At 37.7% G+C, this 72,089-nt stretch overlaps 1 protein-coding gene across 2 annotated transcripts; it reads right to left on the bottom strand.

Moving 5' to 3' along the window:
- Nucleotides 1–21,782: 21,782 nt before the first annotated feature.
- On the bottom strand, nucleotides 21,783–26,127 carry LOC130994606 (uncharacterized). Of its 2 annotated transcripts, XM_057919661.1 has the most exons (5): nucleotides 25,552–26,065; nucleotides 23,874–24,110; nucleotides 23,548–23,765; nucleotides 22,779–22,941; nucleotides 21,783–22,303 (listed from the first exon to the last, which is right to left on the bottom strand). In XM_057919661.1, exons 1-5 carry the CDS (start codon nucleotides 25,807–25,809, stop codon nucleotides 22,262–22,264), a joined length of 918 nt encoding a protein of 305 aa, XP_057775644.1. In that variant the 5' UTR covers nucleotides 25,810–26,065; the 3' UTR covers nucleotides 21,783–22,261. The 2 variants fall into 2 exon arrangements, with proteins under 2 accessions (XP_057775644.1, XP_057775645.1); XM_057919662.1 differs by lacking the exon at nucleotides 21,783–22,303 and having other exon boundaries at nucleotides 22,305–22,941; nucleotides 25,552–26,127.
- Between the last annotated feature and the right edge of the window lie 45,962 nt (nucleotides 26,128–72,089).

Below are 72,089 nucleotides of genomic sequence, written 5' to 3'. Positions count from 1 at the left end.
AATAACAAAACACTTAAAATTAGAGAAAATTCCACAAAGACATGTTGATAAATGTTCTTACCCGTCTAAAATATATATATTCGTACTCGTCCCAATTTTGATTAGTTACACGAACTCATTTAATATTATAAATATAAGATGTTACAAATTTATATATTTATTCCCGTTTATAATTTATATACTATTTTTAATCTCAAATTCAATTAAAATATATTTTTGTACTCATTCATGTCTCAATCTCTTATAGTAATATCCGCTACTTAAATAATATACTTCATTCGTCCTTCAAATAACTTCATATCTTTTCTTTGGGTCGTCCCTCAAATAACTTTATATCCATTTTGGGACACGATCTTTAATAACTTTCTTTATATTATTTACATATTATATATCAAATTAAAGCTTTTACCACAATCTTTAATTTGATATGCCTATTGAATATTTTTTATTAACTAAAAAATACTTGTTTAGGAAAAAAGAAGATAAAAATGAGAATAAAAAGGAAAAAGGAAAAAGTAAAAAGAAATAAAGAAAGTATGATAATTATAAAAAAAAAAGTTTCTGTGTTTAGTTTGAGATTTCTATGTTTAAATTTATGCTAAAGACTCTAGAATTGCAGAGATTTGAAATAAAAATCTCTCATGAAGCCACGTAGGACCTAAAATTAAGGAGGGGCAAGGAAATCCCAAACCGTATTATATAATGATGTGAAAATTTGTTTATTCCATAAAATGTACTCCCTCGGATCCCAAATAAATTTTTGATTTTTTTCGATCGATCATTAAAAGACTTTCTTTTTATTTTTATACACTATTCTATGTGTTCTGTTGGAGTATTGCTGTTACGGCTTGGATGTTATGGCTGGAGGTTTGGAGGCGCACAGAGTGGCAGCAGTTGTCGGCTATCGCGGGCTAGTGCTTGCTCGGCGGTTGGAGCTGGGTTTGTCGCGTGTATGCTGGTTGGGAGCGTTGGTCATGCCTTTTTACAACTTATGGGTGCGCTCATAGCTGGGGCTAGGTTGGTCGAGCTCCGTTGGTGGCTCCAGGGGATGGGGAAGTTCTCTTCTTCTACGTTTCGACGTTTGAGTTTTTATCTTAATCTCTTTTTGATTATTGACTTTTATTCGAACATCTTGTGGTCGTGCCCTTGCTAGGGGATTATGTTTTGGTTTTTTTTTTTTTTGGTTTGGTTTCTGAGAGCTGGAGCTAGAGTTGTCAACTGGGCTGGGCTGGCCCGGCCCGGTTGATCCCGCATGGAGTTAGGCCCAGCTCGGCCCAGGACCACATTTGAAATGGGCCGGTCCTGGGCCGGGCTTTTTAAAAAATATTGAACCCAGCCCGGTTTAGGACCACATGTTTAGTGGGCTTGGGCCTCAAATGGGCCGGGCCTCAACTAGGTCGGGCCTCAAATGGGTTTCGGTTAACAGAGTATTTTCGCAACTCCATTCAATCAAAACTCAAATGGTAGATATCTAATTAATATCTTTGAATCCTTTTTATTTTTGCCACTTGGAACAATAATATATTATGAGTCATTCATGTAGTATAGTTGGGAATAAAAACGAGAAGTGATAAAAACCAAAAATATCAGATAACATGTTAATAATAAATATGAATAATAAAAAAAATAGTAAGTGAAATAAATTTGAATATATATATTTGGTTTGCACCGGTTATTGAACCGGGCTTGGGCTGGTCCCGGGCTTGGGCTGGTCCTGGTCCTGGGCCGGGCTTGGGCTGGGCTTCTAATGATCCTGGTCCTGGGCTGGGCTTGGGTTTGATAAATGGCCCAAATGGAGCCCATTTGAAAGGGCTGGCCCGGCCCAATTAACTCATTCGATCGAGTGGGCTGGTCTTGGGCCGGTCCATGCCGGGCTTGGGCCGGTTCGGGCTGGGCCGGCCCGGCCCAGTTGACAACTTTAGCTGGAGCTGCTTGGGGGCAATGGTTAGGTCGGAGCTTTCGAAGTAGCACTAATCCGCTCGTTGTTTCTTACGGTCTTATTTTTAACGTTGTTTCTTGGGCTCTTTTTCGCTTTGGGTTTTCCTTAAAGATGTTTCAATGAGGCTTGACCCTGAGTCTGCTCTCTTGTGCTTTCTGGGGTTATAATTTTTCTTTTTTTTTCAGTTTCTTTTTTTTTAATATAGCCATAATTAATTATACACTACTCTATGATAATTAACTTTCCATTTATCCTTCTTTTTAAAGAATATTTACTAGAATAACATGTCTGACCCACACACTAATTTTGTAATCTAAAATAATTTATCTATTTTTTTTTTAACTTGGGGGAGTTGGGGAGGAGCAGTGGGGTTTGAACCCGAGACCTCACTGTTTACACAGGAGGTCGCACCGCTTGGTGTCCCCTTGGGGACAAAATAATCTATCTATCTATTAATATATTAAAGGGTTACATATTGGAGAGCCCACCACCATTCTCTATTCTAGGTGACACTCTCGTATTCTTCCATTCTTTTTTTTCTAAATACTACATTTTATGTTTTAAATAATAATTATCAATCCAATTAATTAATTGGTGTATATATAAGAATGGATTTTGAAAATAGTCACTTTGAAATAGTAAAATTATAAAATACCCATTAAGATAATTTTTTTTTTTAAAAAAAAATACCCACATTTACCATTTTATCCTTACATATAAAATTTTTACAAATACCCACAGTTCACTGGTTGTGAATTCAAGCTTTAAAACTCAAATTCACAATTGAATAACAAGTATTGGTTGTGAATTCAAGTTTTAAAGTTTGAATTCACAACTATAAATAGTGTTAGTTGTGAATTCACGTGAATTCACAACCAACACTATTTCAAGTTGTGAATTCACAACCAATACTATTTCTAGTTGTGAATTCACAACCAACGCTGATAATTTAGTTGTGAATTCATAAATTTGATTGTAAATTCAAGAACATTTGTACAAAATTGCGTGATTTTCATCAATTTCTTTGTTACTTACTCCCTCCGTCCGCAATATCGTTTCCACATTGTGGACGGCACGGGTTTTAAGAAAAGTGGTGGATTGTAGTGGATATGTAGTGAGTGGAGTTTGGGTCCCACAATTGTTGTGAGTGGAAGTTTGTGGACCCTACTTCTATAAATGAAAGTGGAAACGATATCGCGGACGGACCGAAATGGCAAATGTGGAAACGATATTGCGGACGGAGGGAGTATATTTTTTTTCGATTAAATTCAAATTGAATTTAACTTTTCCTCAAATTTCTCTTCTAAATGGCATACTTTCTTAAAGTAATTGAATAAGAACAATCTCCAAAATCTAGAATCCCTAAATTCCTCTCCATCTCAAATCCTGGAACCACCATGCCCAGGGTTTTCGAGACGACGGTGGTGGTGGCGTTCAGCAGCGAGCTCGCCGACCTTAGGCGATGCGGCGCCGTATTCAAGAGAGAGAGAGAGAGAGAGAGAGAGAGAGATTCCCCGCTACCGAGCTCCTCCTCCTCCTGCAGTTGTTGGTGATGACTGTGTAGTAGCTGACGAGGAGGAAGGCGCTGGCCAGCACGCCGATGATGGCAATGATCAGAGGGGAGAAAGTGGCGCCGGAATCATCGGACGACGGCGGAGTTAAGAGAGAAGAGAGAAAGAGAGTGGAGAGATGAGAGAGAGAGAGTGCGCATACCTAGAGAGTGAAAGAGGAGAGAGAAGAGATAGAGAGAGAGCTACGTCTGATTTTTTTTTAAAATTGTGTAGTGTATTTGTGAGATGTATTAGTGGGTATTTTTTTTAATTTTAATCTCAGGGGCAATTTAGTCATTTAACACAAAAAGTGGGTACTTTTTAAAAAAATTATTTGAGTGGGTAAATTTTAAGTTTACTAAAAAAAAGTGGCTACTTCCATATATTAACTCTATATATAATTGTTTTCTTTTCCTTATATATTTAGTCGTTACCTAAGCAATATTAATGTGCATTTATACAAGATGGATATAAATTTGAAAAATTAATATCCATTATATATATGATGATGTAATTTCAAATTTTTGCACTATATTTTTTATTTAGTAAATAATAATAATATTTACATCATATTTAACCATTATTTTTAATGAAGTAATTCATCTTTATATAAAATGCATATTAATATGAAAATACTAATCAATAAAGAAGCATACGGTCAATCTAAATCAATACAAAATATATTGGAATATGAAATGTATCGATTATATTGATATTGTTATAATTGTTAATTAAATATTAGTCAAAATGCACGCTAATGTAAATTTATTGCAATCTTTTTAATTATAGGAAAATCAAAATTTATTTATGCGGCCAATTAACTTTTAGAATGCATGAATTTTAGAATGCAACATAAATAAATATGGACTTTCCTATTATAAAAAAGATTGCAATAAATTTACGATAGCATGAATTTTGACTAATAAATATTTCATTAATAATTATAGCAATATCAATATAATCAATACATTTCATATTCCCATATATTTTGTATTGATTTGGATTGACCATATGCTTATTGATTTGGATTGACCATATGCTTCTTTACAGATTAGTATTTTCATATTAATATGCATTTTATATAAAAATGAATTACTTCATTAAAAATAATGGTTAAATATAATGTAAATATTATTTTTATTTATTAAATAAAAAATGTGCAAAAATTTAAAATTACATCATAATATATATAACGGATATGAAATTTCCAAATATATATGCATCTTGTATAAATGCCACTTTGGAATAGTAAATTTAAAAATTGTCCACTAAGATAAAAACTTAAAAAATTAGTCACGCTTACCATTTTATCCTTGCATATAAAAATTTAAAAATTACCCTTTAAAAAATCCGCGCATTTCACACCCAGTCGAATTCTCAACCAGGATTTATTTACAAAGTCACAAAGATACTTACAAACAGGATGCAATCAACTCTCAATTCTCTTATCAATAACTCTCAGTCAGCTTTTGTTAAAGGACGAACTATTACTGATAATATTTTTCTGGCACAGGAACTCATGCGCAAGTACAAGAGAAAAAAAGTCTCACCCCGGTGTGCTAAAGATTGACTTTCAAAAGGCGTATGATTCCATCTCTTGGGAGTTCTTGGACCAAGTCCTCCATAGGCTTGGTTTCCATCCAACTTTCATTCAGTGGATCATGACCTGTGTTACTGCAGCCACATTCACCATATCAATCAATGGGGGACACCATAAATTCATACAAGGCAGACGTGGGTTAAGGCAAGGGGATCCAATGTCTCCGTCCCTTTTTCTCCTTTGTTTGGAGTACTTATCATGACTCCTATAACTTAGGACCAGGGAGAAGGAGTTCAATTTCCATCCACGATGTGGAAAACTCAAAATAATCCACCTTGCATTTGCCGATGATCTTCTCCTTTTTGGAAGGGGAGATCTAGGATCAATGAAAATTTAAGATGACACCCTTAATGAATTTGCAGGAGCTTCATGTCTGAAAATTAACAAAGAAAAATCACAAGTGTTCATTGGAGGTGTCTCAGACCTGGATAAGCAAAAGATCCTCGATCTCTTCGGTTTTTTCCTTGGCCATCTTCCGATCAAATATCTTGGGATCCTCCTTGCATCAAAAAAGCTTCTTGTTAATCAATATGAGCCATTTATTAAGAAAATCTCTGATTCGATCAACAAATGGGCTAACATAAGCTTATCTTTGGCAGGTAGACTTGAGCTAGCCAGATCAGTCCTTCAAGGGATTGAGTGTTATTGGCTACAAATTTTTCCACTTCCCTCGAGTGTCATCGATCGGATCAATAGAATGGTCCGCAAGTTTGTATGGGGAAACTCTTCCAGCCCGGTGGCGTGAAAAAAAGTGTGTAGACCAAAAGAAGAAGGTGGCCTTGCACTAAGGGATCTCACCATCTGGAATAAAGCATTGTTGATCAAGAACCTTTGGAACATTCAGTCAAAAGCCGAGTCCCTTTGGATTCAATGGATACATGTTGAGTATATTAAGGACCGCAACTTCTGGCAAATTATGGAGCACAAGTGTGACTCGCCACTTGTTAAGAATCTTCTGAAAATGAGGGACGCTCAGTTGGCAAAACACAATAATGAAGAACAACAGGCCATAGACCGATTAGAATAATGGGCAACCAACAACCTCACGGCTGAAGCTTATGAGTTCTTTCGCCCCAAAGGGGAAAAACTTTTATGGCACAAAGTAATCTGGAAGAGTTTCATTCCACCCCGCTACTCAATCACTATGTGGTTTGCCCTACATGGAAGCCTTAAAACAGTGGACCGTATCGTGATAGTGTCTAAACTCTGTTCCATTTGTAATATGCACAATGAAACACATGACCACTTGTTTTTTAAATGTGCAGGAACTAAGTAAGTATAGGATCTCATCCGCGAATGGCTAAAGCTTAGGCAACAAATGAGCACGATCCCTAGTGCTATCAAACACCTTATAGCTAAAAAACAAGGATCCGCAATAATCCAAAAAGCTAAGCCGATGGCATTAGCTGTCACTGTAATACCCCGTTTCCTCGAGCTAAGTTTAGAATAATTTTGAACTTAGATTTAAGATGATTCACGCCGGATTGAGAAAAATAATTTAATTAATTCCAACAAAAATGATTTACAAAAGCATTTGTAAATATTTAAGTCATTTAAATTCTTGTGCATGGCATAATTATTTAAATGTGAGTATGTGAATTTATTTTCATATTGGGCCTTATGTTTTAATTACATTGAGTAGTAAAAATGAGAGCCCAACCCATCTCGACAAAGCCCAACCCATCTTTGATCCTTGATATTTTCGCTCCATCTCCACCGCCTCACTGTTATCTCTCTCCTCACCTTTAACTCCTCCGCAAGAACTCAAACAATAGCCAAGTTATTTCTCTCAATTCACTCAATTCTCTCTCGTTCCAACACGCCGGACGGAGCTTCAAGAACAGCAGCCGACCATCAGTATTTGATCAAACCTCTAAAGGTTCCACCTTTAACTCCCCTGCTACTTCACTTCACTTTTCGATTAAGAAACACAAATTCGTGTTCATGTATCTGTGTGTATGTATATGTATTTACCTGCATAACTTTTGAAAGAATAGATAAAGGTAGAGTCTTGATTTTGTGTTGCTTTAGAGTCGTGCCTTGAACGTGTTTATTTTGTGGAGTTGGCTGTGTGGGTGGATCAGTCGAGAGTAGATGAGAGTTGAGGACGGCGGCCGTGGCTTGTTGCGGTCGCCGGGGACAAAGGGAGGTGACGGCGCTTCGCCGTTGCCAAGGAGGTGATCGGCGTGAGCTGTACTGGTAGGCTGAGAAAGAGAGAGTCGGCGGATGTTCAGAGGTTGGGGGTGAAGAGATGAGTAGGGAGATGAGAGCAGAGCAGAGATGAGTAGGGAGATGAGTGCAGAGATGAGTAGGGAGATGAGTGCAGAGCAGAGTAGCGAGAGCGCAGAGCAGATGAGATAAGAGCAGAGCAGAGATGAATAGGGAGATGAGTGAAGAGCAGAGCTGACCGGAAGAGCTGAAGAGCAGAGCTGACCGGTAGAGCTGAAGAGCAGAGCTGACCGGCAGAGCTGAAGAGCAGAGCTGACCGGCAGAGCTGAAGAACAGAGCTGACTAGCAGAGCTGAAGAGAAGAGCTAGATTTGCAGAGCAGAGCTAGATCGCAGAGCAGAGCTAGATTGCAGAGTAGAGCTAGATCGCAGAGCAGAGCTAGATTTGCAGAGCAGAGCTAGATCGTAGAGCAGAGCTAGATTGCAGAGCAGAGCTGGGATACCAGAGCTGAGAGACCAGAGCTGGGATACCCGAGCTGTAGAGCAGAGCTGGGATAGCCAGAGCTGGTAGAGACCAGAGCTGGTTAACGTAGCAGAGCAGAACCGAGTAGAGTATTTGGGCATATTTTAAGTAAACACTTATATGCTTAAGTATGAAATGAGTCATGCATTGCATCATGATTTAATTGGTTTTATAATTCCAATTACAAAAGAAAGATGAGTAAGAATATTGTTGGTGTTCTTAACTCAAGAGAAATGTTTTCAATTATTTATTCATTAAATTTTGAAAACCCGGCTAAGTGAATCATAGAATGTTAAGCACTTTACCGTGACTTGAGTTTAGATTTAAAGAGACCTATTGAGAATAGATTTCTTGTAGGCCTTGAACATCAGGAGGATTAGCACTGCTATTCCGATTCAGATATAAGTTAAACGATATGCTTTGCCTATTCAGGTGGGCTTGTTTTCCAAATGTATGATTGAGCTAATGAGCTTAAATGTTCGTGAAATATAAACTGTTTATCCAATAAAATATTTTTGTGCACTCTACCATGTTTAAGGCTCGCCACAACGAATCAATTGAGGTTCTCTTATAGCCTAACACGTTATTTGAGAATTGTGTACACTTGTTAGCTAACTCGGTGGGTTGATCTCCATCGGGCACTAACCAGAGGCGTTATAAGGGTGCTCGACGGGATGTGTTCCGGAGCATAGTAATGATAGGCCTGTCTGGATTAATTTCCGAGGTTTATTTTACTTGGCTGTGTTACGCCCTCAGTTCAAGTCAGCGGGAGGCAGAGATCCGTCGGTGACTAAATGGTCCGAGATCATAGCGAGTAACAGAATGGAGTGTGCAAACGCGCACAAAATAGTTAAGTATTATATGAAATGTTTTAACATTCTTAGAAGTTATTTCACTTCAAAACCTTGTAAGTCATGTCAGTCAGATTATGAAATGTTTCAAAAGTTGCAGCCCACTAAGTACATTAGTACTTAGCCCAAATATTTTCAAATGTTTTTCAGGTTAATGGCTGGTGCTGATGGGGCGAGCTGAGGCTAGAGTTCAACTCCTTATTTTGACTTCCGCTGTAGAACTAGCTAGTATATGTATTTTGTTTTCCTTAACTTAAGACCTTTATGCTATGACTCTAAACGACATCTTTTTTTGAGTCGAGACTTTTAAATTCGCAAGTATTTCATTCTATAAATGTTGGTTATCTGAAGCATGACACTAAACTTGTGATCCTGAAGTTATTGTGTTTGTTGATTGATTTGTATCACTTGAATACCTGTCTTTCTTCATCCAAAGGGGCTAAGCCCGATTGTTATCCCTTTTATTCGGATTTCACAAGGTTTTTCCCTTGTTCATTTTAAATGATGAGTCGTACCCCAGTTATAGTTATTTCAAGAATTGGGGTGTGACAGTCACAGTCAATCACCTTTGGTTTGCTCGCAACAAAGTCATCTTTGAGGATGAACCCTTCGATATCAAAAGGATTATCAAGAACATCCAGAGTGATACTTATAGATGCCTCAACGAAATCTTCCCTCCGAAAGAAGTGCGAGCTCACATGGAACTTAACACTCTCGTGGCAAATACAAGGGGCATAACTCGATGACGTTATCAGCTCCTCTCCACCGAGACTGACCAGAGCCTGCCCAGCAATGCCCAATGATCCATGCACCTGAGATTGGCACTCGGCTTGAAAAATAGGGGATAAGTATAAACAGACTCGTGCTTTGTTTATACCTATTGCACCTAATGCATTTGAACAAACAATATCACAAGCACACATGATCATTGTTATTATCAACTTGTAATAAAGTCACTCCTTTTATTTTTGTTAAAGACTCATGACCCCTGCCCCCAATCCATAGGATTGTAGCGGTTGGCTCCCCCTTGGGTATGCCCAAGAAGATAGTTTGTAATTTCTTTGTTCGGTTATCTTTTATTTTATTTTAATAAACGTATTTTTCATCAAAAAAAAAAAAAAATTGGCCGCACCTCGCACTCCATAGCTTCCAGGTCATGGGTTCAAAACCCATTGAATCCGTTTCTTTCATTTTTTTTTACCTCTTTTTCCTTTTTTACTCTTATTTCTTGCATTTTTTTTTGTTTTCTTTATATATATGCGTTTTTATTTGTTTTTCTCTTGTTTCTTGCATTTTTTTTTGTTTTCTTATATATGCATTTTTATTTGTTTTTCTTCAGTTTTTTATTTTTATTTTTGTTAGCTTCTTTATTTTTTTATTTAATTTTTTTATTTTCAACACTTTTTTCTATTTTTTTTATTTTTTTAATATTACCTTTACTCATATCAATGTTTATTTTTTCTTACAACTATAATTAGTTAACCAAATAATTAAAATTATAAGTTTTCATGAGTAAAATTAACAATCTCCGTGAAAAAAGTAATAATTTTGAAATATTACATTTCTTCTTATGAATAACTATTTTGTTTTCATTAAGATTATACTTACTTTTAATAAGTTTATGTAGTAGCCCGCTCTTTTATTTTATTTTTTTATTAAGACCAGTGATTACAATAATTGTTATATTGCCTCTTCAGTTACGGTAAATCCAGTGTTTAGTTATCAACTAATTCAGCTCAGAAATCTGAATTTGATGCCATTGCGTGATATGATCGCAATTGAATTATTGAATCATTCAATAATTTATTTTCCAGTTTAATAACTGACTTAGCAAAGTCAAGTTATTAATTTATATGCGATAGAAATATTATTTCTATTATTTACTTGGAAGTCGTGATCTAATTCCGAATTGAAGAACGAGTTAAATTAGATATTTAATTCGTAGAGAGTTATAACGAAGCGTCGTTATTTAGTAGAACCCAATATTAGTTTTACAAATACTTGATTAATTAATCAAGGCAGGAGATTTTTATTAGTCACCTCAATTCTATTTACTTACAATCATCATTTTTCTTTCACACTCTCTACGCTCCTACACTATTCCTACACTATTCCTTCAACGCAACATCATACTGCAACAATTTTTTCAAAGTTGCAATATATTCCATGCAATCCAAAAAGTCAAGATATGAGGAAAAGAAGATCACGAAAGAAACAAAATTTTCAAAGATGGCAGTAGAAAATCACGCCAATATCCACAATTTTCAAAAGCTGCAGATTTCCATCGTCTGCAATCCAAAATCTTCAAAGATTCTACAGTAATCTTCTCCTACTCCCTACACAAATTTCAACCTTCATAATTTCCATTGTCTACGGAATCCACTTATAAATACATAGCATATCAGTTAACACACAGCTCACTCCACTCTAGCAAGAACCACACCCGTGCAGAGAAAGTGAAGCCAACAAGCTTCAAAACACAACTTTGCATACTTCTTAAGCTCAAGTGAGCTCCCTTCGTCGGCCCGTTTCTTCGCCGACCAGCCACTAGGCCGTGAACCAGGAACGTGTACTTGTTCCTCCATCTTCAGGCTACCAAATCCAACAATCGAAAGGCCGAAGCCTTCTTTGTATTTGCCTGACCAAAGGCCGCAATATCCTTCGGAGGCCAACGTCGAATTCCCGACTTAGCCACCGGCCAACTTACGGCCTTCGTTTCTCACTATCCTTACGACGAAAAAGGATCGAGAAACCACCGTTGTGTAGCCTGATCTACCTCGCACGAGGAAGACTAAGTCGTAGACCTTCGCGGCTAAACACCATCGCGGAACGACGACCAGAAAAACCCCCGGTGAACAACTTTCATTAGTGCTCACTTGGACAGGGGTAAGTTGACGCCCTTATTTCGATGCATTCCCGTTTCTATTATATTATGGGAAATTTCTGGGGTATAGATGGGAGTGTGGTGAATATTTGTACAAAGTTTCATGTCATTTGAACTTTGTTTACTACCCTTTTAAAATTCAAGATGTCTACTGCCAGTATCTGCTGAAACTGTCATGAGGAAGATGATTAGGTTAATTATTTCAGTAACCATATGTTGATATTTAGCTCTCACATTTTTATTGTATAACGATATATGTGTTAGCTAACTGCATATACAATTTTAGGTCATTCCGGTAACGTTAGCTAGTTTTAAAAAATCTGGACTTTCAGTTGGCAGAAACTGCCGAATCTGGTAGGCGATGGGAAAATCGCTATATCTCTTAAACTACTTGGAGTTTTTCAACATACTTTTTTTTCAATTAAACTAGACTCAAAGAGGTTTCTATTGATATAAAATTAGACTCCATATGAGTTCGGAGTCAAAGCAGTTTATTAGTTGAAGTTGAGTCTCTACAGTTTTGTTGAGATGAAATGATTCAAAATAATTCATATTAAGGATTTTAAAGTTCTATTCGACCACGCTAGACGAGAATTAGCTAAATCTATTAACGAGGATTAATAGTAGAATTCCCGATTATCGCTCAGAAGATTAGTTCATGCATACAAGATTCATGCACAGTTAAATTACGCTTTCTCATTAATTGAGAATTTTTTTTCGAGCCAATGTCTTATTTTATATTCTCGTGATTAAGGTCAAACGCGAGAGTAAGAATTACTCAAGGAGTCACAGTACCTTAGCAAAACCTTGCTATCAGGTGGGCAATTTCTTACGCGTAAGATAAAATGCTATTAAAGAACTATGCAAGTTTTATGCTTTATTATGCCTAAATGAGTTAAGCTTTATTATGCTTCACGCTAAATGATTTACGCTATGCTGTTTATACTATTTACGCCTATGTAATTTATGCTTTGTTACGCTTTAATAATTTACACTATGCTATTTACTTTATTATGCTTAAATGAGTTAAAACTTTATTTCTCTTTATTATCTACGCTTGTCACGCTTTAATAATATACGCTATGCTATTTACGCTTAATTACGACTTAAATTTTTATTATTTATTATTTATGCTTTGTTACGCTTTTAAGTGATTTACGCTTAAGTGAGTTACGCTTTGTTACGCGCCTATGTGGTTCACGCTTTGTTACGCTTTAATGCTTTACGCTTATTATTTAACGCCTATGTGAGTTACGCTTTAATGCTTTATGCTTATTATCTAATGCTTATGTGATGATGTTAACGAAATCGATTCCTGAGCGGATAGCTATCTTGTCAGGATATATATTTATATATGCAACGCGACCGTGAGTCAATGAGAGGGTTGGCCGGTCAAACGTCCGTTGAGGGAGGCCTCCCTCAACGGTACGATGCTAGCGTCTGTTGGGGGAGGCCTCCCTCAACAGTACGATGCCGTGTCCGCTGAGGGAGGCCTCCCTCACGGCGCGATGCCTGTGTTCGTTGAGGATCTTCCTCACGACACGATACTTATTGATATGACTTTTGATGATGAGGAATGCACTTACGCTATTTATGAATTTGAAAATGATAGTATGCAAAGAACTTGAAAGAAGATTCATGTCGCTTATATGATGCTGTGATTGATGATAAAATGTTAAGCTTATAATTTAGTTTTTGGCAACTGCCCACTAAGTACTTTTGTACTTAGCCCTGCATATGTTTATGAATGTGCAGGTTGAGCTGTGATGAACGATGAAGTGTTGCTGAGTGGAGCTTTTGTCGAACTTAGAATAGGCTCAGAAAGGATATGTGTCTGCATACATGTATCTCAGTCTTGCCTTCCGCTGCAAACACTGATTATGATTTAGTCAAGTCTATAACTATATGCCAATTACTCTTCAAAGAAATATCTAATGCTTACTCGGGTTCATCAAGTATTTTTTTTTAATTATATGCGTCAATGCTTCAATGTCTTAAATTTTATTTCAAGAATTAATGCTAGATATTAATGTCTATAATCGAGTTATGAATGAGTCAAATGTGCCCTTTCTAAACCCCGCTTCTTAAATCCCTTCCCTAGTCACGATTTCCCGGATTAATTATCTCTAATTAAGGCCGGTCGTGACAGAATGGTATCAGAGCAGTTCGTTTGCTCTGAGTCTAAGAGTTTATTTAAGCCAAACTTAGAATGGAACACTAAAGTGTCTAGAGTTCAATCGACAAAGCTCAGCACTTCATCGCATCACACTCAACGAAGCAGAATGGTAAGCTCTTCCATGTTTTGAGTTAATGTTTACGAAAAGTGCGAATTATCGTAATAACAAAGTGTGTAACTGTCAATAGCTATGTTATGTTTGAAGGAAATGATTTACGCAAGCACGGTTAAGTATGCCTATGGTAAGAGTCCCTATGAACATAGAGCTATTAAGATATGAGATCACCACTACGACAGAACATAGAAGCAAACATACAAGAAATTCGATTGTATCTTTTGGTGACTATAGTGAAGACAACAAGATAAGTGATACGTATAGAATAAATTTTTAAACTCGTGATTTTATAGCCGCTATAAATCTCCATGACTTATGCCTAAGTATCCAATTTAGATGATGTGATATTATATGCTTAAGAATTTTTATGACTCATGGATTTGAGATGCTAATGACCCTTAAAGCTTATTACATCAATGTTGTCATTGAAGTCATGACTTGTTTGCAAGTTATAATAAGTTGACCTTACAAGAATTCTTTTGAGGCTTGTATTAGATTATGCTAGAGTGTACTAATTGACACATCCCTGCTATCAGAATACCGCCTAAGAGGGGTCGCTCTGTGAGAAGCAATAACAATCGCAGAAACCATAATGCCATACCGGAAGAACCCAAAATGATCGAGATACTTGAAATAATTTGCGATCAAGAAGTGTAGAAGATAAGGGACAAATTAGTTACCTTAAGCATCTCGGAGTATGCAAATTTCGGGACGAAATTTTTGTTAAGGGAGGTAGTATGTAGTAGCCCGCTCTTTTATTTTATTTTTTTATTAAGACCAGTGATTACAATAATTGTTATATTGCCTCTTCAGTTACGGTAAATCCAGTGTTTAGTTATCAACTAATTCAGCTCAGAAATCTGAATTTGATGCCATTGCGTGATATGATCGCAATTGAATTATTGAATCATTCAATAATTTATTTTCCAGTTTAATAACTGACTTAGCAAAGTCAAGTTATTAATTTATATGCGATAGAAATATTATTTCTATTATTTACTTGGAAGTCGTGATCTAATTCCGAATTGAAGAACGAGTTAAATTAGATATTTAATTCGTAGAGAGTTATAACGAAGCGTCGTTATTTAGTAGAACCCAATATTAGTTTTACAAATACTTGATTAATTAATCAAGGCAGGAGATTTTTATTAGTCACCTCAATTCTATTTACTTACAATCATCATTTTTCTTTCACACTCTCTACGCTCCTACACTATTCCTACACTATTCCTTCAACGCAACATCATACTGCAACAATTTTTTCAAAGTTGCAATATATTCCATGCAATCCAAAAAGTCAAGATATGAGGAAAAGAAGATCACGAAAGAAACAAAATTTTCAAAGATGGCAGTAGAAAATCACGCCAATATCCACAATTTTCAAAAGCTGCAGATTTCAATCGTCTGCAATCCAAAATCTTCAAAGATTCTACAGTAATCTTCTCCTACTCCCTACACAAATTTCAACCTTCATAATTTCCATTGTCTACGGAATCCACTTATAAATACATAGCATATCAGTTAACACACAGCTCACTCCACTCTAGCAAGAACCACACCCGTGCAGAGAAAGTGAAGCCAACAAGCTTCAAAACACAACTTTGCATACTTCTTAAGCTCAAGTGAGCTCCCTTCGTCGGCCCGTTTCTTCGCCGACCAGCCACTAGGCCGTGAACCAGGAACGTGTACTTGTTCCTCCATCTTCAGGCTACCAAATCCAACAATCGAAAGGCCGAAGCCTTCTTTGTATTTGCCTGACCAAAGGCCGCAATATCCTTCGGAGGCCAACGTCGAATTCCCGACTTAGCCACCGGCCAACTTACGGCCTTCGTTTCTCACTGTCCTTACGAAGAAAAAGGATCGAGAAACCACCGTTGTGTAGCCTGATCTACCTCGCACGAGGAAGACTAAGTCGTAGACCTTCACGGCTAAACACCATCGCGGAACGACGACCAGAAAAACCCCCGGTGAACAACTTCCATTAGTGCTCACTTGGACAGGGGTAAGTTGACGCCCTTATTTCTATGCATTCCCGTTTCTATTATATTATGGGAAATTTCTGGGGTATATATGGGAGTGTGGTGAATATTTGTACAAAGTTTCATGTCATTTGAACTTTGTTTACTACCCTTTTAAAATTCAAGATGTCTACTGCCAGTATCTGCTGAAACTGTCATGAGGAAGATGATTAGGTTAATTATTTCAGTAACCATATGTTGATATTTAGCTCTCAAATTTTTATTTTATAACGATATATGTGTTAGCTAACTGCATATACAATTTTAGGTCATTCCGGTAACGTTTGCTAGTTTTCAAAAATCTGGACTTTCAGTTGGCAGAAACTGCCGAATCTGGTAGGCGATGGGAAAATCGCTATATCTCTTAAACTACTTGGAGTTTTTCAACATACTTTTTTTTTCAATTAAACTAGACTCAAAGAGGTTTCTATTGATATAAAATTAGACTCCATATGAGTTCGGAGTCAAAGCAGTTTATTAGTTGAAGTTGAGTCTCTACAGTTTTGTTGAGATGAAATGATTCAAAATAATTCATATTAAGGATTTTAAAGTTCTATTCGACCACGCTAGACGAGAATTAGCTAAATCTATTAACGAGGATTAATAGTAGAATTCCCGATTATCGCTCAGAAGATTAGTTCATGCATACAAGATTCATGCACAGTTAAATTACGCTTTCTCATTAATTGAGAATTTTTTTTCGAGCCAATGTCTTATTTTATATTCTCGTGATTAAGGTCAAACGCGAGAGTAAGAATTACTCAAGGAGTCACAGTACCTTAGCAAAACCTTGCTATCAGGTGGGCAATTTCTTACGCGTAAGATAAAATGCTATTAAAGAACTATGCAAGTTTTATGCTTTATTATGCCTAAATGAGTTAAGCTTTATTATGCTTCACGCTAAATGATTTACGCTATGCTGTTTATACTATTTACGCCTATGTAATTTATGCTTTGTTACGCTTTAATAATTTACACTATGCTATTTACTTTATTATGCTTAAATGAGTTAAAACTTTATTTCTCTTTATTATCTACGCTTGTCACGCTTTAATAATATACGCTATGCTATTTACGCTTAATTACGACTTAAATTTTTATTATTTATTATTTATGCTTTGTTACGCTTTTAAGTGATTTACGCTTAAGTGAGTTACGCTTTGTTACGCGCCTATGTGGTTCACGCTTTGTTACGCTTTAATGCTTTACGCTTATTATTTAACGCCTATGTGAGTTACGCTTTAATGCTTTATGCTTATTATCTAATGCTTATGTGATGATGTTAACGAAATCGATTCCTGAGCGGATAGCTATCTTGTCAGGATATATATTTATATATGCAACGCGACCGTGAGTCAATGAGAGGGTTGGCCGGTCAAACGTCCGTTGAGGGAGGCCTCCCTCAACGGTACGATGCTAGCGTCTGTTGGGGGAGGCCTCCCTCAACAGTACGATGCCGTGTCCGCTGAGGGAGGCCTCCCTCACGGCGCGATGCCTGTGTTCGTTGAGGATCTTCCTCACGACACGATACTTATTGATATGACTTTTGATGATGAGGAATGCACTTACGCTATTTATGAATTTGAAAATGATAGTATGCAAAGAACTTGAAAGAAGATTCATGTCGCTTATATGATGCTGTGATTGATGATAAAATGTTAAGCTTATAATTTAGTTTTTGGCAACTGCCCACTAAGTACTTTTGTACTTAGCCCTGCATATGTTTATGAATGTGCAGGTTGAGCTGTGATGAACGATGAAGTGTTGCTGAGTGGAGCTTTTGTCGAACTTAGAATAGGCTCAGAAAGGATATGTGTCTGCATACATGTATCTCAGTCTTGCCTTCCGCTGCAAACACTGATTATGATTTAGTCAAGTCTATAACTATATGCCAATTACTCTTCAAAGAAATATCTAATGCTTACTCGGGTTCATCAAGTATTTTTTTTAATTATATGCGTCAATGCTTCAATGTCTTAAATTTTATTTCAAGAATTAATGCTAGATATTAATGTCTATAATCGAGTTATGAATGAGTCAAATGTGCCCTTTCTAAACCCCGCTTCTTAAATCCCTTCCCTAGTCACGATTTCCCGGATTAATTATCTCTAATTAAGGCCGGTCGTGACAGTTTAAAATGTACATTTCTTAGCAAAAATGTATACTTATGTTTGTTCGCGATTTTATTTGACACGCCGCAAGTGTACGGGTGCAATTATGTATAGCAGTAACAAGGTCGAATCCACAGAGACTGAATTAATCAATTCATATCCTAAATTATTCTATTCTATCTGGACAAACGAAATTTAGAGTTTTGGTTCTGAAAACAAATTAAAAAAATAAACACTGGGAAGAAAATAAATCAAACTATGAAAATGTAGAGTAACAAATAAGAGAAGATTTCCCAAGGTAAAGGTTTCAACAGATTCTCCTATCTAACATGTTCAATTCAATTAATAAGATGATTCTTAAGACAATCTCTAAGCTAGTTCATACCCACTCCCGTGGCATACAAACCGTTAATTACATGCAAGGTTACCATCCCTGGATCACACTTCTAACATGTAACTCCTAAAAGTTTCTAGGATTAAATGCCCTCACAATTATCAATTTCCTTTAGAATTAAAATAAATGTGTTCTATGTTCTTAGTTCAGGTAATAATCATCATCTCCCGATCTCAAATTAAAACCTATGATTATACTAAATTGGTGATTAAGCAATAAAGCAAACTATTATAACAAGAACATAAAAAGGAATAATAATCTCAATTAATTGAATCAAACAGTTAGAAATTCAAATCATGTCTACTCCCTAAACCCTGGGAAAAAGAGATTTTAGCCACACATAGACATATGACTAAAAATCAATATCTCAAATAAACAAATAAACATTCAATAATAAAAATCATAGTAAAGTTGAGATTCTTCTGTTCTTGCTCCAATGATGTTCTCTGTCTCTTCAAAGCTCTCCAAAAGATGTAAAAAATGATAGAAGGTGATCAAAAGGTCTGAAGAATGAGTTCTTGGGGAGTATTTATATGCTCTAGGTCAAGTAGGACTCAAAATACCCCAAAATCGCGTATACAGATAAAAATCCGAAAATTGGGCGGAAATACGGCGACTCGCGCGGCCGCATGGCTAGCCCGCGTGACCTCGCGGCCGCGTGGCTGGCCCGCGCGGCCCTCTAGAGCTTCATGCTCCGTCGCGCGGCCGTGGCATGCGGCCGCATGCCCGGACCGCGCGACCTCTGGCGCGTGCGCTTCGACCCGCGAACTTCCCAACGCTCGTTCTTCCTCGTCCGATGTCTGAATTGACCTCCGTTTGTGCCTACGGACTCGTCTCTTCATGTACTTCTCTCTATATCCTCAAACTCATCCCAAATCGAGTCCAACACCTGTAAAAACAACACGAGCATGTACGAGTAGTCTATTCCACAGAAAATATGCAATTTAAACCATAGACAACTCAACAACTCAATAAGAGACGCCTAAAACACTAAAGAATAACGCGATAAAGGAGTGAAAAATGCATGTAAATCAATGTTAATATAAGTATTTACCTTCATTCAATATAATGTATTATATAAACTAAATCCTAAACCTTGAAAACTAAACCCTAAACCTTGAACACTAAATCTTGAACCTTAATAGAAATATTTACTTTTCATAAGCATAAGATATACATTTGTTCGCACAAATGTATACTTATGTTAATATAAGCATAAAATATACATTTGTTAGCACAAATGTAGACTTATGTTAATATAAGTATTTACTTTCATTCAATATAAGTATTACATTTTCTAGACGTAATTTTTACTTTCATTGAAAATAAGTACTCCCTCCGTCAACCAATTAAAGCCCCATTTGAGGGTGGGCACAGAGACTAAGAAAGCTGAAAAAAGTGTTGTGGGTGAAATATAAGGATAGTTGACTAAAGTAATAAAGTAGTTGACTAAAGTGTTAAAGGTGTTGTGTGGTGGGTCCACTAGTGATAAAATGTAATAAATATAGAATGTAAAAATGATAAAGTCGTGGGTCCATTAGTAGCAAAGGGTAGTAAATATAGAAAAAGAAGAAGAGTAAAAAAGTACAAAAAACACAATAGGGCTTTAATTGGTGGACAAAAATTTAAGTGCAAGTAGGACTTTAATTTGTGGACGGAGGGAGTATTACTTTTCCTATTATTAATTAAAAAGTGCGCAAAATACTAAGAAATTTGAAATTAAATTTTAAAAAATCAATTTTACATTTCATAATACAAATATTTATTTTCAATCAGTGTAAGATATACATTTGTTGGCACAGATGTATATTCATATTAATATAAGAATTTAATTTTATTTAATATAAAATATTATACTCCCTCTGTCCACGAAAGAAATTCATATCTTTCCTTTTTGGGACGTCCACAAAAGAACTTCCTATCTATTTTTGGACTATACCCCACCACTTATAATCCTCTTATTTTTCACTTTTCACAACTCCCAATATTAATTATAACACCTTTTCACCACTCCCAATACACTCAATTACCTTTTATCCACTTTTAATACACTCAACAATATTTTTTCTTAAAACTCGTGCCACTCCCTCCTAGGAAGTTCTTTCATGGACGGAGGGAGTATTTTCTAAACCCTAAACCTTGAAAACTAAACCCTAAACACTTGATTGATTGAGTTTAGAATATAAGATAAATGACTATTTTCATACATTATAAGTATTACATTTTCTGACGTAATGTTTATTTTCATACATAATAATTTAGAAACATTACAAGTAAATGTTCTTATGAATAAAAATAAACATTATAGTGAGGAAATGTAATATTTTATAAACATTACCTTTCATCACATCAATAGTTACGTTTTACAACAATGATAATTACTTTTTATTACTATAATAATTATTTGACCAAATAACTAAAAGTATAAGTTTTCATAAATAAAAGTAACACTTATCATAAACAAATGTTACAAGTTTAAAACATTATATTTGTTCAAGTTAATAATTACTTGATCAAATATTGCCTAAAAAAAAATATGTGTCCAAATAAATTAAAGAAGCGGTAAAACAGAATAAAAAATTGATAAAAATCCCACGATTTAATTTTCATGTAGCAAATCCCCAAATCAATATGTTCATGAAGATAATTACTTTTCATCATAACAATATTTACTTTGAAATACTAACTCATAAATAAATAAATAAATATAAAAAACAGTAAAAAAGAATAGATATTAAAAAAACAAAAATTAAAAGATAAAAACAAAAAATAGAAAAAAAAATTGAGAAAGATATAAAAAAATGCAAAAGAAAAACAGTAAAATAATAATAAAAAAACATAAAAGAAAAACAATAAAAAGAAAAAAAAAAGAACAAAATCGCAAAAATGCAAAAAAGATTAAAAGAAAGAACAAATCCAGCACAATATGTGGCTAAAGGGATTCGAAGTCAACAAATATAATGGTCCGCAGTTGCCAACAAACCAAGTCATGCCTTTGTAATTACTTGTTAAAATCTTTCTATATACTTAAAACTAATGCGGGTCGGGTCAAACGGGTCAAACCCGTCGCATCCTATGCGGTTGGTCGCATAGGATAATTTGCGAAATTTCTAAGTTTTTGTCATCAGTTAATTTGTGAAAATTGTTATAAATATAAATTTATATAATATTATTTACTGAATAATATTAATAATAATACCATATGTGATTTGCGGTTTAATTTAATTTATATTTTTCAAAACTCAAACCTAAACCGTGACCGGTTTAAGGATATAAACTAACTCATATTTTTGAAATAGTAACAAACTAAATCGCATAAATACGATTTTATCCAATTTAATTTAAGATTTAGATTAAATTATGAACACACTTGTCAAATCCCTTATGTTTTTGTTTTTGGAACACTTTTCATAGGCTGGACAGCCACAAACAAAATGCAAAGAGAGATGTAGCATACAAGTTAAAAACAATTCCGAAGAAAAGGTCACGTAAATGATTTAAATCATAAAACGTCACAACAGTGTAGTTCATACCATAAAAAGACACCTGAAAGAAAAGAAAAAAAGTTCATCCTTAGAGAAATTATATCCCCATTTAAAATAAGAAAATAAGGACTCAAAATGGACCATTTCTCTTTTTCCTTAATTAATTCCATTTTTTTCCTTCTTTTTCCCCCTTTGTTTTTTAGAAAAAAAGTCTGGCTTTTTTTAAGCTTTAGAACGTAGAGATATACACCAATTAGAAAAGCTGGACAGCATCACAGGCCCCGCAACAGAGTTTACAAGGTTTGTTAGCAGGAGGTCGCTAAGCACCTACATTTTTTTTTCCAATAAGATTTCTTATTTTCCCGAGCGATGGCTCGAACCTTCAACCTAATGGTTAGAAGGAAAACATCCAACCAACTGAGCTGCACTTCATTGTCTCGATAAGCACCTATGTTAGCTCGAGGTTCTCATTTCTCAGCGACCGTGATACCTTGCACAATATATCATCCCTTTCTCAGAAAAAATAAAAAAAGAAATTATACACACAATGCACTACATCTTACTACAAACATTCTAAACAACAAATTAAGGCATAGATTTACATGTACGCATTCATAACACTGCTGAGTCGTTTGACATAAGTCACATAACTTATTAAGTGAAGCCAAGGTAATAGAGCTTGGATGGCTTCTTGTAAGATAACCTTTAGTAGCCGATATTGGGACTATATACAGATCATGATGAGGAGGGTAAGGAAGGAAGCAAGAAGCGTATCATCAGTTGTGATGCCCAACTCCCTTTTCCCCTCCCGGCCGATAAGTGGGTCTCAAAAGAATGAGCAGCCAACTTATAAACTCACCAGACGACGAAACCAGTTTGTGTATACACTACGGGTGGTGTATAATTGCAATAGAAAGCAATAATCTAGCCACATGTAATATAGCGTATTACTGCAAGACTAGCACCTCTTCCATCTGCAGTTCCTTCAGTCGTCTTTTTGCATACAATGTAACGAGAACGGTTGCTGCCGCTGTAATGCAAAAGCCAGCAATGTTGAACAAGATCTGAGAACCCGACATAGTTTGTCGATCATCTGTAGCATCGGCTAGAGTTTGTATGATGATTCCACTGTAGTTAAAGTAATAACACATTAGTCAGTAATGAGAAAACATAAAAAAAGAAAATTGCTTGTGTAGTTTATTGCATCCAAGACATTACATGAAACCAGAAGGAAAAGAAACGCAAAAAGGGAAAATACAAAATAAAAAAGTATTTCATCATAAACATGATATGATACCTCAGCTGATCACATATACTAAAGCCAAGCAGCATGCCGATTATAGAGGCAAAAAGTATACATGACAAAGAGGAAAGCATGCATAACTCGATAAGAATCAACTTCACTATCTTTGTAGAAATGGTGGATCAAACAGTATAAACAGTATTGTAAAATCTCCAATTGGATTGTATTTCCCCCCACATTGTGCCATGATGCAAGAAAGTATGTAAGATCTTAAAGCTGGATACCCGCGGTGCATGTCAAATGCATCTTTGCAATCAAGAGGATACAGCAGAAATATTATTAAAGGCACACAGAAGATAAAACAATATCCAGCCAGAATTTATGAAAACATTAATGTTACAAAATTGAATGACATGCACAAGGAAAACAAACATATTGTTTGTTTGTCCATCTACATATCAATAAGGGAGGGAGGGAGGAAGAGAACTAACGTGTAAAGTGTAAGAAATATTTCTGGCACCATCCCCACAAGTGTCCCTAACAAGTAAGGACCAAACTTCACATCTGTAGCTACGGCACAATAGTTATATATGATGTAAGGGAAAGGAGAAATCCTAATGAGTGCGACAGCTCGGAACTGATTAAACAGACTTCCCTCGCCAGCCAATCTTATCACAGAAGCTCGCTTAGGATATCTCTCTAACCACACCTACAAGTGAGAAAAAGGAACATTAAGTTTGTAATGTGTATTTGAGCATAAAACATTAAAAATAACAAAATGAAAAGAGATATAAAAATCATATATCACTATCAGTACTTGGATTTTGTGGTAAAAGAGTGAGCCAATGAAATACGGAAGAGAGACACCAAATATGACTCCTCCAACGACCAGCAAAAATCCATAACCATATCCGAAAGTCATCCCAGCAAGCCACATAGACGGTGAAGAAGGTAAAAGGATAGATGGAAATATTGTCAGAGAACCAAATATTAAAAGTACTAGCTGCTTTGTGCTGAACGATTCTCTCTCCCAATTAATTAAGGGGATGATCTCCTGGAAAAGTATACATCACACTTAGTTAAAATTGGAACTGCTAAAGAATGAAATGATGAACAGATGCTAAAACAGTGAAAATTATATCCAGACTTCTCACTTGATCTTAGGCACAGACATTACAAGTATAATGGCAATTTGAATTGGATATTCGAAGATTATCAGAGATAAAATACAATAAAAGGATTATTCCCAGCTTAACATCATCAACTCTACTTTTCAATTTCATTGTAAGCAAAAACAGAGAACCATCATCACATCAAGATTCAAATGATGAACAGATGCTAAAATGTATCCAAACTTCTCACTTGATCTTAGGCACAGACATTACAATTTACAAGTATAATGGCAATTTAAATTGCACATTCGAAGATTATCAGAGAGAAACAATAAAAGCATTACCCCCAGCTTAACATCATCAACTATACTTTTGAATTCATTGTCAGCAATCACAAAGAACCATCATCACGACTTAGATAAGCATACTAAAGTATGAAATGATGAACAGATGCTAAAACAGTGGAAAACAGTCAGAGTTATATCCAGACTTCTCACTTGGACTTAGGCACAGACCTCTCACTTGGTCTTTGCATGATTGATAAGATGCATGATTGAGTATATTTATCCTCGAGAGTAAGATTTCTCCAATCCCACCCTTTTAATGGTATATGAATCAAGCAAAAGTAGACTAAATAATAGAAATAATCAAGGACCTTGGGATATCCCAAAGTTTCAATGCATCTAAGTAAACAAGAGATTAGTCTTACAATTTTTATCTATCAAGGCTAATCATCAAAAGTAAATACCCCCTAGAAGGATCATCCCCAGCTTAACATCATCAACTCTACTTTTGAATTACATTGCAAGCAAAAACAGGGAATCATCATCACGTCTTAGATGAACTCATTACCTTCGAATTGAACAAATGTAAGTTAAGATATAAGCAATCAAAAATGGAATGCTACACCACAATGCATCACCTTTAACTGATACAGGAAATAGGTAAACGAAAGAAGTGATCAGATCGATAACACCGAATGACCCTCAATTGTGAAATACAAAGAATAGTTTTCCCCTAAAAGAACTTCCAGCCACATGTTAATTCCAGCCTACAACAACCGATCACCATGCCTCATCACCACCATAAAACATAAATAATTATATATATAAACTAACTTCTCCAATAATTAAAGAATTAAGGAGCCATTTTTAGACGAAAGCACCTGAATCTACAAAGTTTCTCTTCCAAAAATAATGTGCATTAAGTTAGTACAAAGAGCTGACTAGCACGCATAAAATAGTTTTGTAGTAAATGCTTGCAATTTCTTGTTATATTTGCCTAACTCATAATTCAGAAAGAAAGATATGTATGCAATCATTTGCATAGAAATTCCTTAAATAAAATAAAATAAACAGACAACCACATTAGGAGAAATCTAACCTTCTCCATGACGAAGGGTCCGATCCATTTTAAGAAAACCGCAAGCAACACCCCAATAAACAAAGCCACCAGTAGCAGCTTCGCCCACCACCACAACAACCACCACCATTCGCCTCCGGCGCCTCCAACGCCGCAGGAAGGCGACACCTCCTCCTTCAGGCACTGGGCCCCACCATCGGCACCACCGCCCCCGCCAACCTCCAATTTCACGTAATCTACCTCCAGCCTAAGATCGCCATGGCCGGCATTGTAAGTCATCACAAACCCGAATCAAAAACCGCTTGTGATTTTGATCAATTGGATTGAACCTAAAACTGTCCCAATTATTCAACAATGAAAGAAGATGAAAATTTTGGGGGCCCCACCAATTGAGGGGGGCATTCAGGGTTTCGCAACAATAGTCAAAATATAGCCGTTTATGCACCTTTTTACATTATTATTTTTTCGGTTAATATGAATTGAGAAAGAGAGATAAATGTATTCTGCGGTAGTGGAGGAAGAGAAGGAGAGGAAAAATCGGAGATTATATAGTAGGTGTAAAGCAAGCTTTATTTTATGTTGTTGCTTGCTTTAGATATAACAAGTAAGAAGTGACCGTTACGGTAGATGAAGTGAAACTTTTACTCTCCACTTTGTTATCCTCACTAGGATGTAAATTGGGCCAGCCCACCGAATTTTCGGGCTAGTCCTATCGGGCTCCAAATTAATTGGATGCGGGCTAATTGAGATGAAGATTTTTTCGAGTTGTAAATCTTCAACCCTAATCCTAAACATTCGGATTTCGGGCTAGCCTATCGAGCTAACCAGATTAAAGGCGTAAAAATAAAATTATCATTTGTATTTTATTATTCTTAATGATCTAATGTATAATGTATAAAATATACATAGATATTAAAGATATAAATTATATATCTTTAATATATAAAGAGGCGCGGCCGCGCGGTTGCCTGGTGGGAGTGGATGCGCCGGAGCGGAGGGAGGCGCAGCGGCGTGACTGGAGGTGGTAGATCGGTCGGCGGTAGAGGAAGAATGGCTGAAGTGAGGCCGGAGGTGCGCTAGTGACAGGTGAGGCTGAAAAAATTTCAGTTGCAGGCCAAACCTTAAAGGCCTAAACTTTAAAGTATTTTAAAATTCAATTAAAAAAAAAAAGAACAGTAGCCCAACGGTTGGGCTGACCCGCTTCAACCCACCAGCCCGAACGGGCTAGCCCAATTAGCCCGATTTATAATCGGGTTGCGATTTTTCAACCCTAACCCTCTAATTTTGTCGGGTTACTCGGGTCGGCCCACAGGTTTCGGGCTGGATTGACATCCCTAATCCTCACCACTAAAATTGCTATCGACACTAAGAGCTTTTAGGAGGTGATTGGTATGATGGAATGGAGGTGGGAATGGAATGGTGATTCGTACCTTCATTCAATTCATTTGCTTGGTATATTTTTTTAATCCTTCTAAATTTATGTTTTGACATGTATATATGTATGAAACATGCATTATTATTATTATTATTATTATTATTATTATTATTATTATTATTATTATTATTATTATTATTATTATTATTATTATTATTATTATTATTATTTACTCAAAATATAAAAAAAATGAATAAAAAAATATTTTTAGAAAAAATAAAATATTGTCAACTTTATATAAGCAATAGTCTAATATGTGGATTGAAATTAATGCAACACATTATACAATCATATACATGGATTGATATTAATAAAATAAAATAATTTCATTTCATTCCTAAACTTTATTTCTAGTTACCAATTATAGGAATTGAATTAAACAAAGAATCACAATTTCATTCCTTTTATATTCCTTGTGCATACCAAACATACTAAGATTTGTCATTCCTTTCCCACTTTCATTTCATTCCTACTTCCATTCCATTCCACCCTTATTCCATTCCATCATACCAATCACCTCCTAAGTATGCTCCCTTTACCAAACCGAATTTTACGTTTATTCCTCTGTCACTCGTTTCTTCTCTTCCTTTACTGCTCTCTTCGTCCACCAAAAATAGTCTTAAAGGTGGACGACACGAATTTTAATAAAAATAGTTATTGTATTGTGAATGAAGATGAGAATTATGATGAGATGTAAAAGTATATTAAACTTTGAAATTATTTGTAAAGGGATTAATTTTTGTGGGCATCTCAAAATGGCAAAAATATACTATTTTTTATGAAAAGGAAGGAATAATATTTTTTTGGGTTAATTGTAGTCTATGATTAAAACTTTAGAGTTATTTGTAAAAGTGATTTAATTTTTTTTTTAAAAATTAAAAATATATTGAACTTTGAAATTATTTATAAAAATGATTTAATAAATTTTAAAAAATAGTAAAATGGCATGAACTTTTATGAAGGTTGTAAAAATTGAACGATCTTATAATTTTGGGCTCGAATTATGACATGGAAGGCTCATGGGGAAATTCTAATGAAATTCACTTGGATCTAAGATGTGTGTATTTGGGTTTCGAATAACATGTAATCTGATTGACCCGTCCCAATACCCTATCCGGCATTAGGGTAACTGTTAAATATGGCGACTGTGTGAGCTTGAATGCATGAGGGGTATATGAGCAAATAAGCCATAAGTTAAGGGCTGATATGTAAAGCTAACAACTTGAGAGTTTTTTGGTTGTAACCGATTTCTAAGCCACAGTTAATTACACGCATCTTGCGGCTCAAGCTTCATAGCTTTATAGTGTGATATACTCTATATAAATACTCATGTAAATACAGTAGATTAGAGTATGAGTGTTCAAGTGCAACAGAGCAATAGCCAATTAGGTCTAACTCAAGTGACAAAGTTGAGACATTCAAATATTTTTATTTATGAGAGGTCTTGAATTCAATCACGCATGCGCGTGGATAGTTTTTCCATTTTTTGTATGGATAATGGTTCTGCCTGCGTGCGGTTATTATTCCACCTTTATGTGGTGTAAAGATTCCGTCTGCATAAAAAAATCACCCCAAACCTAATATATTTCTTAAAAAAAAACTGAAATAGAGCAATAAGGATCTGTATATGGCCAGTGGCAGATCCAAGATGTTTAAATTGGTGGTGCAAAAAATAATTTCATAAATATAAAAGGAAAAGATATTTAATGTTAAAAACAATACATTCTAAAACATTATCAAAAAATAAAAAAAAATTACATAACTATACGAGTCTTCATTTCTTCAAAGTGTTTGATAACTTCGTCATCATAAACTTGTAAAAGCATATCCCTCTCAATGAAAATAACCAAACAGTCATTTAAAACTTGATCCCCCATGCTATTTTGCAATTTATTTCTTAAAAACACTTTCTCTACACTTGCAGTAGCAACAAGAAGAATCAACACACTTAATGAGTAAAAATATAAGAAGATAAATCACATATCTCTTTATTTCAACAAGCTTTAAAAAAAGAAAAAAAACACGCTATGGAACTGTTCCCCCTCCCCCCCTTTTTTTGATTTCATGTAGAAAGTAAAACTTTGCATTCCAAAGTGTTGTGTATACTTTTTTGTTTAATTAAGAATTGCGGTAATGGATTGATTGAATGATGGGCTCAATCAAAAGAAAGAAAAAGAAAAAGATGAAGAACTTTTTTTTAGTTGGGCCAATTGAATTTAGGATTTTAAAAACTGAATTTCTCTTTTACTTTGGGTTAAAAATTTATTTGGGGGTGCAAACCTTAAATTTAAAATAATTTATATATGAACATTAATATTATTAATTTTATTTTTTGGGATGCAACTGCACCCTCATGCACCACATTGGATCTGCCACTTTATATGGCAGTCTAAAAGTGAGGCTTGTGAGATATGATCTCTAGTTCTTATTGTTGATTGTAATCTGTACTCGTGATCTTGATTCACATTGAAACATTTGAAGCTGCTCTTACCTCGATGTAGATCATTAAGATCGAACCACGTAAAATTCTTGTATTCCTGATTTTGTGTTCTTCGTTTTGTTTTTTTGTTTCATATTTATATATTGACTATTGAGCAAGTGTGTAAGTAGTGAGTTGTTATTTTTTGTGGAATTTGCTGATATTGAAGGTTCAAGTTTGAGCTCAATTCATAACAATTGGTGCCGTCCAACGAGAAAAGATCTCCACGGCAAAGAAAACGGGGGAAGGACTGAAATCGATCAAGAAAACAATATAGGAGAATATCGAATATTCTCTGGTTTTGTGAATACACATTGCAATTGCAAAGTTTGATACAGAAAAATTTACTGGTAAAAATGACTTTGCTCTTTGGAAACTCAAGATGAAAGTCATCTTGACATAACATGGAATGCTGGGTGGGTTCACTGAATGCTAAGAAGTCATCAAAGGAAGAAGGGGACAGTGAGAAATATATCGAGATGATGTAAACAACACACAGTGCTATCATACACAGTGTTATCATACTTTAGCTTGGAGACAAAGTATTGCGAGAGGTGGCTAGAGAGAAAACTGCAGTTAGGGTTTGGGCAAAACTGAAGAGCCTCTACATGACCAAATCTTTGGAAAATAGGCTATACATGAAGAAGAGATACTACTCCTATAAGATTATAGAGGATAAACATCTTAGATCAGTTAGATGACTTCAACAATGCAGTTGATGATCTTGCAGACATTGAAGTGAATCTTGAAGATGAAGATAAAGCTATCTTGTTATTAAATGCCCTACCAAAATCCTATGATAATCTTAAAGATGCCATGTGATGACGATGGTATTTGGGTCCTCACCGAAGACCGAGGGAACTTGATCATTAATTTATTAGCAACAAAATACTGCAATTACATCATATGATCAGTATCCACAGAGACTAATAGGCAAAAATACTCTAAGTAATCTTAATAATTCTCTAGCAATATTCAGGCAAAAACACAAATATAAGGTGAAAAATAAAAATACTATACTCAAATAAAATAAATAAATAAATAAATAAATAAGACATAACTCAGATAAATAAAATACTAATCATATGATGTAATTTTGTTAATCAAATCCACACAATTGGAGAGAAGAATAAATAAAAGATATGTGGGTCACGACTCACAAAATACCATGCTTAAAGGTGGTGGTGGGGACGAGACTCAAAACTGCATCTTTCAAATTCTTCTGCGATTTTCTCCCAAAAAGAAACAAAACAAAGAATCCTTTCCGTCCTCCAGTGATGTTGGATCTATTGTTCCAACATTTAGAGCAACGGGTTTAGAGACCTCCCTACTATTGTAAAGATTCTTCTGATAATCCATGTTCATCTAATAAGTTACTCCCTACGTTCACGAAATGGGTACCCATATTTTTTTTTGGTCCGTCCACCAAATGAGTATTCATTTTCTTTTTTGGTAAGTGTTGGGTCCCGTAGGGTCACTGAACTAGTGTATGGGGGGGGGAAGGGGGAATAAACCAGTAGGCTATTTTTAAAATAAAACTTGAAATTCTTTTGTAGACTGATGTGAGTATCTAAATAGACACTGAAGTGAGTTGACTGATAGGATCAGCGTAAAGTAAGATCAGTTGAGAACATGTGTAAACTGATACCGATGTTGTTTCAGTAGGTTAACTTCAATTATAGAAACTTGTCGACACACTGATAGCTCAAGTATGGGTTCAGTCTAATAAGTTTAAGGAAATAGAGAAGTGTTAGAAATCTTACTAACTATCCGAAGATTTGTTAGTTAGACTGATAACACTTGGAGTGGAAACGATTTTACGAAATAACCTTTAAGTTAAACACTTTGTAAGTTCTTAGGGTTTCTCTTTTCACATTAACAATTTCAGTATGGATAAAAGTTTGTGCACAGATAAGGAAAAGTAAATACTGAAAGTAAGTAAGAACACAAAGAGTTTTTACGTGGTTCGGAAAATAATTTTCTACGTCCACGGTCAGTCTATCACACTGATAAATCATTGGGCTTGTGCTTACGGGTGCACAACAAACCTTGCTTCTGAAACTCAAGTTTCAGAGTCAACACACTAGGTTGGACTTCTCGCTCTTTCTTAACTCGCAGTTGCTAAGATAACACACGTTTAGCTCGCGGTGGTTAAGATTCTCTAAGTTCAGAACGACGTCTCGAACTCTCTCTATCTCAAATACTTTTCTAACTCTGGTACAAAAGGGTTCAACTCTCCAACTATAGATTACTGAGAACAGACTCACGAGTAATCAAACTCTAGGCTTAGGATGAAGAATATGTGCCTGGAGGCTTCTAAGAGAATGTTTGTATATCAAGTGGTCTGATATTTGGCAATAGGAATTCTCTTCTTCGATTCAAGGATTTTTGGCTAAGTATAAGCTGAGTCTTGAGTTCGGCAGAGCTTCAGTGTAAGTTCTTGAATCGGTGAGGTCGAATGTTGAATCTTGAGCTCTATTTATAGGCAAATGAGAAGGAATAGATCCGTTGGAGGAGATCCTTCAATCCTATCTACCGTTTGACTTGTCAATTCAAATTTGGCTAAAGTCTTGGTCATCTATCTCATTTACGCCGAAAGAGGCATGCCTTTTCTGAGCTAGGAGATGGTGTTACAGTGCATGGTAACACGGAAAAGGAAACTCTGCAGGTTGAAGGACGATTCACCATATCCTTGCATTAAATGCACTGTCCTTTACATTAAATGCGGCGTGTACTGGAAGCATTGAAGTTGTCATTCATTAACACTGAGTGTGTTATACATAACTCCATCTTCAGTCCGCTTAATGCATTATCAGTCCAAAGTTTCTAATCGGAACATTCCTATCAGCTGCATTGAATGCTCTTCGACTGATCAGATGTACTAAAGTGTTTCCCTAACACTTATACTTCAGTGCAGATGCTAAATTGAATTCAGCATTGAATTCAGGCGAATTTCAGTCCTTCATTCTTCAGTCTTCAAGACTTTAGTTCTTCGGTCTTCAGTTCTTCGGCTTTTAGTTGTTGATCTTTAGTCCTTCAAACTTCAGTGCTTTGGTCTTCAGTACTCTTGTTTTCAGTCCGACTTCAGTGCTTTGGTCTCCAGTCTATACTAGAAAAACGAACTCCAACAGTTGAGTTCAAAAGAAATTCTAGTCTAGTACAATTAAAATCTAAGGGTTTTGGAATCATCAAAACAAAGGGTAGGATCTTTCTTCTTATTTTTCAACAGTAAGTGTACCGCATATAACTCACTCACAACAAAAGTAGGCCCCTTATTCCACTTATACACACTTAAAACTTGTATCACTTCCAAATGAGTACTTATTTCGTGGACGGATGGAGTATTAAAATGCTCATTAGCCTATTGAGATCCATAGTGGTTGTATTATGAGCTTTTTCAATAGATGAGACTTTAACTTTGAATTTTTTGGGTAAGGACCTCAAAGCTTTTGACATTAGAATCCTATTACTAAGGGGTTATCCTAAATCGCAAGACCCGGTGGCTAAATCTATAATCCTACCAAAGAAAGACTTCAAACCTAGACATAACCATTCTCAAGGCTTCAAACCTTGACATAACCATTCACAGTGACGTTCGTAGACATGTTTCATTCGTAGACATGTTTCACGAACACTCTCATCACCTTCACAGTGACGTTCGAGAATGCTCCACTCGTCTTTGGCAGAAGAGCAATTTTGGACCAGGTTTTGTAAGTTCATGTCGACCGAAGAAAGAATGACATTGAGAGCCTTCTCATTGAAATTAGAAGCACTGAATTCTTCCCTAGTGTATTCTTCGGCCTTTTTGAATACACAATCATCATTAGCATCAATACGACGTGGTGGTTACCATCCATCAATTACAAGTTTCCAGGCCAAGATATCTATATTTTTAATATAGGAATGAATCCTTGATTTTTAATAGGAATAACTCAATCCATCAAGGGTCAGAGGCCTATGAAAAGCAGGGTTACTCAGATCCATTGTAGGCACAATTAGGATCCAACACTTAGTGTATCAAGTGTAGGCTCTTGATGTCAATTGAAAGTTTGTTGCTTTCGCAAACCTAGACATGTTGGGTAGAATGACCAAACAATTTACTCAACAATCTATGAAAAACAGAAATGCAGCGGAAAGGTAAAGCACATACGATGGATTGTTTTTATACTGCAATGTTAGTTAATTGTAGTTTTATGTTCACTATAAAAATTTCTTTTACAATGAAGATACATGAACCATCCAATTGAATCACTCTTATTGAATGGAGTTGAAAAGAAAAGAAATCTCTTCTCATCCTCTCAACTAATGCTAGCAACAACTAGGCTTTGAATAAAGCTAATCTATAAACACAAACAATCAAACCTACCGACTAGACCTAACAAATGAGTCTCCCACTCAAGGTTTGTTAGACACACGAGTCTCCCACTCAAGGTGTGTTGTGAACTAGATGTCGTGAATGATGTTTGAACATTAGCTTCTAAGCTCTTGCACTTGGGTATCTTGTAGCTTGAACTGGTACCAAATGCAATGAGCTCTGCCCCTATTTATAGATGAGAATATAAGCTTGATGGGCAAGAAAAACGTGGCTGATACTTTAGGGTTTTGAACGTGCTAGGGTTTAGCTCTTGCTCCCCATGTTTAGGGATTGGTTAAGTATATTAACCAACATCCCTATTCTCAATGAAGACCAAGTCTGCTCTCTTCTTCACTGCCCGTGTCATCTTAATCTTATCTCTTCTACAAGTCTTAAAATGGTTCTTCACTCCTCAAATGTTACATATTTCTAGATATGTCATTGATCAATTTTTTGGCACTCCAATTGAGATAAATTGGAATTGTAACACCCCAATTTTCATAACTTTTCAATATAAAATCTTTGAAAACTAATAGTTAAAATAAAATTTCTCGAATTATAAAAGTTTAAACCAATTTAAAATCAACTTGTCAAAACTAAAGTAGTAACATGAAAAAAATGATAAACTAAAAAGTAACATGTTTCAACTTAAATTTCTATGGAAATACTAAATCTCTAGTCATTCTCGACTTCCATGGTCACCTCGACTCCAAAACTGCAAAACTGAAAAGGTAAGGGGTGAGCATATTGAAAATACACTCAGTGAGAAACCATGCACATATTCACATACGCTTAAACATGCAAATAATTCACATTCAAACATACATGAATATAACAACAAGCATATAATCCCTCACCTTAACAGTCAAATTCGAAATCAGGATCTTACTCGCACCGCACCTAATTTAATAAATACAAAACTTATATGAGGATTTAAGTAAAAACCTTCATTAAAAGTGTGATACATGATTCAATATTTTATAGAACCTAAACTATCTTTCATAAAACTTATGTAAACCTCATTATTAGTAATACTAATATTAATACTAATCTAGCATAGTAAATTAAAAGATATGTGACCCGTAAAGAAAATAAGCTAAATTAAACAGACCATTTAATCACAAGGCCTAATCAACTTAATTATTTATATCCTTACTTTATTCCACAAAAATATGAAATTGTCCAAGTCTGTGTATGGAAATTTACGAATATTAAACTAATTCATAGCTTAATTGCTACTAAAATATTCCCTTTAGTAAAAAATATATATATATTAATATCTATATATATATATATATATATATATAATAAATTTTGAGCACAACAAGCTAATAAAAAAATTATTCTGATCAACTCATCATGCATGCGTCTTTAGAATTAAAAAGATATTTAAAACAACACCATATTACTATTCCTATTCTGTTTAAAAAAAAGTAACAAAAGTGAACGACACTAATTTTGAAAAAAAGGATAAAAAGCTTACCAATTTCTAGAAAGATAGTTTCCTGACTTGACGAAGAGAAAAAAATATCTAGAGCTAACTTCAATATATGCGTGTGTTTTCTTAGGGTAAGTATTATGCCCCCTATTTATACAAGTCTTTAAAAGAGTTTGATAAGTGTAAAATTTGTATTCTATGTATATCTCCTAATAAGATAAAGAATAAAGCTAATAAAAGAGTTCTAGTTCTAATAGAAATCGAAATAATAATAATAATAATAATAATAATAATAATAATAATAATAATAATAATCTAGATAAAATAAATAGTGCATATCTATATGTTTCATATAATTATAAAAAAAATAATAAGCTATATCAAGAAAAATACTAATAATTAAACTTATATAATAAATCTAAATATTCGGGGTGTTACAACCCCGAATATTTAGATTTATTATATAAGTTTAATTATTAGTATTTTCTTGTTATAGCTTATTATTTTTTTTAGATAATTACGTGATATATATATAGATATGTAGCATTAAAATTGATCAAGATTATTATTATTATTATTATTATTATTATTATTATTATTATTATTATTATTATTATTATTATTTGTTTCCTATTAGAACTAGAACTCTTTAAAGACTAGTATAAATATGAGATCAATTTTCAAACCCTAAGACACACCCGTAGAACCCGAAGCAGCCATCAATTATCGGTACATTCTTCTCTTTTTTTTATTCTTTTACGCAAGGTTTTACGAAATTTCTCTAAATAATAAGCCTTCAAATTTTAGTAGTTTTTACACAAGTTTTAGGAATCGGTACTTTTTCAATTATTTCTTTTAAGTTTCAATTAGTCTGTTTTGGTATATATATTTGAATAGTTAGATAGTTGACTTTTATTGGAAATTTTATAAGTACATCGAAGGTGGTAGTATGCCAAGTTTTATTTCTTTCGTTACATCATTGATTAAGTTTCAAAACATTAAATGAGTTTAAATTAAATAGTATCATTTCATGATTGTTTTATTACTTTAAATTCTTAAAGTTTCACACTGAAGTTATTTTTATAAACGATTTTTCATCTCATCTTTAGATAGAAAAGTTCTTTTACATATTTATTTTAGTATACAGTTAGTTTGACTCCAAAATATTTTATTTTCCTATATTCAAGAATTCATATATATGTACATATATATATATATATATATGCACGATTAATTTATGTGTTAATAGGCAAAAATGCCCTTTTCTTATAAACACTTGTAAAAATGCCCTTTTTCATAAGTGAAAAAGGGCATTTTTACAAGTGTTTATAAGAAAAGGGCATTTTTGCAAATGCCTCTTAATTTATTATAGTATATATATGATTATATAGGATTTGATATAGGATGTTAGTTTAAATTATTGTAGGATTTTTATTAAGCGTTGTATTTATTGAATTAGGTGCGGTACGATTAAGATCTTCATTCCGGATTTTTAGTCTCGACATTAAGGTGAGGGATTATATGCTGGTTGTTATATTCATGTATGTTTGAATGTGCTTTTAGTTCATATTTGATTATGCTTGCTCAGATACATGTCTAGATACATGTTCAGAATATCATGTTCAAGTACATGATCAGAACGCAGAATATCATGTTCAAGTACATGATCAGAACGCAGAATATCATATCCAAGTACATGATCTGAAACGCAGAATATCATGTTCAAGTACATGATCAGAAACACTCAGAATTTAGAATATGTGTATGACAATGTGAATTCTTTGCATGTTTATGCGTACGTGAATATTTGCATGGTTTCTCACTGAGTATATTTTCAATATGCTCATCCTTTATCTTTTCAGTTTTGCAGTTCTGGAGTCGAGGTGGCCATGGAAGTCGAGAATGACTAGGGATAAGGATTTTATATTGAACATTTTAGTAGAATTTGTTAAGTTTTAGTTTATCGTTTTATTTTTATTTTTTTCATGTTACTACTTTAGTTTTGGCAAGTAAATTTTAAATTGGTTTAAACTTTTATAATTCGAGAAATTTTATTTTAACTATTAGTTCTTCAAAGTTTTATATAGAAAAGTTTATGAAAATTGGGGTGTTACATAGTGGTATCAGAGCGGGTCTACGTTCCTGTAGACTCGTGTTTAAAAAAAACAAAATGTTTTAAAAAGGTTAAATAAACCTAGTCATTCGAAACTCATGTGCTGCATCGACTCCAAGGTATGTGTTTTAATTGTTCAAGTATATGGCAGTTATGATGAGTTATATGATATTTTTCTTTTATGATGCTTTTATGTTCAAGTACTATTACATTTAGATTCGTTTCTATTGCTATAGAATAAAGTATAGTATATTAATAAGTTACCTCACGATAGAACATGGTTATGAAATTCTAGAAGCATGACTAGAAATTTCGAGGACGAAATTATTTTTAAGTGGGATAGGTTGTGACACCCCGAATATTTAGATTTATTATATAAGTTTAATTATTAGTATTTTCTTGTTATAGCTTATTATTTTTTTTAGATAATTACGTGATATATATATAGATATGTAGCATTAAAATTGATCAAGATTATTATTATTATTATTATTATTATTATTATTATTATTATTATTTGTTTCCTATTAGAACTAGAACTCTTTAAAGACTAGTATAAATATGAGATCAATTTTCAAACCCTAAGACACACCCGTAGAACCCGAAGCAGCCATCAATTATCGATACATTCTTCTCTTTTTTTTATTCTTTTACGCAAGGTTTTACGAAATTTCTCTAAATAATAAGCCTTCAAATTTTAGTAGTTTTTACACAAGTTTTAGGAATCGGTACTTTTTCAATTATTTCTTTTAAGTTTCAATTAGTCTGTTTTGGTATATATATTTGAATAGTTAGATAGTTGACTTTTATTGGAAATTTTATAAGTACATCGAAGGTGGTAGTATGCCAAGTTTTATTTCTTTCGTTACATCATTGATTAAGTTTCAAAACATTAAATGAGTTTAAATTAAATAGTATCATTTCATGATTGTTTTATTACTTTAAATTCTTAAAGTTTCACACTGAAGTTATTTTTATAAACGATTTTTCATCTCATCTTTAGATAGAAAAGTTCTTTTACATATTTATTTTAGTATACAGTTAGTTTGACTCCAAAATATTTTATTTTCCTATATTCAAGAATTCATATATATGTACATATATATATATATATATATATATATATGCACGATTAATTTATTATAGTATATATATGATTATATAGGATTTGATATAGGATGTTAGTTTAAATTATTGTAGGATTTTTATTAAGCGTTGTATTTATTGAATTAGGTGCGGTACGATTAAGATCTTCATTCCGGATTTTTAGTCTCGACATTAAGGTGAGGGATTATATGCTGGTTGTTATATTCATGTATGTTTGAATGTGCTTTTAGTTCATATTTGATTATGCTTGCTCAGATACATGTCTAGATACATGTTCAGAATATCATGTTCAAGTACATGATCAGAAACGCAAAATATCATGTTCAAGTACATGATCAGAACGCAGAATATCATGTTCAAGTACATGATCAGAACGCAGAATATCATATCCAAGTACATGATCAGAAACGCAGAATATCATGTTCAAGTACATGATCAGAAACACTCAGAATTTAGAATATGTGTATGACAATGTGAATTCTTTGCATGTTTATGCGTACGTGAATATTTGCATGGTTTCTCACTGAGTATATTTTCAATATGCTCATCCTTTATCTTTTCAGTTTTGCAGTTCTGGAGTCGAGGTGGCCATGGAAGTCGAGAATGACTAGGGATAAGGATTTTATATTGAACATTTTAGTAGAATTTGTTAAGTTTTAGTTTATCGTTTTATTTTTATTTTTTTCATGTTACTACTTTAGTTTTGGCAAGTAAATTTTAAATTGGTTTAAACTTTTATAATTCGAGAAATTTTATTTTAACTATTAGTTCTTCAAAGTTTTATATAGAAAAGTTTATGAAAATTGGGGTGTTACATAGTGGTATCAGAGCGGGTCTACGTTCCTGTAGACTCGTGTTTAAAAAAAACAAAATGTTTTAAAAAGGTTAAATAAACCTAGTCATTCGAAACTCATGTGCTGCATCGACTCCAAGGTATGTGTTTTAATTGTTCAAGTATATGGCAGTTATGATGAGTTATATGATATTTTTCTTTTATGATGCTTTTATGTTCAAGTACTATTACATTTAGATTCGTTTCTATGGCTATAGAATAAAGTATAGTATATTAATAAGTTACCTCACGATAGAACATGATTATGAAATTCTAGAAGCATGACTAGAAATTTCGAGGACGAAATTATTTTTAAGTGGGATAGGTTGTGACACCCCGAATATTTAGATTTATTATATAAGTTTAATTATTAGTATTTTCTTGTTATAGCTTATTATTTTTTTTAGATAATTACGTGATATATATATAGATATGTAGCATTAAAATTGATCAAGATTATTATTATTATTATTATTATTATTATTATTATTATTATTATTATTATTATTATTATTATTATTATTATTATTATTTGTTTCCTATTAGAACTAGAACTCTTTAAAGACTAGTATAAATATGAGATCAATTTTCAAACCCTAAGACACACCCGTAGAACCCGAAGCAGCCATCAATTATCGATACATTCTTCTCTTTTTTTTATTCTTTTACGCAAGGTTTTACGAAATTTCTCTAAATAATAAGCCTTCAAATTTTAGTAGTTTTTACACAAGTTTTAGGAATCGGTACTTTTTCAATTATTTCTTTTAAGTTTCAATTAGTCTGTTTTGGTATATATATTTGAATAGTTAGATAGTTGACTTTTATTGGAAATTTTATAAGTACATCGAAGGTGGTAGTATGCCAAGTTTTATTTCTTTCGTTACATCATTGATTAAGTTTCAAAACATTAAATGAGTTTAAATTAAATAGTATCATTTCATGATTGTTTTATTACTTTAAATTCTTAAAGTTTCACACTGAAGTTATTTTTATAAACGATTTTTCATCTCATCTTTAGATAGAAAAGTTCTTTTACATATTTATTTTAGTATACAGTTAGTTTGACTCCAAAATATTTTATTTTCCTATATTCAAGAATTCATATATATGTACACATATATATATATATATGCACGATTAATTTATTATAGTATATATATGATTATATAGGATTTGATATAGGATGTTAGTTTAAATTATTGTAGGATTTTTATTAAGCGTTGTATTTATTGAATTAGGTGCGGTACGATTAAGATCTTCATTCCGGATTTTTAGTCTCGACATTAAGGTGAGGGATTATATGCTGGTTGTTATATTCATGTATGTTTGAATGTGCTTTTAGTTCATATTTGATTATGCTTGCTCAGATACATGTCTAGATACATGTTCAGAATATCATGTTCAAGTACATGATCAGAAACGCAAAATATCATGTTCAAGTACATGATCAGAACGCAGAATATCATGTTCAAGTACATGATCAGAACGCAGAATATCATATCCAAGTACATGATCAGAAACGCAGAATATCATGTTCAAGTACATGATCAGAAACACTCAGAATTTAGAATATGTGTATGACAATGTGAATTCTTTGCATGTTTATGCGTACGTGAATATTTGCATGGTTTCTCACTGAGTATATTTTCAATATGCTCATCCTTTATCTTTTCAGTTTTGCAGTTCTGGAGTCGAGGTGGCCATGGAAGTCGAGAATGACTAGGGATAAGGATTTTATATTGAACATTTTAGTAGAATTTGTTAAGTTTTAGTTTATCGTTTTATTTTTATTTTTTTCATGTTACTACTTTAGTTTTGGCAAGTAAATTTTGTTTAGAAAACAATTTAGTTTTGATGAAAGCAAAATTAAATTCCCTTAAAATACTTGTGACCGAAAAAATTAAACATTATATTAGTTCTCTTATTTGATAATTAATGAAGAAGATAAAACAAAAGGTATTAAATCCTAAAATAAATCGATTAAATTATTAGAGTTATTTTAACTCTAACATGTGTCATGAAGGGCCAGCATAAATAGGGATGTCAATCGTGCCAGTCCTATCCGGTTTCGGGTTAATCGGGTGCGGGTTAATCGGGCTGAGGATTTTATCGGGTTATAAATTTTCAACACTAACCCTAAACGTTCGGGTTTTGGGCTAGCCCATCAGGGTAATCGAGTTAAAGGCGTAAAAATAAAATAATTATTTGTTTATTATTCTTAATGATCTAATGTATAATGTATTATTAAATTGCGATTTTATAAAAGAAAGAAACGCTAAAAAACCTAAGAACCCTTGAAAGCACAAGAGAGCAAACTAAGAGCCGAGCCTCATTAAAACCTCTCTAAAGAAACCCAATGGGAAAAACCTTAGAGAGGAAAAAGAGTACTCGTCTAAGACGAAACCAACAAGAGGGAAACAAGCGGAAATGGGACCGCTTCCAGAATTTCGGCCTAACCATCGTCCTGAAGCAGCCCCGAATGTATAAAATATACATAGAAATCAAAGATATAAATTATATAGCAAGCATGAAATGCAAAAATATAAGATATTGAAGAAAAAAAATCAAGATTATATAACATATAAAATAAGTTAGTAACAATAAAATGTTCAACTTTGTTAAAGTAAAAACAATAAAATATCCAACAATAGTTTGAACTCATAGAATCAAAACATCTAAAAAAATACAGAAAAGTGAAATTCTGAGACTTTATAATATTTTGTCATTTTTTAATTTTTATATTTAAATATTTTATGTTAAGTATTTGGGTTTCGGGCTAGCCCATCAGGTTAGTCCGGCCGACCCTATCGGGTGCCGAGCTATTCGGTTACAGGCTAGTTGGGTTGTAATTTTTATCGGATTAAAAATTTTCAACTCTAACCCTATCGGATTGACGGATTAATCGGGCCAGCCCACAGGTTTTGGGCTGGATTGACATCACTAAGCATAATTGGTTCAGGATGTCACAGTCCTTGGTTCTCCTTGTTCGAAAAAAGATAGTAGTTGGTGATTTTGTGTATATTATGGAGCGTTGAATAAATTGACAATACCAGATAAATATCTGATTCCAGTTGTACTGGAAATGTTAGATGAGTTGCATGGTGTGCAACGGTTTACTAAGTTGGACTTATGATCGGGATATCATCAGATTCGTATTGCACCGGAGGATATTGAGAAAACAACTTTTCGTACACATTCGGGTCGTTATAAATTTTTTATCATGCCGTTCGGGTTAACAAATGCTCTAGCCATATTCCAGTCTGCTATGAATGACTTGTTCCGTTCTTACCTTCGTAAGTTTGTTCTAGTATTCAGAGGAGAGTCAGCCTCGATATGCAGAGAGATGATATTTGACCAAATTAGCAAATTGGAAGATGTCAAGGCGAAATGGTTTATTTGGGTTCGATGTAAGAATTCTGAAACTAAATTAAATGTAGTTGATCTGGAAGGAATTATTTGGGTTAGTGATTGATTGAAAGAGGAGATGATGACAGAGTTTCCTAGTGTAATGTGTCCTCCAACAGGGCTTCCTCCTCGTAGGGGGGTTGACCACCATATTTCCCTAAAGCCAGGAGCTATGCTGGTGTCAGTCAGACCATACCGCTATAGTCATGCCGTAAAGGGTGATATGGAGAGATTGGTTCACGAGATGCTTGAGACAGGCATTACTCAACCAAGCTCGGGGCCATACTCGTATTATGATCTATAGTTTTGATTGGCAGCACCATTTGTGCCACTTGCGCTCAGTTATGACCTTATTAATGAAAAATTCTTGTGTAGTAAATCCTAAAAAGTGTGTTTGGGGTCAATATGAAGTTGAATATTCGAGACATATTATGTTAGCTGCCGGGGTCCAAATGGATCCGAGAAATGTGCCGGCTATTCTTCGCTGGAGAATTCCAACTACTATGGTGTTCGTGGATTTTTAGGATTGACAGGGTATTACCGTCACTCTATTGAAGGTTATGGCCAAATTGCCCGTCCTCTTACTTAGCTATTGAAGAAAGATAAGGTCGGGCGTTTTCATTGGCCGACTATAGCTCACAATGCTTTTACACGGCTGCAAGAGGCCGTTACCATATCACCGGTATTGGCTGTTAGGTCCGGAGGATCTCGAATAGGTGTATGGGGGGGGGGAATACACCTATGGGCTATTTTTAATTTCTCCTCTAAAAACAGAGGGATCTCAAGAGTGATATCAAAACGAAACTTTACACGCAAACTGCTATGACGCCTATTGACTGAAAATAGTTTTGACCAAACAGGGTGGACGACTGATACTAAAAACTCTTCAGTAAGGAGTTATCAGTTAAGTCACTGGAACTTAACTGATGCACGTAAGGGCTTCAGTCGAGTTTGCTAAAACAGAGATGATATAAGTCTTCCTGACTATCAGAGGATAGATCAGTCAGACTGATATCACACGCAACGGAAATAAACTTGTTTCGGAATAGCCTCGATTGAGCACGTTGTTAGTCTTAGGTTTCTCTTTGCGGTTATTCAGTATTCAGTTTATCAACAGTAACAACACAGATAAGAATGGAAAGACTGAAAGCTGTAAATAACACAGAGAGTTTTACGTGGTTCGGAAAACCTTTTCCTAGATCCACGGTCGGTTGATCAGACCAACAATCCACTCCGCAAGTGCTTAACTGGTGTACTGCAAACCGAACCGTGTGCTTACCGGGTGCACACAACCGTTTCACTGAAGAGACCTTACTTCAGTACCCACGCTTCACTCGCGTCGGATTTCTCACTCCTAGCATGACCTTGCACTAGGATCTCACGGAGTCAGAGTACCTCCCTGAACTCCTTTTCACTCAAACACTCGGTTTCTTTCTTACGAAAGGAGGTTTGAAAAACTTGCCAACTAGACTTCAAAGAACAAGTTCTTTGGAGCAAGTTTTGACCTGGGCTTTTGGGTAAACAGATATATGCCTAAGGTCTAAGAGAATGTGTGTAATCAGTAGTGACTGATTTTGGCTTTGGAATTCTCTTCTTCGATTCAAGCTTTGGGGAGATTAAGCTTTGGGCTGAGTAGCAATTTCGGCAGAGCTTCAGATTAGGTCGTTGAATCGGTGAAGATTGAAGTTGATCCTCGGGCACTATTTATTGGAGAGATCTTGAATAGATACGTTGGCGGAGAACGTCTTCAAGATTTCTTCCGTTGGAGAGCATTTCGAATTTGGGCTGAGGCTTCAATCTTCGAGGTTCCTTATTTGGTGGAAACGGCTCTCTTGAAAGACAGGAGATGTGACGTCTCTGATAAAGTAGCCACCAAATAGGAATGACCTCTCCAGAGAGGGATGATCCTAAGATCTCTGCATTTAATGCGGCTGTACTGTATAAGCACGTGGCTTCCTCTGAACGTTGGAAGTTCAGTCCGAGGGAGAATGTTTAACTGATACTTGACTTTAGTATCAGTCTCCTGAGTCCTCGAAGCACGCATTAAGTAATCAGTTCTGAACTGATTCTTCAATTGATACTTCAGTTGGTATCTTCAGTCTTCAGTCCTTCGGTCCTTCAGCCTTCAGTCTTCTGTCTTCAGAACTGCTCACTAAACAAGAAACGAACTCTAACACTTGAGTTCAAAACAGTTCTAGTCTATTACAAATTAAACCTAAGGATTTTGGTATCATCAAAATAAAACCTGATATTCCATGGGGTTCCCAACATTGGCTAGTCCTGATTTCTCGATACCTTTTGTTGTTGAGTATGATCCTTCTGGAACAGGTTTAGGGGTTGTTTTAATGCAAAAAGGCAGGCGAATCGCATATTTTAGTAAAGCCGTGTCGGATCGGAGTTTGGCTAAATATGCTTACGAGTTAGAGTTAATGGCTTTGGTTTTGGCTGTACAACATTGGCGCTCGTATTTGGTAGGACGTCAATTTATGGTGCGTAGCGATCAGCGCAGTTTGCGTTTCCTTCTGCATCAAACAGTTTCTACGCCTGCTTAACAATTTAGGGTCGCCAAACTATTGGGGTATGATTTTATTATAGAGTATAAGAATGGGATAACTAATAAGGTGGCTGAGGCTTTATCTCGTCAACATAAGGACGTGGAGTTGTCTTCTTTATCGATGCCAATCTGGGTAGGTTGGCTAGAGATTGGGGAAGAGATTAGACGTGGCCCAAAGATGATGAAAATTCGATGACAGCTAGAGAATGAGAGTGTGGCTGATGGGCCATATACGCTGGTTAACAAGGTTTTGTATTACTATGGTCGTTTGGTATTGGCTTGAGCACTACAAGAAAAACAGGTTCTTGTGACGACAATCTGAGTAACGATAAAAATTTTGTCACTACAAACGGCTGTATTGTGACACCAATTTTTATCGTCACAAAATATTGTAACAGTGACAAATTTTACTATTGTCAGTAGTTATTATCATTATATGTTAGTGACGACCATAATTTTATCACTATAAATATATATGTAGTGACAATAAAAGTTGTCGTCACAAAAATGTGTAATAGTGACACAATTTTTTTTGTCAGTATTTATACTCCCTATACGTCAGTGACGATCATGTCTTTGTCACTACAAACATATATGTTGTGAGACTATTTTTTTTTTGTCACAAAAAACTATAATAGTGACAAGTTCTGTTGTTGTCAATATTTTTTTTCACTAAAAATTAGTGACAATCTTATTTATGTCACTATAATTGTATATGTATAGTGATGATCTTATTTATGTCATTATAACCATATATTTATAATGACGATTATTTGTCACGTCACAAGAAAATAACTTAGTGATAAAATATATTATTGTCAATATTTACCGTGACTATATATCAGTGACGATTATGGTGTTGTCACTAAACATATATATATATATATATAGGGATAATATTTTCGTCCGACACGAAAACTATATATTAGTGACACGTTTTTTTATTGTCAATATTTGTCGTCACTATATGTTTGTGACAATCTTTTTTTTTTGCCACTCCAACCATCTCTATACTCCCTCCGTTTTTTATTAAGTGTCCCTAGCCATCAAAATACACATACCAATAAAATAAGATATTTACATTTGTAACCTTATTAATTATAATAATAAATGCATATATACAACTAATTATTATATTCAAACAAAAATTAAATAAGGATAAAATAGGTAGAATGTAATAATTATACTCTTAATTTTTGAAATGGGACACTTACCAGGGAACAAGGAGAATATTAAAATAGGACATTTGATAAAAAAACGGAAGGAGTATATATATAAGGTTGGTTATAGTAAGAATGGTTATTTTCGTGAGAAATGAGAATAACGAATAAGCTAATATAAATCTACGAACAATATTGATGAGGGATAAGGTCCTCATCAGCGCAGCACACGACCCGTATTCCATATGTTACCAATATGAAGTATCTACTGCCTTAATGATTATCGCACAAAATAGGAAAACTAACAGTGCAGGACAAAGAACGGAGATCCCAGTGCCCCTTTGAGAGAGCAGCGCAGTCATTCCACCCCCTGAAGGAGCAGCGCGTCATTCCACCCCTTGAAGGAGCAGCGCAGTCATTCCACCCCTTGAAGGAGCAGCGCAGTCATTCCACCCCTAGAAGGAGCAGCACAGTCACCCCAACCCCCTGAAGGAGCAGCGCAGTCATCACCACCCTAAGAGAGGGCGGCGCAGCACCAGCACTCCTTGGAGAAGGCAGCGCAAGCTTCAACACCTAGAGATGACGGCACGAGCGAAGAGCTCCCAACTACTTTCTGAAGGATACAAAAGCTGCAAGGCCGTTGGAGCAAGGACAACCACCAGTGACAACGACGCCAAGGACGTACTGAGCACATGCCATGAAGGAAAAGACAATCTTACCCTCTCCTCTCCATCTCTTATAAATAGCATGTCTGTAATAGTAGAAGGGACCCGATCTTTTCTCTCAAGTTTTACATGTATGTTTTGGTATCTGTAAAGAACTATTCCATTGAAGAGTAAAAGAAACATCCGTCCGTCTATTTACTTCAGGTTCCGATCTACTATCAACCTTCTAGTTTAGGTGTTGGTGATTCAGTGCATCACCAACTGGCGCCGTCTGTGGGAATTTGCTAGTTAAGGCGTGAGTTTTTGGGTGTGTTCAGGGGTTCTGTTCTTCATGATTTTTGCCCGTTATAAGTGGAGATCCAGGGTGTTTGAATATGTTGTGGGGCAAATCTTCAAACGTGTATTCCAATCTGAGTTCTTTGCGTGTTATGCATGAAAAATCTTAGGAAAAGTCATGAAAATTTTTCTTGATACCTACTGAGTTCGTGTGATTCTTAATGTGTCTGTTATAAATCGTAGCTTTGAGAGGTGGTGTTCGTTCCTTAGATGAGTTTTTTCTTTTTTCGTTTGTAGAGGTTCACTTAGCATTTGTACGCATATGGGAACATCTGAGTTAGGGGGTGAGTTTTAGCTGGTTTAAGAGTTCCGATTTTTCTATATGTCTGATTCTTGCTTGCTCTCAACGTGGATCCGTGGTGAATAAACATGGTTTTATTGTGCGATCTGGGAGAAGCCTTACATGTATACCCTGTTCACCCATTTCTATCTCTGTTTACATGTTTAGCACCTCTGTTAAGCAGTGTTGGTGTGTGATTAAAAGCTGCCTAAACCTTCTTGTTGGTATCAACGCTTACTAACGCTTGTTTTCTTTGGTAATGGTCACTATGTAACTGAGCTCCTTATTGCCGTAGTGGGTTTTCTTTTACTCTGGGGATGAGACGTAGCGATACCTTTTCTGGGTTTATTTCCCAGAAAACTCGGTGTTCTTTATGAACGTCTACGAGGGAGATTTTCCTACGCAACTTTTCTCTTTAAGGAATCCGTACATTTGATCCTGAATGACTTTATGGGCCGAAGTTTGTGGACTTCTTTGAATCTTTTCAGGGTTTTTCTAGGGTTTTACGGGCCCCACCAGGGCAGTCAATAATTCTAGGGGTTACGAGAACAGGGCTGCGCAGGCCGCCTGCGCAGCGATAATTATTCATATGTCCTTATGCTAACATCTCTATTTACTTCAGGTACCGATCATGGGAACCGATGACCCGTACAGAAATCTGGCTAAGGATTTTGACACAGTCGCGGGAGAGTCAGGAACCGGGAAGGCTGGGATCCCTTCGACCCAAGGGATTAATTTGTCTGAACTCACACCACCAGGTTTCACCACTTTCAACAACCCGGCCTCGGGGCCTACTGGGACTACTCCGGGAGCAACACAATCTTTGATCGGAACTTCAGCACCAGGGGGTACGGTGCCTACTTCCACACAAGGGCTCCTCAATGTCACGCTCACTGAACAAATGCTAATGATGCTCAACTATGCCACAATCCGGCAACTGGCAGGGATGCAACCCCCTCCCGTTACCCCGACAGCATTGGGAGAAGTCGAGCCTGTCACACACAAGAAAACCACCACAGTACCAGCCCAGGACAGGAACCACGAATTACCTAACATATCACACCCGGTCACGCAAAAAGGAATGGGAAATACCGGGGAAGGACAAGGGAAGAACAAGAGGAAGTTTGTCACTAACAGTGTCCAAATAGAGGATGTAGGCGACTCTACAAGCGACACTACTCCACAGCGCAGTCGGGGCACCCAGAGGGAGAACACTAGACTCAAAGAGAGAGTATCATTTCTTAAAAGTCAGCTGAAGAGCCTAGAAACGGAACTGAGAGAGCATCCCCAAGAGACCGTAAGGAATGAAGTCTCCGATGAGGAAGCATATTCATCGGAGGAACAGGAGGAAGAACCTCGAAGGGAAACTCCACACAAGCGCAGGGCCATGGGCACATCTGGGGGAAGAAGGAGGAACGCACCTCACCGACAGGTGCCAAGACTAAGCAATAGTCCATTCTCAGACGAGATCTTACTGGAACCCTTACCAGTGAATTATCGCCCAATCTCTCTCGATTATGATGGGACGACTGACCCGGAGGCACACATGGCACGGTTCGAGGGCCTGGCATCGTTACACCAATATGGAGAAGGCATAAAATGCCGAATTTTTGCCACCACCTTATCAGGAATGGCCCAAAGATGGTTCCACAACTTGAAAAGCAGCTCCATCTACTCTTATGGGGACTTATACCTCATGTTTATGCGACAGTTTGCTAGCTCCAAGAGAAAGGGAAAGACCGCTATATCTTTGATGGATGTCAAACAGGAACCACAGGAATCGTTAAGGGAGTACGTGACCAGGTTCAACATGGCCGTGTTAGACACACCAGAGGCAGAATCACTGATCAAATGTTACGCGTTCGTTCGAGGATTAAAGCAAGGTCCCCTTTTTGACGCATTACAAATAACACCGCCTAAGGAATTCGACAACATCATGGCCATACTACCAGGATATCTGCAATTGGAGGATGTTAAGGCCGCACGAAGGGCCGAGGCCGATAAACTCCGGGTGAAGAAAGGTGATAACGGGATGCACCCCAGTGATAAACACTCTCAGAGAACACCATACAAGGGTCTACCGCCAAGAATACCAGCCATGGCAGTAGAGACCAGACCTCCTTCTCCAGGACCTGCGCAGACTGATCGACGCAACAAGGGTGGTGGTGATATACGGGAGCGCCATCCGCTGAATAGGCCTGCTGACGAAATCTTCCATCTTGTTAAAGATGAAAATTGGTTCCGAGCTCCGTGGAACTACACCCGTGGTAATCCCAAACCAGAGAAAAATGATTTGTTATGCGAGTACCATAACGCTTATGGACACACGACCGCGAATTGCGGACATCTGATGAACCAGCTGGAGATATTGGTGAGACAAGGTTTTTTGGACAGGTTCGTTGCTGGACCTCCGAAGAAAACAAACAGAGAACTGCACAACCGTAATCATAATAATCATAGACGCGACGAGAGGGAGCTGAGAAATGGCGCGGATGACAGACGCGAAGGAGAACTAAGGAATGAAATACCGGAGCGACCACCTTTCCAGAGGGAAATCCATATGATCGTCGGAGAAAATGGTACACCCACATCAAACAGAGCGAAGAAACAACTTGTCAGGGCTGTGAGAACAGGACACTTTAACTCTAAGGTCATGGCTATTACCAGCGCAGCCAGCGAACCCACCATATCCTTTGGCCCGGAAGATGCCAGATCGTTAATGTATCCCCACGATGACGCCTTAGTCTTCTCAACAGACGTGGCTGGATGCCTGGTCCACCGAGTCTTCGTGGACTCAGGCAGCGCGGTGAATATTGTGTACTGGAACTGCTGGAAGGCCCTTGGCTCGGATGTCAATGTTGAACCAACGAACGCACCACTCTATGGATTCTCGGGAGAATCAGTAGTACCAGTCGGAATGGTAGAACTGCCAGTCACCTTGGGACGATCGCAGGGTTATAAAACCAGAACAGTCAGATTCTTGATCATAGACGCTCCTAAACCCACGTACAACATCATCTTGGGGCGGCCCGCTCTAAACACCTTCAAAGCAGTGGTTTCCACATTCTACCTTAAAATGAAGTTTCCGATAGACGGTGGAAGGATCGGGGAAGTGTGGGGGGATCAAGCTACATCGAAGCAATGCCATGTACAAACTTTGACCCAGCAACAAAAGGATAACATGGGAGACGACCCCAACACTCGAAAGCAGAAACGAAAGCAAACAAAAATCCTGGGGGAACCCAATGATCAAGGAAAGGAGAAGGTTGGGATAGTCACCGCGTCAAACCCCGAATGCAGAGAAATCATGGAACTTAGAGACGGGATTGATAAACAACCCCTTGTATCCACGAGTGACGCGTGCCTGCTCATCGAACTTTTTCCTGACAAGGAGGGATACACCACCAAGATTGGAGCAGGAATGACACCCGTCCTCCAAAGGGAAGTCACCGCATGCCTGCGCAGGAATGCAGATGTGTTTGCATTCAATACTTCTGACCTCAAAGGGATCGACAGAGAGCTAGCTGAACATCGTCTTAATGTGGACCCGATGGTCAAACCCGTCAAACAGAAAACAAGACACTTCGGCGCGGAGAAGGACGCCGCAATTCGGGAACAGGTCCAGGCCCTCCTGGAAGCAGGACACATCACAGAAATCCAGTATCCCGAGTGGATATCTAATGCAGTCATGGTAGAGAAGAAAGCCAAAGTGTGGAGAATGTGCGTGGACTATAGAGATCTTAACGCAGCTTGTCCTAAGGATTGTTACCCACTCCCTCGGATAGATCAGCTAGTGGACGCTACTTCAGGGTGTGAACTCCTGTCCATGATGGACGCTTACCAAGGATACCATCAAGTGAAGATGCACCCGGGGGATGTCGCTAGAACTGCCTTCGCAGTGTGCACAGGGGTCTTCGGATGGGAAAGCATGCCTTTCGGCCTCAAGAATGCAGGGGCCACGTACCAGCGTATGATGGACAAGATTTTCAGGACACAGCTAAGGAGAAATATATCGGTGTATGTTGACGATATGCTGGTGCGCAGCATCAAAGCCAGTTCTCACGTGGCTGATCTGGAGGAAACCTTTTCGGTAGTCCGCAAGAATAGACTAATGCTCAACCCCGCCAAATGCACCTTTGGAGTGCAATCAGGAAAGTTCTTGGGTTACAGGGTAACACCAGAGGGAATTGAAGTTAATATTGACAAAGTCAAAGCCATCCTGAACATGACACCACCCAGGAATGTCAAAGAAATTCAAACACTCAATGGTCGGATTACCGCACTGAGTCGGTTCATCTCACGCTCAGCTGAGCGAAGTCTCCCGTTCTTCAAAGTTCTAAGGAAAGGAAGTCGATTCGAATGGAGCAGTGAGTGCCAGAGAGCTTTCGAGGACCTAAAAACCTACCTCACCAAACTACCAGTACTAACAAAGCCTTCTTCAGGAGAACCACTGTACCTATATATCTCTGTCGGAATTGAATCTCTGAGCTCAGTGCTGGTCCGAGAGGAGAACCGACAACAAAAACCGATATACTTTGTAAGCAAGGTCATCCAAGGTGCAGAGCTACGCTATACTGAGGTTGAAAAGACCGCGTACACAATCATGATCATGGCCAGAAAGTTGAGGCCATACTTCTTATCACACAAGGTCATTGTGAGAACAATAATACCATTCAGACAAATCTTAGGGCGACCGGATCTAGCGGGGAAGATGGTGAAATGGGCCATAGAGCTCGGAGAGTACGAGGTCGAGTTTGAGCCGTGCACTACCATTAGAGCGCAGGCACTGGCGGACTTCATTCAAGAAGCAACAAGGTGGCCTATGAGGGGACCGTGGACAGCACAGGTTGATGGGTCGGTCACCAAAGAAGGGTGTGGGGTGGGAATCTACATCACCTCGCCCGAAGGGGAAGTCTACCAATTCGCTATCAAGTTTGAAGATAAGCTATCCAATAACGAAGCCGAATATGAAGCAGTGCTAAGGGCAACCCACATACTCAGAGAACTCAGAGCCGACAATGCAGTGATTAAAATTGACTCTCAATTGGTGGCACAACAGTTAACAGGAGGTTACGGGATAAAAGAAGAGAGAATGAAACACTACTTTGACAAAGTCCAGGAGATTGGGAAAAAGTTTGAGAAATTTGAAATACAACAAGTGCCGAGAGAAGAAAACCAACGAGCAGACCTCCTGGCCAGAGTAGCCAGTGCAGTCGAACAAACGTGGAGCGAGGACATTACCTTGGTGTTCGAACCTAAGAAAGCGGTGGTGGTGCAGGTATACAACATTGAAACCAAGGATGATTGGAGAACACCCATCATATACTATCTGAAAAATGGTAAACGAATGGAAGATGATACTTCACGGTATGCCAAATACGAGAATTACTGCCTCATCGACGATCAGCTCTACAAGAGGTCTTTCACACATCCATTTTTGAAATGCCTGGCCCCAGAGGAAGCACAGTTTGCTTTAAAAGAGATCCACCAAGGGTGTTGCGGTAATCACGGTGGACACAGGGATTTGACAAGGAAGATAATCAGAGCAGGATTCTACTGGCCCGGAATCAGCAAAGAATCGAAAGCCTTCGTGCAAAAATGTGAGGCTTGTCAGAAACATGCTCCCAAAATCAACATACCTGGGGAGGGAATGGGGATCATGCATGCTGCGCATCCTTTCGACAAATGGGGAATCGACATTGTGGGTAAATTACCAACTGCTCCGGGAGGCAAGTGCTTCCTCATAGTTGCCGTAGACTACTTCTCTAAGTGGATCGAGGCGGAAGCTGTCACCAAAATCGATGATAACACAGTGGAAAAGTTCATATGGAAGAACATCTGTTGTCGATATGGGGTGCCAAGGATTTTGGTTTTGGACAACGGAACCCAGTTCACGAGCAAGAAGATCGAAGATTTTTGTTCTCGGATGGACATCACACAGAAATTTGTGTCAGTAGCCCACCCTCAAGCCAACGGACAGGTAGAATTGGCAAATCGCACCATATGTGAAGGTATCAAGAAGAGACTCGAACGAAGCAGGGGACGATGGGTTGAGGAGCTAGATACAGTGTTATGGGCACTTAGAACCAGCCCGAAAACCGCAACCGGAGAGGCTCCTTTCACTTTGGTATACGGGTCGAACGCTGTGGTACCTGCTGAGGTAAGGCTGGAATCTCATCGGGTTACTACCTATGACACTGCACAGAATGAGGAACTGCGCCGACTGGACTTGGATTTGATTGAGTTACATAGAGAGGAAGCACAAGTAAGAGCGGCAAAATACAAGAGCATTGTTAAGGCTGGTTACGACAAGAAAGTAAAGCTGCGCAGACTTGGGAAGGGAGACTTGGTACTCAAACGGGCAGACGCCTTGAAGCCCGTAGGGAAATTTGAAGCTAACTGGGAAGGTCCTTTTGTCATCACGGAAGTCTTGGGAGGAGGAGCTTATCACCTAGCAGACCAAGAAGGGCGGCCTCTTACCAGGCCATGGAACATAAGTAACCTCAAGAAATTTTACGTGTAAGTGCTAAGTCAGTCACTATCATGTAGACCAAACACTCTTTTTCCCACTGGGTTTTAATGAGGTTTGGGCCATGGATATCTTAATAAAATGGATTTCATGGTTTAGGGAAACATATTCTTACTTGCATGACATCTAGACACACACTCACACTGCATCTATATTTCACTAAGGGCCGCGATGCGGAAGTGTACCATCTTAAGGGCTGCAATGCGGAAGTGTACCATCTTGAGGGCCGCGCTGCGGAAGTGTACCATCTTGAGGGCCGCGCTGCGGAAGTGTACCATCTTAAGGGCCGCGATGCGGAAGTGTACCATCTTAAGGGCCGCGCTGCGGAACTATACCATCTTAAGGGCCGCGTTGCGGAAGTGTACCATCTTAAGGGCCGCGTTGCGGAAGTGTACCATCTTAAGGGCCGCGCTGCGGAAGTGTACCATCTTGAGGGCCGTGCTGCGGAAGTGTACCATCTTGAGGGCCGCGCTGCGGAAGTGTACCATCTTAAGGGCCGCGATGCGGAAGTGTACCATCTTAAGGGCCGCGCTGCGGAAATATACCATCTTAAGGGCCGCGTTGCGGAAGTGTACCATCTTAAGGGCCGCGCTGCGGAAGTGTACCATCTTAAGGGTCGCGATGCGGAAGTGTACCATCTTGAGGGCCGCGCTGCGGAAGTGTATCATCTTGAGGGCCGCGCTGCGGAAGTGTACCATCTTAAGGGCCGCGATGCGGAAGTGTACCATCTTAAGGGCCGCGCTGCGGAAATATACCATCAACCATCTTAAGGGCTGCATTGCGGAAGTGTACCATCTTAAGGGCCGCGGTGCGGAAGTGTACCATCTTGAGGGCCGCGCTGCGGAAGTGTACCATCTTGAGGGCCGCGCTGCGGAAGTGTACCATCTTGAGGGCCGCGCTGCGGAAGTGTACCATCTTAAGGGCCGCGATGCGGAAGTGTACCATCTTAAGGGCCGCGCTGCGGAAATATACCATCTTAAGGGCCGCGTTGCGGAAGTGTACCATCTTAAGGGCCGCATTGCGGAAGTGTACCATCTTAAGGGCCGCGCTGCGGAAATGTACCATATTAAGGGCCACGTTGCGGAAGTGTACCATCTTGAGGGAAACTATTCAAGGGAAACTATCACCAAGGATCTAAAGAAAGAAAATAGCACTATTACTCAAAAAGAAATGCCAGGATATCAAGAAGACGACTACGCAGAACAAGGGAATAGTGGACGCACAAAAATGGACCTGCGCAGACCAAGGGGATAATGGACGCGCAGATGTGACTGCGCAGACCAAGGGGATAGTGGACGCGCAGATATGACTACGCAGAAAACGGGACAGCGGATGCTTAAAAGAGGGATACACAATGGCTGCACAAATGACAGAAAGATAGAGAGCTAAAATCTTAAAACAAAATTCTTCATAGTTGCTTACATACATTTTTCCCAACACATGAGCAATCAACAGAATTCTGATCATATTCATAATTAGTCAGATTTTAACAACGAGCCTTTTACAGAGAAGTAGGAGGTCATGAAGATAAACACGAAATACGGTTATATAAAATAAAATAACACCATCCAGAGCATTCAAGAAGATCAAACCATACGATTATATAAAATGGGTTCAAGAGAAACTTTACAACTGGGATAATGTCTACAAAAAGAACAATCTTTTACAAACAAAAGAAACATAGAAGGGAGTTGTTCAGTCAAGGCGTTGGGGAGAAGAAGGAGGATCCACGATGAACTCCTCGACAGGGGGATCTTCAACAAAGGCAGGCTGCGCGATCTCCTCGATCACCGGATCCGTCACCACCGGCAGCTGAAACACGACCTCCTCCTGCGCAGCCTCTGTTAGCACAACTTCCGTCCCGACCTGCGCCGCTCGGGAGGTAGACCCCTTTTGGCCCTGAGAGTCGGGCACGACCGAGGAGGAAGTTGGAGGAGGGTAGACCAAGTTCCCCCGGGATAGTTGCCTCGAGGAGAACGCATATGGCTGCGCAGCTCATTCAGATAGGGAGATCGAATCACCGGCGCCGCAGGTAGGGCGTCCTTCGTCTCATCCCTAGAAAAGAGCTGGAGGGCTTTATCCAAAACAGGAAGCCACCAACCAGGAGTCGAAGGGGCGGAAGGATCGACGCCCAACAGCCCATTTAGACTGGTGTCATCCACTTGATCCAGCACTGCCTTAAAATCAAACTTGCTGCGCTGTTCAGGCGTCGCTTCCACCTGGTCAAGAGCGAGCCGACTGCCTTCCTTAACCAAGAACTGCATTGCAGGCCCCATCAAGAGGAACATGTCAGGGGAACGACAGAAAGCTTGAAGAGAATCCTCTAACATATAGCGCATGAACAATTGACCACGCGCAGTCAGGAAGTATTGTTGGCGAAACTCTTGTATCCCCCGCATGAAGGCTTGATTTTCTTGATCGGCAATCATTGTCTTCATTTGATTCAACTTTGCCCGGCACTCCTCCGACATCTCATGCTTGAGAGCCTTGAGTTCTTCCTCTTTGCTCTGGGACACACGAGCGAGCTCAGTCTCGAGGGACTCCTTCTCCACCTTCATCTTGGACAGCTCAGCCTGAGCTTGGCGCAGCTGTTCCTGTAGCTCAGTATTATCAGCCAGAGAGGCCATGAGTTCCCCCTCCTTCTCATGGAGATCAGCGGCTGCCCGGGTCATATGTCGGGAGGCCGACAAGCACTTCACCCGCAACTGCGCAGACACAATCACAATCCAGGGCATGAATAAAATATCCGCACAATAGTAATGTCATAAAAGCAAGAACACGCATAGCTTACCTGCTCTACGCCCAGGCACATGTCAAAGGCCAGGTCCCCCATGTTCATGACATCGTACCTGCGCAGGTCGACAGAGGCGATCTGCGATTCCATCTGGGACCGGCACTCCTGACCGGTCAAATCTCTCAAAGCACGAGGGCCTGGAATCTCCACAACGGAGTCAGACCCCTCCCTTGCCGGCGCAGCTTGATGAGGCACATCATCGAGTAAGGCTTCGAAAGAATCCTTACTCCCGGCACCAGAAGCAGGGACCTTTCTCATCTTGGATGAGACTACCTGTCGAGTCTTGCGACGCTTACGAGTACCCTCAGCGGAACTCGCATCACCTTTGTCGTGGAGTTGAAGAGGTTGAATGTCAGCTGCAGACGAACCCGGACGGGGCCGCCCAGGATTGAAAGACTCAGGGGACACATGCTGCGCCGACCCAGTCTGCGGGGTAGTGTCTCCCTCAACAGCAGGATCGGGGAGGAAACTGAATGAAGCAATGGCATCGTGCTCAGCAGATCTCCACATACCTGCGCAGGAAGGAGAATGATTAGGAAATGAAAAATTTCAGCATGAAAGACGATACAAACATTTGGAATATACCGATGGAGGTTTGGGGATAACGGGAGAAGAGGCCAGCCCCAGCCAAGACAGAGGGAGAAGCGACTAGTTTAAGGACATCAAAATCTTTGTTAGCAAAGGCTTGGCCCAGGAGATCGATGAAGGCAATTTCTAGGTTACCTAGGGGTTTTCTATTTGGGGGAGAGGAGTGCTTCGTCCGATGCCACTCCACCTCGTTAGTCCCTGCGCAGTCCGCCCAAGTCCCATTCCGCACTTGTACAAAGAAATACTTGTCACGAAATTTCTTATCCCTAGAATGAAGATTACCTAGGAATGTCAAGTTCATCTTTGGCTTGGCAGTAAAGTTGTAGTGACAATCGGTCTTTTTTAGGATGTGGGTCTGGTGAAACAACTCTACACTATGGGGGTAGTTATTAGCAGCGCAGAGGATATGTAGAATATGGGCCCTACGGAGAGAAGAAGGGGAGATCTGAAAAAAGGGGATCCCGAATCGTTCACATATCCCCACAAGAAAAGGGGAAGGGGGTAAGCGCAGACCCGCCTTCACCTGCGCATGCCAAATAGGGATGGTGTCCGGGCGCCATTGCCCGTCCGCATCAGGCATATCGCCGGATTCCCGCTGCATCCGGATTTTCAGTTCACGATCATCCGGCTTAATGCGTAATAACCCCCGTACTTCCGCCATTTAGGCAGTGGAGATGGTGGAACGAGGAAAACGACAACCTTGGCACGTCATATCATCCGCCTCATTTATTTGCTGTTGTCTGGCACCCACGGTGGCCATGGCGAACGCACGAAAAAACACACAAAACAAAAAGAAAACAAACACGCAACAACACAACCGAGAGGAAGCGAGCAGGCCGCAGGGGATAATGAAGGAAGGGAGAACCTAACCTGGTAGGAGAAGTGATGGTCGGAGGGGAAGCCTAACAAGGAAACTGGGGACGACGAGAGATCGGAGAAACCAGAAAAATCTGAAAGGAAGTTCGGAGAAGGAGAAGAAGAAGAAGAAGATGAAGGTGATGGGGGGTATTTATAAGAGGGGAATTTGAATCGAGGGAAAGGAGGGGGAATAATCATTAGGGTTGGGAAATGTGAAAGGAAAATGGAAGGTTGGGATTTCATCCCAGAATGGTGGGTGAAAACGGAGGGTCGAGATCTCACCCTCACAAAAGTAGAAGCGTGGAAGGACGTCACAAAGTACTCAAAAACATCAGATCACATTAAATGCGATGGGACAAGGCCTGTACCATGGCAGTCAGTGCAGGCGGCGATACGAAGCCCTCCTGCGCAGGCTCACTCATTGCCTTCCCTGATATCGGCCATTCCTCCATACCTCAAAGCAAACACTTTTCATCTACGAAAATTCACGTGAAAATCTACTTCTTTTCGTAGAATAAGGGGGGGGAGTAGCTGATGAGGGATAAGGTCCTCATCAGCGCAGCACACGACCCGTATTCCATATGTTACCAATATGAAGTATCTACTGCCTTAATGATTATCGCACAAAATAGGAAAACTAACAGTGCAGGACAAAGAACGGAGATCCCAGTGCCCCTTTGAGAGAGCAGCGCAGTCATTCCACCCCCTGAAGGAGCAGCGCAGTCATTCCACCCCTTGAAGGAGCAGCGCAGTCATTCCACCCCTTGAAGGAGCAGCGCAGTCATTCCACCCCTAGAAGGAGCAGCACAGTCACCCCAACCCCCTGAAGGAGCAGCGCAGTCATCACCACCCTAAGAGAGGGCGGCGCAGCACCAGCACTCCTTGGAGAAGGCAGCCCAAGCTTCAACACCTAGAGATGACGGCACGAGCGAAGAGCTCCCAACTACTTTCTGAAGGATACAAAAGCTGCAAGGCCGTTGGAGCAAGGACAACCACCAGTGACAACGACGCCAAGGACGTACCGAGCACGTGCCATGAAGGAAAAGACAATCTTACCCTCTCCTCTCCATCTCTTATAAATAGCATGTCTGTAATAGTAGAAGGGACCCGATCTTTTCTCTCAAGTTTTACATGTATGTTTTGGTATCTGTAAAGAACTATTCCATTGAAGAGTAAAAGAAACATCCGTCCGTCTATTTACTTCAGGTTCCGATCTACTATCAACCTTCTAGTTTAGGTGTTGGTGATTCAGTGCATCACCAAATATGTTTGTAATGCACGAATAACGTACTCGGTTAATGTAGTGAAATTTTCGTCCCTTCCATGATTCGAACTCACATATGAATATCTATTCCTGCATTGTGAGCAGCTTATTCGTTGAGTTATATATATTGACTTATTCATTATTCAAATTTCACACGATTAATTCGAAATGATTACCAAATATAGAATTTGAGTATCCGACGTTCCAAATTCATTCTCATTTCTTATCACATTTAGCCATTCTCACTAGATTTTAGAACGTCAAATATTCAAATTCTATGTCTGATAATCATTCAAATTAATCGTATGAAATGAGATTAATGTACAAGTATATTAAATCTACTAAAAAATTAATGTAATGCACGAATGACATGACATTTTCACGTAGTTTTGAATCCTTGAGGGCATAAAATTTTTACTATATCAATTGAATATGGTAGTTCTCGTGTTATGTTGACTTGTTTGTAATTTTTATTGACTTGTTCATATATTTGATTGACTTGTTCTAGTAGGTTCTAAACTTTAGATCTATACCATAGATATTTGTGATCATATAATCTACAATTTATCTTTTATTTTAAGGTTATTGGTGCCTAAATGCACCAACTTTGGGGGTAGTTTGGTTTTGCACATGAATTTTCAAATGTGTAGAAAAATACATGAATTTTAATGTTGTAGCAATTTTATCGATATATTCAAACTTTATAAAAATCTTACGATTTATGGGTTTAGAGATGTCTTTTACGATATCTTTTAGAGATGTCCTTGAAGGGTTGTATACTGAGAGCAAGACTTTATGCTTGTATATATTGATTCCTTAGTTCACTGTGATTCTTCTATCTGAAATATTGTTATTGCATAATCCTATTATAGTCCAATTTATCCCATACTATAGATTATATGGCGTGTTGTAGATCACAGAAGATCATATAATTGGAAAAAGTTGAGATATAAATTGAGTTCACAATCGAGGCAACTATGGACGAGTTGCTGGTTTAGATTGTAGCATAAATGGATAAATAGTTTATCTTGGCTATTTATTTATGCTAGTACCTTCGTGTATTGAACAAGATCACAGTGAGATGAATTCTTATATTCTGACTATTTAAGAATCAAGATCTCGGCGACTTAAATAGTCTTAACCTTAGTTGGATTAATCGGTGTGAATAATATATTGACTATTGCTTTGATTTATCATGGGTGAGAGTTCTTTTGAAGCTCAATATACTCGATACTTTGGGTGATAGCAATTATTATTTGACATGCGATTATATTGCAATAATGATCTGTGTCCTGCTAATAATAGGATGATAATATCCTCTCGAGGAACTTAATAAGTTTATCGTATTAAACCCTGCAGATGGAATTAGTTCCGGTACGATAATAAGTTTAAGTGGTAGCACTCGAGATGTCGTTTATAATTAAACGACTAATTAATTAATTAATTGATCGTCAGAGGAATTAATTAATTAATGGATATTGGATATCTTAAACACGGAGATTAATTAAGTCTAATGCTAGCCCCGACTCACCTAAAGAATAAAGAGGTAAATCAGTATTAATTTTCTAGTGGAATAAATTAATACTTGTGACTTGATTTTATTCTGGGCTGAATAAAAAAATCGAACACTGGGATGCCAAACTTATTCAAGCTAGTAGATCCTCGCTTGGCCCAATTAAGGTTCGTACTCCTTAAGTGGGCGTCTCTCTCCTCTCTTAAGCCTTTGGGCTTGGTCTGATTTAATTATGTTTATGGGCTTATTATTTAGGTATGACTAATACCTAGTATAAGTAATAAGACAACCCTAAACCTAATTAATCATTCATACACGTGAGAGCAGAATAGTGAGGAAGAGACGCCAACTTTGAGGGAGAGGACCTGAAGATCGTTGCCACCCAGCATCAAGTCTTACCGTTGGAACAAGTTGGAAGATCAGCACTGAAGTCTCTCATCGCCGGATTTGCAAGTAAGCATCGTTCTCTTGTAATAGGCACTTGTGGTTGTTTGTATGTATTCGTTTGGTATCTGAAGTTGGTCACGGGCACATGGATTATATGTCACAATATGGTTCCTACAATTGGTATCAAAGCCGTGGTTCCAGAATTTCGGCTCTGCCGGATAAACGAATAGTAAAATCACTAGGTTTATCATTTTTGTTAACCTATTTTGTCATCTTATCGTGGTTGTTTAATCGCTTTCGGTTCTGCCGGTTTGGCTGTTTTGTACCATGAGAAAATTCGTGGTTAGTATAGTTTTTTCGTTGTATTCGTACTTTTGATTTGTAATCTATTTGTACGGGTTGTGGTTCTGGCGGAGAATGGAATGGCGTTGGCATGTAGATGGCAGTAGTTAAGTCGCGTCTTCTCCATCTGCTAGGGTTTGACCATGGTGATGATATGGGATGAACGGAATCCGATTCACTGGAGTTCTGGCTCCAGCGTCTATGGTGTTCAGACCTAACTCGCCACTGGTCGAATCAGTAGGTGGATGAGGCGCAGTGACTACGGTGGCGATGGCAGCGTCCGCTTCGGCGTTGATGCTGCTGTGCAGCCTTGGTTCGACGGAATCCTAGGGTGTACTAGGGTTCAGGAATGTCGAAAGGGTGCTCTGAGGTTGGGGGCGCCGCCTGAGGTGGTTGCGGAAACCCTGATCCAGGCAGAAACCCTAGTGCAGATGAGCTGCTTTGCTCTGGTCTCTGCTCTGACCTCTGAGTTATTCTGCTCTGGTCTCTGCTCTGGCCTTTGAGCTGCTCTGCTATGACTTTTGAGCTGCTCTGCTCTGGTCTCTGCTCTGTCTACCGAGCTATCTCTGCTCTGGCTGCCGAGCTGCTGCTGCTGCTCTATCTGCCAAGACGAGCTGGAAGCCTAGAGCTGCGCGGATCTACCTTCTATTTTAATCGAAGTGGGAGTTTGTAGAAGACGACGAGAATTGCCTAAAGACGAAGATTTCTTTTTGTAATAGATTAGAATTTCTTTGTAATAAAGTAGGCAGGGACGAACAGGTTCCAGTCTCCACGATAAGATGACATTTTTAAGTTTTTTTGTGTCGTAAGCATATCGTGGATTTAATCACCGTTAAGGTGTTTTAGAGCATGTTTTAGTTGCGTTATTTGCTTTAAATGCGCATAGAATATCATGCTAGGTGTTTTCACGTTTTCACCAAGCACAATTTAGAATTCCAAGCGAGCATGTTTTACTACATGTGTTCTAAATTTGCCTGCTTAGGTTTTCCGTGTCAACGTGATTTAACCTGTAAACCTTTTGAAGTAAAAGACTAAGCAGAAAATTCAATTTTAAAAAAAAAAAAGTTGATATAGACCTCCACGGTTGGTTTAAGACAAAGTAGATTGATAATTGGTGTAAACGTCCACACGAACGTGGCTTGCACTCGTTCTCAATTTGCAGCTTTTGTCAGTTAAACTTCTAAATTAAAAAATGCTTTAATCTTGTGAATAAGTGGGAGTTTTGCATGTAAACGTTCACACTATCGTGACTTGCATGTATTAATTCCTGCGAGTTATTCTAGGAAAGATTAAAGTAATTATTTTAACCTTGTGAATAGTGGGAGCTTCTCGTGTAAACGTCCACACGAATGTGGCTTGCACGGGTTAGTTTTTCATGGATTATTCTAGAAGGGGTTAAAATAAAGGATAGTCATAAAGTTGACTAAACTGTGGTCATAGCTTAGGCGTTTATTTCAAGTACAACTCCCCAACGGAGTCCATTCTTGAAGTTGCGTGGTCTAGTTAAGGTTCGTTTATTGGTCCCATTTTGTCATCAGGATAAATTGACAATGGAATGAGACCAAAGACTGGGTGTCTGGTCCAACGAAGAGCGCGTAAACGTCCACACGAACGTGGCTTGCGTGTAATTCGATTGGGCTAACAGAGGTTTCAATAATATTGTTTTATCAAAAGGTTACAATATTATTGCTACGAATCTTTATGCAATAACGTGTTTTCTAATGTGCGCTTGTTGGTTTATTTTTTAGATATGACTGTTACCCCGCTTTCGAATGTTTTATCTGCTAAGCCGCTTACTGGTCCGAATTTTTCGGAATGGAAGCGCAATCTGGGATTTGTCCTAGACACGGAGGAGTATAAGTTTGTAATTACTGCTCCTGCTCCCGCAAACCTTACTACTCGGTCTTCCGAAGAGCAAAGGGAGGCCCATAAACGGTGGCATAGGGCAAATAATATGGAGAAAGCATATATTATGACCACTATGTCTTTTGCATTGCAGCTGCAACATCAGTCGATGGAGACTGTGGCTGCAATTATGAGGAACCTCGAGGAGCTCTTTGGGGAATCGGACCGATCAGTCCGTTTTGAACTCATGAGAAAACTCATGTCTTCAAATATGACGGAAGGTTCGTCTGTGCATGAGCACATGCTTGGAATGATTAATCATTTCAATAAGCTGGACGTGCTCGGTAGAGGTATCGAGGATGATACAAAAGTTGACATGGTCCTCCACACTCTACCCAAATCCTAGGAAAACTTTCGACTCAATGCCGTAATGGGCAAGAAAAAGTTCACTCTAAATGAACTGCTTAATGAGTTGGTTGCGGCCGAGAGGGTCATGGGAAAGAGTCCACATGCTTTGGCCACTGCCAAAGGACCCAGCTTTCCACCGAAAGGTGGGAAGAAGAAGGGACCACATCGCAAGAAAATCCAAGCAAAATGTGGGAGCAACAAGAAGTTAGGCCTGACCGAAGGCGTTGGCAAGCCAAAGGGGAAAGGAAAATGCTTCAAGTGTCAGCAAGTAGGACATTGGAAGTCTGACCGTCCCATGATGAAGAAAGCTCAAGGTATTTCTACTGCTCTTGTAACGGAAACATATTCGGTTTCGAGATCTTCCCATCAATGGGTTGTTGACTTGGGTGCAACTGACCATGTTTGTTACACCTTGCAGTGTTCCTGCGGACAATGGAGCTTAGTGGAGGCGAGCTGGAACTCTCCATGGGAAATAAAGCAAGCTTGCCTGTTATTTCAATTGGAGATGTGAATTTGTTTATTGATGGACATGTTTTGGTTTTGAGAGATGTACTCTATGTTTCGGGTTTTCGGAAAAACTTGATTTCTACCATTCAATTATATGCAAGTATGGATATTCTGTTCTTTTAGAAGACAGTGCAGTATTCATCAAACATGGTCAAGTTTTATTTAGAAGTGCGGCTGATTCTCTTTATACTATTTCATGTCCATTCGATTATTCTTCATCTACTTATACTTTGACTACAAACCAAAAGAAGAGAAAGGCTTCTTCTCTGGAGAACCAAACTCTTCTTTGGCACCTAAGATTGGGTCACATCAATCTAAGGAGGATCCAAAGACTGGTTTCCGATGGTATCTTAGATTCTCTCCAAGTAAAACCAATCCCAGTCTGCGAATCCTGCATAGAAGGAAAGATAACGACTCGGCCTTTTAAGGCCAAGGGGTATAGGGCCAAAGAAGTGTTGGAACTGGTTTATTCTGACTTGTGCGGACCTATGTCCACTCAAGCTCGTGGAGGGTACGAGTACTTTGTCAATTTCATTGACGATTACTCAAGGTACGGATACATTTACTTGTTGCGCTACAAGTCTGAATGCTTTAACAAGTTTTAAACATTCAAGATGGAAGTAGAAAAACGACAAGGTAAAAGTATCAAGTCATTGCGATCAGACCGCAGTGGCGAATACCTCAGTAACGAATTTAGAGCATACTTGTTAGAATCTGGGATTACATCTCAATTGACTACACCGGGTACACCCCAACAGAATGGTGTAGTAGAGAGAAGAAATATGACTCTTCAAGAAATGGTTCGTTCGATGATAAGTTTCGCTACTTTACCTATTTCGCTTTGGGGATATACTTTAGAAATAGCTGGTTACATTCTTAACTTAGTGCCTTCTAAGTCGGTTGCAAAGACCCAGTCCGAGCTGTGGTCAGAGCGCAAGCCTTCTCTTAACCACATCCGGGTTTGGGGCAGTCCAGCACACGTGCTGAACAAGGATGCCGATAAGTTGAGCCCTAGAATTGAAGTAAAGTTGTTTATAGGATATCCTAGAGGAACAAAAAGTGGTTATTTTTATTATCCTAAGGATCAAAAAGTCGTTATTAGCACTAACGCAAGATTCTTGGAAGAGGACTATGTAAATAACCACAAAAGTAGGAGCGAAATCATCCTCGGTGAGGTCAAAGACATTGGCACGACAAGTCAACCAACTCAGCCAATTGTGCAAGATGTAGTACCTCAAGTCTCATCAGAAAACGCACAAGCTGTAGATACTGGATCTGCAATAGTGCCACGTTGTAGTGAGAGAGCAACAAAGGGCAAACCACCCAATCGATATGTGTTTGTCAACGAATCTACGGACTCAGTTGATGATGGGCTTGTCGAAGAAGATCCCTGGACTTACTCAGAAGTACTAGCAGATCTAGATGCTCTTCAATGGGAAGCATGTATGGTTTCTGAATATGAATCCATAACTGCCATGGATGTATACGAGAAATGTTTGCTTCTTGTGGGTCGTGAGGCCATTGGTTGCAAATGGGTATACAAACGCAAGAGAGGACCGGACGGGAAGGTTATGGCCTTCAAAGCGAGACTAGTGGCGAAGGGTTATACTCAACGACCCGGTATTGATTATGAGGAAACTTATTTGCCAGTAGCCATGCTTAGGTCTATCCGAGCCCTCTTGGCCATGGCTGCCCATATGAACCTAGAGGTGTGGCAAATGGATGTCAAGACCGCATTCTTGAATGGGTATCTTGAGGAAGATAGAGATATCTATATGCTACAACCAGAGGGGTTAATCAAGGAAGGTGAAGAGCATCTAGTGTGGAAGCTTAAGAAGTCCATTTATGGACTTAAGCAAGCTTCACGATCCTAGAACAAACATTTCGATGACGTGGTCAAAACTTATGGTTTTGAGCAGTGTGTCAACGATAGTTGCGTTTATAGGATATGTATCGTTGGGAGTTTGGTATTCCTTATACTCTATGTGGATGACATACTTCTCATTAGCGATAATGTGAATGTATTGTCTGGCATTAAGGAGTGGTTATCCCAACAGTTTCAAATGAAGGATCTGGGAGAGACAGCATATATTCTCGGGATAAAGATTGGTCGTGACCGATCTAAGAGAATGTTGAGTTTGTCTCAAACATCCTACATTGACACTGTTTTGGCGCGGTTCAGCATGCAGAATGCCAAGAAAGGTTTTCTGCCTTTCAAACATGGTGTTCCGCTATCTAAGGCAATGTGTCCCACAACGCCTGAGGAGATAGCGAGCATGAAGATAATTCCCCATGCCTCGGCTGTGGGAAGTCTCATGTATGCGATGCAGTGTACCAGGCCCGATATCTATTTTGTCGTTAGCATTGCAGCAAGATATCAGGCAAATCCAGATCAAGCTCATTGGACTGTTGTAAAGCACATACTCAAGTACCTTAAACGGACTAAGGAGTATGCGCTAGTTTACCAGTCTGATGATCTGACACCGGTAGGATATGTGGACAAGAGGCGGTCTACTACGGGCTATGTGTTTAAGTTTGGGGGTGGAGCCATTGTGTGCAGAAGTGTAAAGCAGAAATGCAATTCACTATCCACCATGGAAGCCGAGTATGTAGCTGCTTGTGAAGCTGCTAAAGAGGTTGTATAGCTCAGGAACTTCCTAACTGACATTGATGTGATTCCTAGTTTGCCGAAGTGCATCACAATTTATTGTGATAACGAGGCGCTATTGCGAATAGTAAGGATTCAAGATGTCATCAATCCATGAAATACATTGATGGCAAGTATCATTACATTCGGTATGTGGTCAAGCATGGTGATGTAGCATTGAAGCATATTACGGGACTTGATAATCTGGCTGATCATTTCACGAAGAGTCTTCCTGGTGCGGTGTTCAACAAGCATGTTGAAGGCCTTGGAGTTCGTGGTCTCCCTATACTAAATTAAACTTTAGTATAAGTGGGAGATTTTGTAATAGCTAGAGGATATTATTAGTTTTTCAGTCACATTGTATACTAAAAGTTTGATTTAGTATAAGTGGGAGAATTGAAGGGTTGTATACTGAGAGCAAGACTTTATGCTTGTATACATTGATTCCTTAGTTCACTGTGATTCTTTTATCTGAAATATTGTTATTGCATAATCCTATTATAGTCCAATTTATCTCATACTATAGATTATATGTGGTGTTCTAGATCACAGAAGATCATATAATTGGAAAAAGTTGAGATATAAATTGAGTTCACAATCGAGGCAACTATGGACGAGTTGCTAGTTTAGATTGTAGCATAAATGGATAAATAGTTTGTCTTGGCTATTTATTTATGCTAGTACCTTCGTGTATTGAACAGGATCACAGTGAGATGAATTCTTATATTCTGACTATTTAAGAATCAAGATCTCGGTGACTTAAATAGTCTTAACCTTAGTTGGATTAATCGGTGTGAATAATATATTGACTATTGATTTGATTTATCATGGGTGAGAGTTCTTTTGAAGCTCAATATAGTCGATATTTTGGGTGATAGCAATTATTATTTGACATGCGATTATATTGCAATAAAGATCCATGTCCTGCTAATAACAAGATGATAATATCCTATCGAGGAACTTAATAAGTTTATCGTATTAAACCCTGCAGGTGAAATTAGTTCCGATACAAAAATAAGTTTAAGTGGTAGCACTCGAGATGTCGTTTATAATTAAACGACTAATTAATTAATTAATTGATCGTTAGAGGAATTAATTAATTAATGGATATTGGATATCCTAAACACGAAGATTAATTAAGTCTAATGCTAGCCCCGACTCACCTAAAGTATAAAGGGGTAAATCAGTATAAATTTTCTAGTGGAATAAATTAATATTTGTGTCTCGATTTTATTCTGGACTGAATAAGAAAATCGAACACTGGGAGGCCAAACTTTATTCAAGCTAGTAGATCCCCACTTGGCCCAATTAAGGTTCGTACTCCTTAAGTGGGCGTCCCTCTCATCTCTTAAGCCTTTGGGCTTGGTCTGATTTAATTATATTTATGGGCTTATTATTTAGGTATGACTAATACCTAATATAAGTAATAAGACAACCCTAAACCTAATTAATTATTCATACATGTGAGAGCAGAATAGTGAGGAGGAGACGCCAACTGTAAGGGAGAGGACTTGAACATCGTTGCCACCCAACGTCAAGTCTTATCGTGGGAACAAGTTGGAAGATCAACACTGGAGTCTCTCATCGCCGGATTTGCAAGTAAGCCTCGTTCTCTTGTAATAGGCACTTATGGTTTTTTGTATGTATTCGTTTGGTATCTGAAGTTGGTCACGGGCACGTGGATCATGTGTCACAATATGTTTCCTACAGTCCTATATGCGATATTATTTTTTAAGACGTTCGATGAATACACGTCGATATTTCGACTTGCCACATCATCTTTAATTTGAGCAAAAATTGAATTTATGACATCGTATAGGACATCTCTAAAAAATATCGTATAAGACATCTCTAAACTCATAAATCGTATTCAAACTCGGCACCATGAATTGATCCAACAATGTGATGAATCAACTATAGATTTTGATGATCTAAGGGCTGAAATTGGTTTCTATTTTATATTCTAAGAGGTGTTTTTATTTTAGCTCGCCCCTATATATATATAGGAAGCAGATCAAATGACAATGGACAAATGTGATGAGAAATGTGAATAAATCTATAACGTTAGATTTTTAAATCCTATGGCTAATATTTATTTAGAGGGAGTTCGAATCCTGGGAGCGATTAATTAATTGAATTTCGTTAATTATTATAAGCATCTTATGCAACACTACATATAATTACTTATGTGTTATTCTTATTTGTTACGAAAGATAACATTCTTAGTGTAACTCTCTCTCTCTCTCTCTCTCTCTCTCTCTCTCTCTCACACACACACACACACACATATAGTTCAACAAGAACACAAATATTTGCAAAGTCTAGAGTCACAATCTCGTTCGTTGATTTCGGGAGATCTGACGGTAGTGATTAAGATTGTTTATATGCTTAAGTTTATTTACAGAAGGATAACTTGGTATTTTCATAGTTTATGTAACCGTAACTTATTATCCTTATATCATATCAAATCTTTTTTTTATGGTAGATTTGTTCGGCAGATACGTTATTGAATGTTTGACCATTAAAGCATATTTCATACTTTGTAAACCGTAAACCTAGCGTCTTCCACAAAAAATTAGTTTCGTATTCCATTGAAGAAGAACTGCAGAACCTGAATTCCTAATATGAACGACGCATGTACGTCCATATTACTTGACGAGCTTAGGAGAATTATATAATACATCATCAGAAATTTAATCTTATTTCATTTAAGTTCGAGTCATGATTCATTGAATTGAGAATAGTTAGAAGTTGTGTTACCATCAGTTCGTAGAAGATGTCAAAACATCGAAATCGTTCGACAATCCCTATAGACGCTACTACTGCTATAAAACAATATCGGTAATTGGCTGTAGAAATTACATTCGATTTGATTTGTCTGATTTGAGATCATTACCGCTTCATTGTTATCCGACATAATGTTCTAATTGTTGTCTCCAATTTTCTATGATGCACAGGAAGACAATTTTCGTTTCTTTCAATGGTTAGATCCTGATATTCCCCACTACCAGAAACGATTTTTCCAAAAAATCAGAACAAAGTGTGGGCGGCTAAATGAAGAAAACTCAAATTTACAAAGTGCAATTCGTGGTTTTGATGACGAGTTGCGAGAATATCAGGAGACAGTGATTTGCTTAAAAAGGCAAAGACAATTTATGATGTGCATTCTTGTATTTTGTTGTTCTTGTTGGTTGTACGTTTTGAAATATTAATGAAATCATGAAATTTGCTCTCTTTAAAAATACAAATTTTATTAATCTAAATATTTAATTTAATTACTTATTTTGCATCTTCATGTAACGAATATATAAGTAAAACGAGTATACTTAATGTGTAATATACAGTTGTAGTTATCTATACTCAGAGCGAATGTATTAAAATAATTCTAATATCTTACCCCCCAATCAAAAGGTGCAATCTTCACTCTCTACGAATATATATAAAATTCATACACAAATGAATAGTTCGCAGACGTTAGTTCGACACACGTAACAAAATGTTGTAGCGAAACTTGAGGTTTTCCAAATTCAAACACGTTTATAACATAATTTGAACTTTCTAAAATCAATGATTCGAATATATCTTGTATCTTATACCCTTAAAATACACTATATCAATTGCTTGGGCTTAAATATAGGAAATTAATAATTTATAACCTTGCTGATATCATAATAACTATAATATTTTTAAGGTCAATAAACATCATATTATATTTTCTTTTCAAATGAAAAATAATTTTGTTTTCTTAATTTTTAATATTCCAAACTTACCATATCAGTATTCCGAACATGAGCATAATATTGATCGAACTTGTAAATTTATGCGTTGAACCCAACTACCATACATATTGAACCAACGTAAATCTCCTGAACGATTAAAGGTATTCACTTATTTTAAAACTAAATGTATGAAATATTATTTGTCTATATACTTTCATTGTTGAAACTTGTAGTTATCAATAACTTTATTAATGAGTAAAATTTTGGAATAGCCAAAATGGATCATAAAACACAAATTATGGCCACTCATTGAAAAAACATAAATTTTGGCCATTTTTATAGCTTTGGGACGTTTTTGCCCTTAATTGGGTTGACTGTGTAGGGTCAGGAGCGCGGGTCGCATGCCGGGTAAGATTAGGCACGCGGGTCGGGTTAGGCACTTATGGCACTATTAGTGCCATAAGTGCCAACGAAATTTTTTTTTACTCCCCATGCCCTGTCTAACCCCCCAGACCCCCGACCCCACCCACCCCCAAGCCAAAAACAAAAAACAATTTACTCCCCCTAGATAAAAATAAATCAAATTTTACTTTTGTTATTTTATTTTTTGGCACTAATAGTGCCATAAGTGCCAACGAAAATCCAAAATAAAATAAAGTAAAATAGTCTTTTTAGCACTTATGGCACTATTAGTGTCATAAGTGCCAAACATGCAGAACAAATATAGAAACAACAGCATCATCTAAACCCTAAATGGAATATTTAAACCCTAAATGGATAATTTAAACCCTAAATGGAATATCTAAATCCTAGGGAAAGTGTTTAAAAAGTTTCTTTTGGCTTAGGGGTGGGTGGGGTCGGGGGTCTGGGGGGGCAGACAGGGCAGGGGGAGTAAAAAAAATTTTGTTGGCACTTATGGCACTAATAGTGTCATAAGTGCCTAACCCGACCCGCGCTCCTGACCCTACCCGGCACGCGACCCGCGCTCCTGACCCTACCC

Source organism: Salvia miltiorrhiza, chromosome 7, assembly GCF_028751815.1.
Source record: "Salvia miltiorrhiza cultivar Shanhuang (shh) chromosome 7, IMPLAD_Smil_shh, whole genome shotgun sequence".
NCBI lineage: Eukaryota > Viridiplantae > Streptophyta > Magnoliopsida > Lamiales > Lamiaceae > Salvia > Salvia miltiorrhiza.
The sequence above is the reverse complement of the archived record's forward strand: the minus strand, read 5'-3'. Positions and strand labels throughout refer to the sequence as shown.

Excerpts from the sequence above, each read along its gene's own strand:
- LOC130994606 (XM_057919661.1), bottom strand. The coding sequence starts at position 25,809 with ATGACTTACAATGCCGGCCATGGCGATCTTAGGCTGGAGGTAGATTAC. Across the intron at positions 24,111-25,551 it reads GACCCTTCGTCATGGAGAAG|GAGATCATCCCCTTAATTAA; the intron begins GTTAGATTTCTC and ends ATACTTTTCCAG. Across the intron at positions 22,304-22,778 it reads AGGAACTGCAGATGGAAGAG|GTATCACGGTCGCTGAGAAA; the intron begins GTGCTAGTCTTG and ends ATATTGTGCAAG.